The sequence below is a fragment of the Ornithodoros turicata genome, unplaced genomic scaffold, assembly GCF_037126465.1.
Source record: "Ornithodoros turicata isolate Travis unplaced genomic scaffold, ASM3712646v1 Chromosome23, whole genome shotgun sequence".
Lineage (NCBI taxonomy): Eukaryota > Metazoa > Arthropoda > Arachnida > Ixodida > Argasidae > Ornithodoros > Ornithodoros turicata.
This window is the reverse complement of record NW_026999342.1, coordinates 2,154,910-2,226,998: the sequence shown is the minus strand read 5'-3', so window position 1 is coordinate 2,226,998 and position 72,089 is coordinate 2,154,910. Positions and strand designations below refer to the sequence as shown.

General features: G+C 44.8%; 2 protein-coding genes and 2 long non-coding RNA genes across 5 annotated transcripts; 2 read left to right on the top strand and 2 right to left on the bottom strand.

The window, feature by feature from the left end:
* The first annotated feature begins 1,439 nt into the window (after positions 1–1,439).
* LOC135373344 (uncharacterized) lies at positions 1,440–3,313 on the top strand. The gene is made up of 3 exons (XR_010416417.1): positions 1,440–1,741; positions 1,823–1,897; positions 1,971–3,313. It is a non-coding gene; the product is annotated as an uncharacterized LOC135373344 (long non-coding RNA).
* Positions 3,314–10,947: 7,634 nt separating this feature from the next.
* Positions 10,948–12,676, bottom strand: LOC135373252 (uncharacterized). Its single transcript, XM_064606483.1, has 4 exons — positions 12,318–12,676; positions 12,077–12,170; positions 11,808–11,957; positions 10,948–11,675 (listed from the first exon to the last, which is right to left on the bottom strand). Exons 1-4 carry the CDS (start codon positions 12,516–12,518, stop codon positions 11,107–11,109), a joined length of 1,014 nt encoding a protein of 337 aa, XP_064462553.1. The 5' UTR covers positions 12,519–12,676; the 3' UTR covers positions 10,948–11,106.
* Positions 12,677–22,682: 10,006 nt separating this feature from the next.
* Positions 22,683–27,269, bottom strand: LOC135373287 (uncharacterized). Its single transcript, XR_010416401.1, has 3 exons — positions 26,881–27,269; positions 24,873–25,054; positions 22,683–23,608 (listed from the first exon to the last, which is right to left on the bottom strand). It is a non-coding gene; the product is annotated as an uncharacterized LOC135373287 (long non-coding RNA).
* Positions 27,255–57,394, top strand: LOC135373286 (mitochondrial sodium/calcium exchanger protein-like). 2 transcript variants are annotated; one of them, XM_064606515.1, is made up of 17 exons: positions 27,255–27,471; positions 28,959–29,111; positions 38,925–38,977; positions 39,045–39,103; positions 39,466–39,567; positions 39,704–39,871; positions 41,099–41,233; positions 45,109–45,183; positions 45,477–45,560; positions 45,714–45,845; positions 48,285–48,460; positions 48,519–48,651; positions 51,334–51,533; positions 53,644–53,719; positions 53,830–53,910; positions 54,042–54,106; positions 54,773–57,394. In XM_064606515.1, exons 1-17 carry the CDS (start codon positions 27,433–27,435, stop codon positions 54,950–54,952), a joined length of 1,911 nt encoding a protein of 636 aa, XP_064462585.1. In that variant the 5' UTR covers positions 27,255–27,432; the 3' UTR covers positions 54,953–57,394. The 2 variants fall into 2 exon arrangements, with proteins under 2 accessions (XP_064462585.1, XP_064462586.1); XM_064606516.1 differs by lacking the exon at positions 45,109–45,183 and having other exon boundaries at positions 27,256–27,471.
* The last annotated feature ends 14,695 nt before the right edge of the window (positions 57,395–72,089 follow it).

The following is a 72,089-nucleotide window of genomic DNA, read 5'->3' as shown; positions in this document are numbered from 1 at the left end:
CGGACCTCACTGTCCGAGTCTCTTCGTCAGCTGGACTCTCGCGCCTTCTTCTTCTCGAAATTGCTGGGTCCCTGGCCCAATCCAGCCCAGCAACGATCACCGCTCAAAGCCCTTTTGACATTTGGCCCATATGGCAGCTTTTTGTCTGGGACCACCGCCATCTCTTGATGGAAACGGAAATAAATAAATAAAAAAAAATAAATAAAAAATTTCTGGACACCATCGGACTCCGATCGTTATTGTGAAGGGGCTCTGTATTTTATACCCCGCATCCCCACCAGCAATGGGGGTAGAGTATCGCCTATGGCGATGAACCTCCCCACTCTCCTTCTGAAAATAAAGTTGTTGCTGTTGTTACTATTTCGTATTTGGAATTAACGTGGAAATTGTTCTACTCTCTCTGGCTACTTCGGTCTCCTGGGTACTGCACTGATCCCACGGGTGATTCCCTTTCTTTTCTCTTTTTTTTCTGCCAATAAATCCGCCCCCCTCAATGGGTGATGGAGTTAGCAGACAAGCTCGACCAGAGCCGTGTATGAGCCCGATTTTTTGTAGCCCTCTCTCCCCCTCTTCCCCACCCACCTCCTGCGCATGGGATCTCAGGAAAACCAGTTCCATCATTGAGCTCGGAAATGCGACGCGTAATCATTGTAGAAGAAACATTACCTTTTATTAAAGAAACCAAGTGGTTCAGATAGCATTGCATAAGCATACGCAAAAAAAAAGGTTTTCATACAGACACCGACAGCTTTCGTGGCCCTGCGATCCGCGAGCGTGTGGCCCCTGTCACCTGAAAATTCGACAGTCGTGCTGGGATGAAGCGGATGGCTTCTGCGACTCATCACGTGCTATATATGTGTATAATAATATCTACTTTCTCCAAACCGAATAGGTTCCCTTAATATGATAGTCACGCTTTCTGTTGCTCGGCACTATTTATTCTTTATTGATTCTGCAATATTCTGTAATAATCGTGTAGATTTACTTGCATTCAAATGTTGCTTCTTGTTCATATGTTTACCGTGTCAATAAATCTGTACATGTGAATTCCTTTGTCTTCTGGATTTTCATTTTATGCTTCCCGATAATATTAGCAGATGGCCTGGCGAAGCGCTCAGAACATGGGAGGGGGGAGAGAATTCGAGTGAGAGGGTGTGGAGAGGGCACGCAGCGCACATGCGCAGTTCGATCAGCCAGCGCGCGCTTTTTGGCGCCGTTTTCCGGCTACTGTGTCGTGATTCCATATGGATGATCACGTGGTCAGGGGGGGGGGGGGGAGGGCGGTGGTTTTCGTGGCGAAACTGTGGAAGCTACAGCTGCACTCCACTGCCTCTCCCGCCTCTCCTCTCTGGTTTACCCTCTCATTCTCTCTTGCGACATGCGCAGCGCCACGTGACCCTCGCCTTTTGAATTTCCAAGTCTGTGCACGCAGTTTTCGCGCTGAGAGCCACCTCGTTTGCGTTGGAAAAAGTCCGCGTGATTTCAAATGTTTGTGAGCAATTCCTTCATGGTATAGGTGGTGTTGTAACTTCATACTGAAGCTCTTACCTCTAGCTATTGTTTTTGCAATCTGTGCAACATTGTACTGCATGTACGTGAAAGCGTTTCAGGCCGGTCGCCGGCGGTTTAATCTGTTTAATCTGTCGGTTGTGGAAAGTCGAAGTTCGCGGTTGTCTTGGATGCTAGTACCCAATCTGAAGCTATTCGCGGGTCCGTTTACAGGATTTCAGACATTTTTCAGGTATGTAGACGATGTATCTGATATGCTTTTGTGAATGACAGGCATTCCCGTTCTTTTTTCTGCTTTTACCTCTTCTTGCAGGCATTGTGAGCGCTGATACGAAGATAGCAAGATTCAATGCGGTGTGACTGTTACTAACCGCTCTCTGTGCAAACGGCATGTTACATATTTTCATGACTCCTTCGCATGGACATGCAGTTCTAGCAATGTATAATGGTCTTTCTTGCAGGTTAAGTCCGTACGCAGCGACAGGCAATGGATGGAGTCGTCGCGAGCTGGTAATGGAACTCGTTCTCGCCGACGTTGGATCAAGAAAGGCAAACTGGACGGGAAATCACGAGTCCCCAAGTCTACGAAAAGACAGAAGAACACCATCGCCGAGGAGATGACTGCTTGATGTAAAATGTTTAGTCGTCGTTATTCGTTGGTGGGACATTGCGGATACGTGCTCCATGAGTTTAAGCTGTGTTGATTACTGCGTGTGTGTTGATGATCAACGGTACGCTTTCAAAGACATGTAAGTGCAGAATCAAGTTTGTGTTGTAATGGGTCACTGTTTCGTGTTGTTTCTTGTAAGCGATCCCCATCTCGATGACTCGCGCTTCTGAAAGCCATGTAAATAACAGTTGTGTGATTTGAGGCTGTTTTGATACTGCTACTAATTTGAGGACAGCGCCAGAGGCGCAGTGCAAACGAATGAATTTGGACCTTGCTGTGCCAACGTCACAACGCATTTAGGTAGCAAATTGCAGACTGGTGTTTACATCAGGGTCATTTTACCCCAATGGTCCAAAAGTCCTACGCCCCCAGTTCTTTATAAAGAAAACAAATGGTGCGTCTTCGCAATTGCGGTTGACGGAAGAACGACAGCACCTCACAGCTCCACCCTATAGTGGCTACTTTTAACGTAGAGGGATTGCAATACAGTGGCAGTACTATTTCGAATGCCCAAGACTAATGTGTTCCTCCATTTCCCCGGTCGCGCTGCGGGCAGTCTCGTCAGGTTGGTAGGTATGCGAAAAGGACGTCCGGATCATTTGGCGAATGAATGACCCATAAGGATTGCCTGGTGTCGTTCTTTCATAGAGTTAATTTACATTTGTCACCTGAGCATAACAATGTTCATCTGACAAATATTGGACTGTGGTGTTATGAGTGGTGTTACTATCTAGTCCATTCCTTTCAGTATGTCACTTGGAAAGCATTATGCATGCAGGCATTCTACCAAAGGGTAGTACATTCGACAGTATTTTTGGGCGCTCAGTATTTATTAGAATTTGTTCGTAAATTATTGCAACTTGATATTTTGCGTTTGAGGAGTTACAGAGTCAGCCTGATCAGGGAACATAAGTAACTGGAGTTTAACATTTCAATATTATTTCTAGAAGTTCAACAATACGCGTTGTGATATTATGGACATTATACTATCTAGTCATTGTCTAGCCGTTGATAAGCGCTTGTGCCATTATTGGCTTGTCGCAATGCTGCGCGATCGTAAAGTGAGGAGTACAGGCTGGTCACTTTTGCAGTGTTTTAATAGCTTTACTTAAAATAAAGTTTTGTCAAAATGTGCTTCATATGTGAGCTACTGCATGTCACTTTCACACGCACACATTCCCGAAACAGTACACACGTACAGAGAAGCTTTTAGGTGTGGTCTAAGTAAAGGCTAATGAAGGTATAATCCTAGACATTATGGCTATTTAAGGGCTAGTACAGGGCTAGGAGCCGCCTCAGTCTCGTATATAAAAGGTCTAAAGTTGCGTTAGGGGTAGACGTTGGATGTCTAAGTTGAGACGTCTAGGTGGCGTAACCTTAGCTATTCTAGAGGAAGGCTAGAGGAACTCCCCTAGACATCTATTGAGAGACATCTACTAGACCTGCCAGTTGTCCAAATTTAGACGTCGATTAGACATATATTATCCCACCTTTGGCTACATAGGTTTCCACTTATTACAAAATGTACTCTTCATGTGGGCGTATACGAGGACTGTTGCTGCGGCCAAGTTGTACACTCTAAATCCTGTGACGGACACGTGCCGGCTAAGAACTTTCCCTCGTACAGTACAGCCGATACACAGCCGTAATCATCTGGAAACAGCCGTAACAGTTACCAAATAGCAAGCACAGCGATCCCTATCGACAAATTTCAGCAGGTACAAAGCCGTCACGTCTGCATGTAACGGCTTTGTGCCTGCCTCATGAGCCGTGTACTCGTGTGCTTGTTGAACAATGCGTGTACCGGCAGAATATGTGTGCCTTCATTGGAGCGTACTACGTTGCTCCGCGCTCCGCCGAGGAGTGACCTGGCACCGCGTATTCTTCCGCAGAGCGTTCCACCGGTTCCACCCTGTTTCCACGCAGGCTGTCTGCGCTGCAACTTCACTTTTGACAAGGATGACAACCGTGCTTTTGAGTACAGGTTTAATGTTTGCTTAAGGCAAGTCAACCTAGCTGTGATGCATCGTACGACGCCTGCGTTATGCTTGTGTTTGACCATCGAAGTACATTCTGTTGCAGACCAGGTGGGAGTAAGTCGCCATCTTCCCATGCATTTCTCCCTATTCAGTGCGTCAAACGGCCGCGGCAGCCATCAGACGTCCCACAGTTATTAGCATAGAAATTTCTCTCCCCACACTTGGCGCAAAGTATAAAGTGTCTGTGCACGCTGTGCCTAAAGTTGGATGATTGTTTGGATCCAAGTGGATTACAGCTTCAATCCAAGCCATCCAACTGGCAACTTGTCCAAGCCAAGCCTAAATGCTCCTAATGTCAACAATAAGCAGTGCGAAGGCGAAGATAATGCGAAATCGTCGGTTTGTGAATTGAGGAAACATATTTTGAAGTTCTTGATCTACAATATGCTGCACAGTTTTGTGAAATTGGTGATTTGTGGCTTCCAGGCTTCAAGCCTTGTTTACGTCGTCGCGCTTGTTGGAGTAGCGTTGCCGGTGCTGTGGTCTTTACATTTGCGTGCCATTTAGCACTTCTATCATGAACCATGACCTGCGTTCATTTTTGTGAATTCGTTTCAAGTTTAGTGAAGTGAAGTGAAGTACGCTGCGTATGGATCATCGTGCTAGCTGCATCACGCAGTTAAACTATTAAAGGTGCATCAAGTTGTTTGCATCGAATGAATTGCGCATGTTGACGGTACTTGGCACACAGCTCTGTAGGTCGATGTGCGATATCACAATCTGCCGTGATTCAGGAAGAATAGCTATTCGACTGCACGAAGTAGAGGGAAACGTGTGGGTGAATGAGAGAGCAACGCACAACTTTGTTGCAACAAACAAAATCTGTTTATTAATGCGAGTCACAATTTCGTTAGAGCACAGTACAATAAAATTAAGCTGTTTCACGGGGTAGTCGACAGACATATAGCTGCTGCTGCCAAGGAGCATGTCAAAACGTTGTTGTGGATGGGATGCTGTTCTACAGCGCTACGTCTGAACAAACTATACTTGCGTCTGTCACTTTTAAAAGTATGTTCCCTAGAAAAGGGAAGAAAAATGTGAGGGTACAGTCTTTGAGTTTCCCATCTGTAAATCAGGATGACATCAGGTGCTGTTGATGCATTTGGGTGTTATAAGCTTCGTCATTTTTTCTCTTTTCTCTGGGCACTATATGTGTGTGTACTTGTATCTGAAATGCAGTTATTTTCTTAGTAACTTGCACTGCTTCTTTCAGTACCTTTTCACGGATGGTTGAACAAAAACATGACAGATGGGATCAAACGAATATAAGTGCTGGGATAGGGTGGCTGCTGAGCAGCACCTTGCGGCATGTGCTCTCTGGTCAATGCTGTGTTAGTAAAATATTTCTGATGTTGAAATTTATAAGTTTGGGTAAATGTTACATAAATAAAGCTATATTTGTATATATTGGCACTCTGATGTACAAAGCTGCACGGCCAGGGAAAGACAAACATATTTCACTCAAAAACACACTGGAAGAATTTCACACACATGAAAGTAGGAAAAGTAGGCTACTTACTTTAGGAAAGATACTCCTGATCCACCCTCTCTGCACTGCTTGCAGTTCTCTTCCATGCATTTATTGGGCAACAACAATAAGAACTTTATTTTAAGATGATGCATGGGGAGTTCCATCTCCAGAGGCCAATGGGAAGTTTCATGTTTATGTTGTTGACTTCCGAAATTGAACGTCGAAACTTTCGGATTTGGGCTCCATTTAAAGGCATGGGTAACCAAGATATCTTTGAAATCGCCAGTAAACTCACTAATTAAAGACACGTTCACGCGTTTAATGGCTTGACAGGCTTGACAACCGAGGAATAGAAACCGAGATCTAAGTAGGCTCGAGTTAGAAAGTTAGAAAGCTACCTGGAGGCCGGTCTAAAAGAATACATCGCAACAATAAAACACAAAAGATATGACCCCACTCTAGATTTAATCGCTTTTTATCACGTTTCACACGTCTTTGTTTGGTTCACGCACTCAGAAAAAACGACAAACATGAACCAAAACCATTGTTCAGATTTCCTCCGCCAAATCTAGCGGGCTCCGCCAGATTTGGCTGGGCAACACGGGGACGCCTAATGGCGGCTTCCTTAGTTTGACGGCAGTTTTGGATGAGCTTTGTTGACCTGTTGCAGACGGTGGACGCATTGCAAATGGCGGCAGGAGACGATCGGCTGCATAGGTCAAGCGACGGTGCACATTACAAGTGAGGCTAATTGTATTCTTTCGTTATAGGTGACCGGGGGACTGTGTAGATTGCAAGCGTGTGAGTTACAAAATGGTGTACTATTCCATCACGTTGGAACAATACCAGCGATTACGCACGACCTTCGATTTCTTTACACGTTGTTCCCTGTCTGAACTGTCACACATACATGTGCAAAATTGCAACTGGTTCTCACATCGAAGCGTGTCTGGTGCGACTTGCTTAGACAATTGTTCCTCGTCCATTTCGATTGAGGAACTCTCGTGTTCGTCACTAAGAATGATCTTGATTGAGGTTTGCTGTGCCAGCGTGTTCGAAGTTTCGAGGATGGTGTGTTCGATGTGCTCCGTATGTGTGTGTCGGGATTAGTGAACCGTGTACGCTTTCCATCCGGCATACGATGATGTGCTGGATGCAATTTAAAGGTATGTGCACGCCAATAAAATTTAGTGTTTCAAGTTCGATGTTGTTGGTGCATTTTCTTCCTTTCTTTTTCATTTCTTTTTCGTTTTTTTTCTGAAACCTAGAGGTCATTTTTCTTTTAGGGAACCCGAGAACCACAATGTGTCACGCGTATTAGGGGTACGAGTAACCCTTCAATATGTCCGGGACACAGTCCCAGGCAACACATGGTGCCCTAGTATATGTCTAATAGACGTCTAAATGTAGACTTTGGGAATGTCTATTAGACGTCTAACAAAGTAGCTCAATTGCTGCGTATTCGTCCCCTAGCCCGGCTAACGTTACCCTAAAATACAGCTAATAGCCGGATAATTGTAGCCTCGATTTAGATCTTTTTTAGACCAAATATCTAAAATGGGACAGTATTTATCTATCCACTGAGCCGTCGTATAGACATGTATTAGCCATGATGTCTAAAATTACACATAATTCATACCTAAATTTTCGCACCAGTGGCCCGTGTATTGGTTCGTCCAGGCATATGTCCCTCACATGCACATGCAGGTATGTGTAGCTCATGCACAGAATACAAAGGTAGTATGGATATTGGAACAATATGTATTTCAATTAACATACTGGTTAAACATTGATTTCCAAACATGTGGACAAATTACCAGACATCGTGAGCACTTCCCATCTTTGCACAATGACATACCAACAAATCTAGGTATTCTTCCAAAGTAGATAGTAATATACATGCATACAAATGGTAGTACTTGTATCACTGGCAGTTGCAAGCAATGCCTGTGTCTTCGGGTCGATGCTCGCATCTTGACTGCTCCAAAGGCAACCAGTACTTTACACATGTGTGGGGTGGTAGACCGCGCTGGGTAGCAGGAAGGACGGTTTCCGAGATACACTGAAAATAGAAAAGACCATATGTGGTATCACTATAAATGCCTGTATGTAAAGATGTTGGATGCAGCTTGTTTACTGCGGAACTGAAATTTATGCATATTTTTTACTCAGGCACTATGCAAGTGTGAAGCGTATCGCTATCTATACATGTCGGATCATATTTTGCTTGTGCAGAACCCATTTGAGTCCCGGCTGACAATTCGAAGACGAAACCTTTTTCTGTACACTGGCATAGTACCATGGTAAAATTAGACAATGGGCGACATCAGGTAATTCCAGCACTCCTCGCGTGGGGGAAGGGTTGGCAGTCCATGTAGTATTTCTATTGATTTTGACACAGCATGGATCATGGGCTGAAAGACGAGAAACTCAAGTAGTTTGCAGACCTTCTCCTATCTTGATGTAACGCAAGTTACCAAGGTTCGAAGCAGTGCTAAGCATTCTGGGATTTCTGAAGTCGAGGTTACTAAAGAGAGTGTGACGCCGCACATCCTACTCTGCAAACCAAAATGCGCACATGCCGAAAATAAACTGTGTGACGGAATCTGAAAAATAATCATTCTGACAGTCTGCACTTACATGGCATCAATGATATAAATCCGATGCAGTTCAGACACTCCAACTGTAACTGAAGCTCTTTAGACACAAAGTATTTACAAACGACCCACAGCAGTGTCATATTAGCGAGCACATAGATATCCAATAATATCCAGCAATAACAGCACAGGCAGATTGAAAAAGGTGACGGTTTTCGTTTACCTGAAATGTGATTGTAGGATTGCAGCTAAGCTGAAGTGCCAATGAATGACTCACAGGACAGCCGTTATATTCGTCACCTCCAATCCATGAGTCTGCAAGCACGTGCAAAAGTGATAAAGACATGAAACCAAGAGGCACACGCGCCAACATAATGTGTGCAGTTTTACACAGCCAGCTGTCAAATGAAAGAACTGCTCAACTTGCGCACTGTTTTAAAAGCAAATGCAACAATCTTAACTATGTTGCCCCCTGTCCCCCCACTCCTTCCTGCTATCATCTCTCCATCTGTCCCCATCTGTACGATGCTTATAGCCACAGTTGCTTCGCGGCGCTAACACGGAACTTAAAAAAAAGCTCTGTTGCCTCTAGGAAAATGTTCACTGAACCCATAATTTACTTCAATACAGACAGCACAGAGTAGTGAGAACAGACAGCGTCAGATTAGCGGGCACATAAAAAATAAGGGGTATTGAACAACAGCACTGTCAGATCTGAAAAGGTAACCGTTTTTGTTTACCTAACATGAGATCGTAGCTCTAGCTGAGCTGAAGTGCCAACAAATGGCTCACAGGACAGGCGTAGTACTCGTCACCTTCTTTCGATGACTCTGCAAGCACCTATAAAAATAATAAAGACATGAAACCAAGAGTCACCCGCGCCAACAACGTATCCAAACGATTGAATCTTAACGCACACATAGGTCCAGTCCCACATCTCCATATTGTTCGTCACTCATACGCAACCAAATTCTGCAGGCCATTCAAAGAAAAGGCCATTCAGCTGCTGTGCTCCACAGCTCTACCGCATGCGATTGTGAACACAAGCAGCCACAAATTTGAAAGCGAAGGACAAGAAAGTAAGAAAACTCACCCCTGCGGAAGTCCAGAGAACAAAGGGATGCTACAACAGCGCTCGGTGTTACGTTTAATGCCATCGTTCATTGCATTGGACAGGATGCCGGAACTGCCTCGTTGACTTACAGATTGCAAGAAAACATACGCGCGACGCTGGGCAAGAAATAAACTTACTAAACTTCGAAACACTTCTGTAGCGAGCGTGAGCCAGGCTCCCACAGCTCCCCATAGAGCCCATAGTTTGATATAATTCAGGCAACACTGGACATGCAACCAATGAAAATGAACTATGATGCCTACCATTCGGCCAATCAGGAGTCTCAGTTTGGCTCGCCTTTCGGCCCGGTACTGGCTACCATCGGCTTTTACTTTCACTGGTTTTTATGCCCGACGCTCATTATTCCGTATTCCAGAACAACTAGGCAAATTTTTGACAAAATACACATTTATTTGAAACATCGTACTGATTCAATAGTTTGACACAAATATTCACCGTGCGTACAGAGTCCAAGTCGTTGCGTTCGTTGACCTAGTTCGAACTCGAAAAACACACACACTCTCTACTCCCAGAAGAGGGGGACGCTCACACGAGTGCATGCGATTTCACGGTGGGCATCTCCTTTCGTTGGTTGCAGTGCGAAGGTTTCAACGAAGCGGGCAATGCCTGTCGCACGAACACCGAATCCTGTCTCCGTTGTGACTGCATTTGAAAATGCGACAGCGCTCACAAGTGTTCCACAGGCGTCAGCTCACCACTGCATTCCAGTTCTGAACTCGAGAGGCTGTTCGTACGTAGGATACTTGTGTCGGGAAACATCACAACACGCGCTGGGTCACTCTGACACACTAACAAATTTGGTACTTCTCTTTGACATCGTCGAGACGCGAGACGCCGCTGCCACTTCTCTCCCTTCTCTTCTGGCAACTGCCCGCCAGACCGGCAGCCCACGGAAGAATGCTCTTTTGAAACTTTGCCAACCAATAGCGGAGCGCGCAATGTCCTTCGACCAATGGGTATCAACTACGATGCATGACGGAGTAATACGTAATACCACGTGTTTATGACGTGCAAACATTTTTTAGAGCCGCGAACAGGGGGAGCTATGGGGGCCTGGCGTGAGCTCTCAACAGACCGTACGCGGGCGAACAAGTTTCAACACTGACCGTTGTTGCGCTGCTTAGGAAGCCTGCATGCGCGTTCTCCTCCTCCGTCGTCGTTGACAGGGTGGGGACAGTGGCGCGCGCGCCGTCATTTTCGGTCATAAGCAGCGCTCGTAGCAGTGTGTTTCTATCGTTGCGATTGTCCACCTATGAGACTCTATCAGCCTTGCTTTGTTTATCTTTTTATATTATTTTTTTCTGTGCGTGGTATCTTCACGAAAAGGCACCGCCGTTCTGTCGTTTTTATTCATATTTAAATGTTTCTGGGACTAGGCGTTCAACTCGACAGACGCAACCAACAAACATATGCGGTTTCTGATGCTGTTCCGCAGTAAGGGAAGATGGGCATTTTGCGTAGCCCGATTCGGTTTCACTCAAGGGTAACTAGACAGCTTGTGAACAACAAATACACAATGGGACATCTTACAGAAGTGAACGTTTTAATTCCGGCTCTCAAGATTATATCCTATTTATTAGAAAACTGCAAGGGAACAGTGAATATTATAAACACTGTTTTATGATAGGTTTATGATGGTTTTTATGATAGCTTATGACGAGTGTTCACTCCTCCTATCATGAATACTAATGCGCGACTGGCAAGTAAGCAGTCTTCATTACACGCGCTGCCACCAAGAGTCTGCCACCAATCTCATCTACTAGTGAGCCAGATGTGCGGTCCAGCTGAAGGCCTTCGGAAATCTCCATCTTACCCAGGAAAAGCACACAATCCCGTTCGATGACTGTCATCTTCGCAACTTTCATTTCCAATACGTGGATGACACTTTGAAGAATGCCAGGCTCGAAATGAATCTTGCTAACACGACGGGTGAGTGTTTTCACATACGGCAGAGGATAACCTTCGTCAAAGAGAGCCTGGTAACCAGCTGTCCCACATGCAAACCTCAATCGCAAAGCTTTCTGTGTAATCTCGTGTCCCCACTTGTATCCTTTCGTACTGTTTCTAGCCAGTGATTCGTTTTGGCTTTCGGTTAAGAAATTCATCTTTTGCTGGAGACATCGCATCCGTTCGTCGGAAGTTCCGCATGCCTTGCGAAGTCTTTTCACTTTCCTTCTTCGGCGCTCATTCAGCTGTTGAAGAAGAGCTAAACGATCCTTCATATCTGAAAGCTGTTTCTGTAGTTCCGCCTCCCCTGAAAGGCATACAGAAAGGAAAGTGTGTAGCACATCCCCCAAACGATCTTCCGGAATAAAATCTTGAACAGACAATATACGACAGCACTCCTGTCGCTCTCGTGACTGTTCTCACGAATAAAAATATTTACCTGAAGGTATTCGTAGAGACTCCACGAGCTGCATTTCATCAGAGTCGTTCTCTTGTTGCTCGCACGCAGTTATCGCTTGACTGTTTTCACTGCGTGGTACTCGTATCTCAGTGCACCTTTTTGTTGGTGGATTTCTTCTTTTGGGGCATGCTAAAATGAAACGGAGTCACTTACTAGTAGAATTTTGTGCTATTTTTGCATCGTGGTATCAAAATCATCAAAAAAGAAGAACATGACGCTAAAAGCGACAAAACAGCACTTGCACTCACATTTGAATGAGAATATTGTTGGCACAGCATTTGGCTTGAGTTTTCGCCACGCATCTTGCCTGTTTAACTCAAATTGATCTGCTTCAAAGTGTGCCTGGAATACCACGCAGCACATAAAATTAGAATCTTTATGAGTTACGCCGCCGGCTACGATATGATGCGGCACTAACTTACACGTAAAAGGTGTTCCGTTATTTGACGTCACATTGTCCATTTTATAGTAATATTAAGAAGTGCTTACCTCACATAATTTAGAGTTTGAACTTCGAGTCCAGTTGTCAAGCTTGCACTGAACCAGCCATTCCTTTCGCCTTTCGGGGTCTCGCGGAAAGGCAAAATACCGGAACCCTTTCTGTGAGGAATTCGAGCATCCTGGTGCACAGCCTCCAACCATTACTCCTCTACAATGCACGTTCACAAACTCCACGCACAAGCAAGACATGTTGTAACAAACAGAAGAGGTACGATGGTCTAGTGTCGTTCGACAACACCGAGTGCAACATAAATACGGCGATGTCTCTACGCACGCAGCGAAACGTTGGAAATTTTTAACAGATGTATATTTTTCCTAACTGAAACGTAGGCACCGTCCCAACCTATCTTTTGTTTGTTAACCTCTTCCTCCTCTTCTCCCTCTGCTACCACAACAGAGACTGACAGCTCATTATACATCTGTTTTTCCTTGGGAGCCCCCAAATGCATTCACGTAAAATATGCTTGCTTCAATGCACCTGTAGCCACACTTACTATACGCATAGGTAACGTAGAGAATTGCAGTACCCTATGCCACATGTTTTTACTTTACCAGCTCCAGTACAGCACTCTGCAGACAGGATGCGCGGTTTTTCCTTTCCTTTCTTTTTGTGTGTGTGCGAACTGGGCCCTCAGGTACAGTTTGGTACCGCCAGGCTGTAATTTATGTGCACATATGCCGTTTCGTGCATTAAAAGCTCTCTCTACGTACGCCGCATCGACCCCATATGTCAAAGCTGTAAGTTCCTGCCGTACATTTGCTGCGTGATTTGTTTGCTGATTCTGAAGGAAATATAGCTCTTTCCTTCTATGCGGGAGCTGTGACAGCACACTGGACTATTACAGAAAAAGCTTGAGAAACATTGAGGTTCCGAAGTCGTCCCGAGAACCTACTTTTGTTTTGTTGGACAGGTACAACCACCGTTACTTCGTGTTTCATGTATAACTTCCTGGCAGTGCGAGTTTTCACAGCACCATTTTCAACTGATGTTGCGCTATATATTGTTGCAAAAATGTTACAAAAGCCAGGAGAAGTCGCGACGAAAATGACTACACTGGCATGAGCCAAACGAACGACAGACGGAGGGATATGACCTAAAATGGCGGATGCCCGGAGGCGCCGGCGCGGACCCGTCACTAGGAAGTCCCCACCCTGTCAACGACGACGGAGGAGGAGAACGCGCCAGGTCCCCCAAGGTCGCCATTTTTCCATGTATTTGTTCCTATCCCGATGCGTGCAATGCCGGAGGCCGCCCTTAGATACCCCATTGTTACCAGACATTGGCTTGCGTTTGATTGTAGCGCGCTAAAGATCCAGTTGAAGCACAATCCAAGCCAGGCCAAGTCACCGAAGGAGAAATGGACGACTGCGCCTGCGGCGCCTGGTGTACGACAGGTAAACTATGTGATGCATGCAGCCGTGCACTAGATCCTTCCGATCGCTCAATACGTTCAAAAACGGGACCAAAAAGTGAAACACGACACAGAAAGTTGTTATAGGCGTTGTATTTGGACATATAAAGACTAGAGTCCTTCGCAGAAACAACAAAAACATTTTGCCTCTAAACTTAGCGCGCTGAAGTGATCCGGAACGGCAACAGTGGGGTATCTAGTGGCGGCCTTCTTTGTTGCACGCTTTTCCGAGGTGAGTTTGGGGGACCTGGAACGCGCATGCAGGCTCCCTAGCGCTGCTCCGCTGGCGGCGCCCTCTGCCGACGCCGTTTCAAAACTGGCGCGCCGAGGGCTTCTTCGCACTTATATTTTCGTCTCATTGCAGCACTCTTGCGCAGTCGTATTTTCTTTTGCATGCTTCTAACAATCTTTAACTTTATTCAAACTAGGTTGTTCATGGGGTCAGTGCAAATAAAAATTTAACTTAATCACGTTGAACCTCACAGTTGCAAGACACACGGTTTGTAGTCGCTCAGTCATGACAGCAGCAAAAACAAACTACTTTGATAATTTTTCGCAGAGCACAGAGGCAACCCTGTGTTATAGCTCCTGTGAAAATACTTGCATAAATTTGTGATGCAAGTCTAAATGTGGCCAACATGGGACCTGCTTTTAGAAGTCTAACGGTACACGTCTATTGCGAAATATCTCGGTCATGTATCGTAGACCATGAGATCTGACGTAGACATGGAAGATCTGACAAAGAAACACCCTGATAACGCTATGCAAGTAGGTCAGCCATTCGCGCAGCCCCTCAGCTTTTTCCTTTCCCGTCGTGCACGTAGAGCAGTCATGCTCTTAATGAAATTGCAATTAAAGTATTGCACTTAAATAAGGTATCACAACAAGTACACGTGAGATCCACATGGCTTTGCATTTTCACCATAGTGTTGCGGCCCGTCTGCGAATGCCCCATTATTGCTGTTTTCTCAGTGAACAGACGCTTTGTGACGTGCTTTCTCCAACCCTTTCTTTCTGTCATGCGCAGAGACACACTGTCGTAGCGTATTGCAAGACAAGGTTTCCAACAAAACAACTCCGACCTTCCTTATCACAAACCCGAAACCTGGGCTACGTCACCGTTAATTTACCGTGCCTACCGGAAACAATGACAGATATACAGCGTGACTCATAATCTTATCTGTTGATAGGGTGCGGTAGACGTGGTAACCTACCGGACTCACGGTAGCACTCTACTAACACTTACTAATTTAGTTTTTGTGCATGTACGCTATCGCCTTTGCGTACGGAGGGGACGGCATTGATGCTTCTGCGCACGCCCACAACAGAAACAGAAGTTCGCGAAGAGCGCAGAACCACGGGGCCCTACGTGGATGTGGGACCCCACATCAATATGGGGTGTGGGATCCTACATGAATATGCGATGTGGGATCGCACATAGATATGGGATGTGAGATCCCACATCGATATGCGATATGAGATCCCACATCATTATGCGCCTTATATATTACACCAGAATCCCACATCGAAGTTTTGTGGGATTTTTCAATAGGGCATTGGTAAAACTCGTAGACATGGGAATAGTCCCAAAATACCATAATCCAGATTGACAGTCCCAAAGTATCCCATTACGCTGCAGAAACCCTTGTATTTGATGAAAAGCATGGGTAATATTTTGGGACCACTCTTCTTCAACCTTTACGTTAATGATATAGTTCAAATAACCAAAGAGGCAAAATTTATCCTCTACGCTGATGACACCACTATACTAATTCCTGGCCAAGACCCAGATCGCATGATAGAAGCACGCAACGCAATTTTAGACAACGTAAACCGATGGGCTGTGGAAAACTTCCTACAAATTAATCCAACCAAGACGAAGGCAATTATCTTTAGGGCAAAAAATAAACTCATAGATGTTAAGACGAGCCTCTTAATGGGCAACTCTGTGGTCGAAATTGTCAATAAAGTGAAGTTTCTTGGCGTCCACTTTCAGGAGACACTGTCATGGGACGTTCACATAAATTACCTTTGTTCCAAGTTAGCAGGTGTAACAGGTAGGGTATATAGATTCAAAGATATTTTGCCTTGCAAAGTGAAAGTCACTCTTTATAATACATTATTCTTGTCCATGTTAAATTACTGCCACCTTGTTTGGGGCACCACTACTCAGTCCAACCTGCACAATCTATATGTAATCCAAAAGAGGTTCACCCGTGGAATCGCCAATATTAATATACATCATTCAACGCAAGGTCTTTTTCAGCGTTACCGAATAATCCGCGTCGCTGACCTGTTAAAGTATAAATGTCTGACAACATATAGTGCATCTGTGAAGAACAAAAATTACGTTTTCCTTTCACTTGCAAAACTCTCCGCTGAAGCCAAAACTTATCCTACCAGGAGAGATGCCATGTGGTCCTGTCCCGTTACACGAACGTCTTACGGCGATCAAAACATCAGTGTACAGTTACCACGAATATTAAATGATCTTGGATTTGGCCCAGACATACGTATACCAACAAACAACCAGGTTAAACTTCTATTTTTGGGAGAACCAAACGATATCTGATATGTAAAACTTTTTTTTTCTTCCCCATGTACTGTATTCGACTGTGACCATGTTTCTCACTTTTTTGTATTTATTTTTGTTTGTTTGTTTGTATGAAACTGTGTATCTTTTTACGCGTTATTTGTGAATGTACGCACCGTCTGCGCTGCAGGAGACCGGGGCCCCCGCCAAGCTAGAAATAGCTTTTTGTCCCGGCTCCACCACCATGTGGAAATAAAATCATTAAATCAATTAAAAATCAATTAATAACCGCACATTTGGGAATAGTCCCATAATATCGTAAGCAAGGTTGACGGTCTCACGGTATTCCATTACAATGCGAAAAACGCGTTTTTAAAGCACGGTGAATACCCGTATACTTGCTTATAGTCCCAGGATATTGTAATCAAGATCGACAGTCCCACAGTATCCCATTACAGTGCAGAAACCCGCATATCTAATGAAAAGCATGGGCAATACCCGTATACATGGAAATAGTCCCACAATATCGTTATCCATATAGACAGTCCCACAATATCCCATTACAATGCAGAAAATCACGTTTTTAATAAGGCATGAGTAATATCCGTAGACATGGAAATAGTTCCACAACATCGCAATCCAGATTGGCAGTCCCAAAGTATCCCATTATGGTGCAGAAACCCACAGTATTAATGAAAAACATGTGCAATACCCGTACACATGAGAATTGTTCCAAAATACAAAAAAGTCATGTAGACCACACATAGTCTCTTGGATTAAATTGCATGACAAATACATGAAATTAGGTGAAATGATGATTAAAAATAATGAATGGAGGATTAATTCGGGTGGCAAAAGGATTAAATGACGTGGTATAAGGATTAAAATGTACGACAGAAGGATTAATAACGGTGGAAAAAGCTATAGAACGAAAACGCTACGAAAACGAATTTGGTCAACGGCACTTCGCACTTGTTACACTCTTTTCACCGTATCATGTACTGCACTTTGTTCTTGGCACCATCATGAGTACATCGCAATGCTCTATTCCTCTGTTACGGTCACTTCATGCCACCCCAAAGAAACTTTGCCGAGTGCACCCCCCCCCCCCCGCCCCAGCAAAAAGAAAGAACATAAGCAGAAAGCCGAAGAATGCTCAATTTCAGAAAATTTGGAGGAGGCAACAGAGTGACCTTCGCGCCAGTTTGCACCAAGCGCATACGACCTATGATATAATAAGAAAGGCGACAAATGTGATAAAAACCGGGCCCTTTGTAGTGCGTGTTAAAAGCAATCTCTAGTAGAAAAAAAACATACAACTGTCCTAGTGAGAGTCGTACGGAACAACTGAACGGAAGTCCATACACTCTATGGACTGGTACGGACCCCGTACACTGTATGGCTTCCTATGGCAGTCCGTACACTGAATGGCCTCCAATGGCAGTCGATACAGCGTATGGCCCACGGACCTTGCACTACGGCATGGGTATGTGCTGTTCAAAAGTGGCAGCCCGCAAGATGATGGGATGGAAAGTGATTGCTTGCTGTATGTAACACCAGTCCAAAATGAACACAACTAGTGCATGTCAATTTGACAAACTTTATTGCCTTACACCTTTTTTTTAGGACGTGAGCCAATAGCCATTTATTGCATCGATTCGCTCCGTCAGGCTTCTGCCTTTGTGGCAGGGCTTCGTGGCAGCGTACCCTTGAAAGCAACATAAAATACAGAGAAGGTGTTTGTACCGAATAACATGGCAAAAATTGTGCTCTGTGGAGACATATTCTACGAAATCAAGAAACTTCTTAACGTGATGGAAATTGATGTTCTAAGGCCGGAACACAGATTCAAGGAAAACACACTAAGCCTCAAGTGTCTAAGAAATACAAAATAACGAAGTCACTCAAAAAGCCAGTTGCAAGACTCGAACCCACGTTTTCTAGTCCAAGGCTCTGCAAATGAGCTATGCTGTCCCACTTCCCCAGCGACGTCCAAGGCTGTGTCATATGAAGGGACAAACTACAAACACGATGTGACTCATTCCATATCCATTCTTACATGTTTTCTCACTTATACACACAATCATGCGACAGAGCAACCCAAGCAACATCTGTTAAATACGATGGAAACGGATGTTCTGAGGCTGGAACACAGATGAAAGGATAACACAAAACCTGGCACTTGTGTGTTGTCCCTTCTTCTGGGTTCCAGGCTCAAAACATCAACCAATTAACACAATTGTCAGAACATCAATTTTCATCGTATTCAGCAGATGCTGGTTGCGTCGTCCCATCGTATGATTGTGTGTGTGAAGGAGTTAGAAAACGTGTGAGAACTTCCCGTTCTTAGCCAATTCAATATCTTAATCTTCAGTGCTGCCAGCTTTTTTTTTGTGTGGGGGGGAGAGGGGTCAGAGCTCGCGCCCCGCTCACACCCTGTTTCAGGAACCGCTGGCATAGTCTGCGCTCACACTGCGGCCCGGGAGTTCCTCTGGTGTCCATAGGGCCCGCGCAGTTCGCCGCACAAATATTGAGTCAGAGGCACTCCCCACTGCAAAGCTTTCCACTGGGGATTTGTTCCCCATTTTCAAGGTCCCTCTGAAATGCAATGAGACAAAGTGTGCATGCACTATAGTATGCTTGTAGAGTTTTTGGGCATATTAGTTATTCATGATGGGTAATGTGATAAAGACACAACAGCCAACGTTGTAAACCGAAACTTTTTCATTCGAGGTTTTATACCAGTACTAGGAAAACAGCTCTTGAATAAAAGATAACGGTTCATATTGGTTCAGTGGTACTGTTAATATAGGCACTGTCAACAGCATTCTCTGTAAAATGTTTTTGATTGCCCTGTGCCTGTGGACACAACCAGATGGGCTCGGTATTCTGGAAGAGGTACATCGTACGCTATCGCCTTTGCGTATGCAAGGGATAGCGGTGATGGTTCTGTGCACGTCCATAACAGAAGAGAATTTGGCGCAGTGCGCAGAACCAATAACGATATCTGTTACGTCCCCTATCGCCTTTGCGTACGATGTACTAAAACTCTAGTGGGGTAATTTCTGGAATATACCGTATAGGGGAAAATTGTGGAGACATGTGGCCTTAGTCACTATTTTTATTATTTTTCTTTTCGCATACATGTTTCTTACACAGTTAACCACAACTACGCTTTTGCAGTGTAACGATGGCGCAGTCTCACTGAGGCACATTAATAGTAAGTTTTACTACACCGTACGCTATCGCCTTTGAGTACATCAGGGGTAGCGTTGGTGGTTCTGCGCACGCGCAGAGCATGAAGACAGCTGTGTGCATTGTGCACAACCACCGCGATACCCCTTAACACGCAAAAGCGACAGCGTACGATATGCTAAAACTCATTAATATCTGAACCGAGAACAAACGTCTTTGGATGGCGGTCATTCTCAACCCTTCTTTGCCAACACTGGCTAACATTGGAGAATTCACATTATGTCGCTAACAGACGATACAAAACTATTCGCGGACTAGTCCTAAGTTTAGGGGACCTTTGAAACCGAGCCACACTTTGTCATTGTGGATCAGGCCCTGCTTTACAAGCGGACTCGACCTACACTTCTGAACAGCAGTACAGCAACGGAGCTGCTTCGTCAGACCGCTATTGCACCCGACTTTCGGTACATTGTGCTGCTTGGGTTGTTGTTATGTTCCCCGAGACTATCGTTCAAACATCTCCTCGTCTGGCCAACGTAACTTTTGTCGCGCGAAAATAGCAAACAATATACATTATTAATGCACTGAACAAATGAATCCCCGTGCTTCTTTCCACACTGATGCTGGACTTGCCTCGCCGGTGCAGTGGCCTTGCACAACCTCAGAGCATGTAGGGAGCCCTGAAGACCACACTTACACCAACTCGATCACCCGCTTTCTTGAGGTTATGCGACACGCCGTGCAGATAGGGGATGCGTTTGATATAATGCTGATGATAGGGGGTGTAGTGTGCAAAGAAGCACACGGATTCATTTGTTCAGTGCATTAATGATGTTGTATATTGTTCAACGTTTCGTGCGTTAAAAGTTAAGTTGGACAGACGGGGAGATGTTTGAATGGTAGGCTCAGGGAACATAACAATAACGATAGAAACGTTAAGGAAGGATGGCTTGGTCTTCACTGTAAATCATGTGGCTACAAACCAGCATTTCGAGAAAGCAATGTCGTCAATGACGTCAGCAAGACCACTCGTGAGATTGTTGAGGCAGAAAGAATAGATAAACTCGGCACGTTGTGCATCAGTACTCCGTCAGTGATGCTGGCTGATAAGGAACTAGATTTTCTTGGATTTTCTTAGATTTCCCGCCTTGTTGCCTTGTTTGTATCACTCTTTGTCCTTGTCCTTTTAGCGCTTTTAACCCGTTTTATCATGCTCAACCAGCACGCCCAAAAATTCGCTCTTCTTATCCGTATTCGCTTACTTAAAGGGACGATAAAACGATTTTTTTCTTGTTTTCGTCAGAAAGAAAACATTTTTCTGAGTCTAGAACCACAATTTTACCTTCGTCGTGCGAGGAGTTTTCGCGGGAGCGAATTTAAACGGAGCGGCGAAGGGAGTACAGCTGGCGCCGCGCTGTGGCGAGCCGCCGCGCGGAGACACAGTGACTAACTTGACGCGTACCACGGCCGGATCCGCGACACGTCATCATGAGGTGGCGTGGTCCCGCCAGGAGCATGCGCCGTAGGATCCCGCGTATGCGTTTATCGGGAGTGGAAATCTCCATGAAGCGAGGTGGTCGCACTCTATCGCGGTCACATCCTGTCGTTTTCGCCGACATACCGAGACGATGTTGGATGGTTCGTTGCCCTAATTCACGTCAATATTTAATAATAATTTGGTGTTTACGTCGCGAGACAACTGAGCACGTCAATATTCGCTGAGCATCCAGTGCCATATGCTTCTCAGTGACCAGACGGACAAATTTTGATGCCAGGAAGCAATCGGATCGCCGGAATTGAAAGACGGCGCGGTGCCATCGACTGCGCGTGTTTGTAGCAAACATTTCCATGATTGTGATTACGAAGGAGACGCTTATGCTCTTCAACGTACTGGATACCGAGCTCAGTGTCGTTTGAATAAAGGTGTAATGCCATCACAATACCTGCAGACACCGGGGAAAGAGCATCCACCTAAAGGCGCAAAAGTGTGAGTACTTTTCGTCATTGGGACTAACAAGATTGGAACCTTGGGACCGCTTGGGGGGCACACATGAGGGTGTGGGAGGAAGTGTCAAAAAAAGACAAAATAGAAGTTACCGAATCTCGTCACTAAACTCTGGTGATGCACTGTTGAGAGAAACAGAATTCGTTTAGCATGACCTTAGAAACCACTCTTTAACATATTGAACATAGGGATCCGTTCTTTCACTCTTCTGCTTTCATGTTTACAGGTAATTTCCTCAGCAGAGCCTGAAACCCGTGAGTTGAGACAACATGGACAACCCACTATTCAGGGTAGACAAATGCTGTGTAGCCTCCTTCTGGATTCCTCTTTGCAGCATTGTCTTGCCTACCATTCAGGCTCTGTATATCGTTCACAAGTTCTTTTTTTTATTTTTTATTTGATTTCAGTTTACCTTATCATGTGCACAAATATGATATTTAGGGGGGACATTTTCTTGTCTACACCTGAATATCCAAGAGTGCTTTTAAGAGGCGCAGACTTTTGTTCGTTATCTTATAATCATTACTCAGATGGACTACATCCATTTGCATTCACCGGAACTGGAGTTGCATACTGTGTTATTCATTTTCTTCTCTCAAACCAGGGAGGCCCATGTGTATGGCACCTGAAGTCTTTCACCAGGGTAACAACGCCAGAACAACTCCAGCAAGTGCTCTGCCGGTCACCTCTAAATTAAAGAAACCTGTGTTTGATCCACTATGTTATCATGAGATTTTGTTCCTGCTACACGTCTGCGCTGTGTTTCACAACCACAAAAAAAATAACCTTACCAACCATTACCATATCAGTGGTGTACTGCTGTGTTCAACCAGTGCAACTTATTCTAGGCATCCTGTAAAGCCTGTGCAGCTACTTCAGCCCTTATTTGCTGGTAACACTGGTGCCAATACAGTTGTTAGATGAGTTGTGTGACAGTGTATAATAGAATGCATCTTGTATTTGCATATGCATAAAAATTATGGATGTGTAGCATATGATGTCTATATGTAGATGTTAGGTCTTATATATTTTAGTCATCGTACTATTTGAGCTAAATGTCGACATTTCAGCTGTTTGAGCTTAGTGCCCTCATCCTTGACGCACATATAAGTTTGCCTACACCCTCGGTGGAGCCTGCACAGCTGATGACTCTGTCCAGGTGGTAAATGGAATAGTTCTTTCACGAAGAAAGCAGATTTCAGCCAGAAGACAAAAAATCAGTTTATTTGATATAGTACCAATTGCGTGTCGTTTTTGTAATTGCAAACTATAGGGCATACTACGTCACTACAGGGGCTTCTTCTTTTCAGTTACCTCAACTCGTGAATTCAGGCTTATGTAACACAATAATATAATGTGAAAATGACGCAGGCGAACTGCTGTGTGGATGGAATTGATTGTGTCCCTCAGTCTCGGGGTTATTGATGTATTGCACGGTATTGGAAACCTGGTTGAACAATAAATGTGTTAAACAACAAACAGTTATCAGATATGTATTAGATGTGCAGAATTCTCTTACAGAATACGCTGCAGTTGAGTTTCTACAGAAACTCAACTGCAATTGTGGGTGTTAATGCTAAATGGTCACATTTACGACGAGCTCGACAATGAATACCACATAAAACCTGAATATGTGCGTGAAACATATTCTTAGGCAAACAACAAGTCCTTAGGAAAGGAAGGAAATACAGCCACCCCGTTCCGTCTGTAGACCAAGCAATGCAGAGTAAATCAGAATCTCTTGAAGGCTCAAAGTTCATTTGAATAATAATAGTAATGATGACGAAGAACACGGGTTGAAACAAAGCATAAACAAAGTAAAACAAAACATTAGACCACCCGGTCTTTTACGACAATTCGTGCAAACAAATCGAGCAACAAATTGGGACATGTTCCAAATATCACAGTCGCACTTCACAACCCACTTGTTGTCACAATGACAACACGCAAATATAACTGCGACTCCGAGCAACCACCAGACACTTTCCGCTGGTGACGGCGATACAACCAGTACAACGTTGCGGTGAATCGCTAGAGATCCACGTAACGCGTCAGCAAAAACCTCATAGCCACGTAGATGGGTGCTTGGGTTCCTTGTTGTGAACAGCCGCCTTGCAGAAGACGATTTCATTCACTGAAAAAGTACAGCTCACATGTCATACCTGCCAGCGCAGGTCTAGCAAACGATTCACATACAAAAAGCTGTTCATTTCGCGTGTTATCCGAACGCCCTCAATGAACGAAGGGAAACTTGAGCCCTCAGACGCGACCAGAGACCTTGTGACCTTGCAGGTACCACCAGAAGGCGCCAACGCAGCCACGACGGGCCAGCATTACTTGACATTACGCAACACCGATGACGTAACGGGGGCCAAAAAGCGAGGCGTATACTTACCCGATCTGCAGGAGAATGCGCGCGGGAGAGGAGGAATGCGGAAGAGACACTTCAAGAGAGCGCTTCTCACAGAGTGGAGCGATTTCGCCCGGAAAAATTTCTGGCATATTAATTTCTCGGCAGGAAGAAGAGTTTCAAGCAAAAAAAAAATATGGGGGTTCGGAAAATTCCATAGCTCCTTTAACATCTGCGCTGCAAGCAAATAAGAATTTTGGCATCCGAGGCTCATCCGCACCGTTGGTTATGGATGTGTTAATGGCTTACAAACTTGTCTACGAAGCAGGGAACAGTGTCAGCCCATTGCGGTGTCGGAGGCAATGAGCACGGCGACAGCGCCGCAGAAGCAGCTCTCTCGTCTCGGAGAGGCACGCATATTACGCTGCTGAGAGGAGATCCGTCGGTCCGTAGTTCGACGCTTCGTGACTCCTCTGGCTACCCGTCAATGGACCGCCGACATTCTCTCTCCAGCCATGTTGAGCAGAGTTGATCCAGCGCTCGGTTTCCGCATGCTTCGACGCATCTCTCGTCAAGATGCCGCATTACTTCATCGAATGCGCCTCGATGTAGCTTTCACAGCACAGTGGCTTACCATTTGAGGCAAGTTGACTCTCCCCACTGCCGTCACTGCGGGGCTGTAGAACATCTAGAGCGCATTCTTCTCCATTGCCCACATTACCAACCTTCCCGAGCTGTGCTCTCCTGATCCCTTAACGAGCTAGACTCTCGCACCCTCTCTCTCACAAAATTGCTCGGTCTCTGGCCACATCCAGCCCATCAACGCTCTGCCCTCAAAGCTCTCTTCACCTTTCTGGATATCATAGGACTTGGATCCTTATTGTGAAGGGGCACATTATTTGATTCCCCGCATCTCCACCAGCAATGGGGTAGAGTATTGCTGCTGGCGATGGGACTCCCCACTCATTATGTTGTAGTATAGTTGTTGTTCTTTGAATGCAGCCTGCCACATCGTTGCGATACATATGATATAAAACTGATCACCTACCTCGTGGTATCGTGCGGTGGGAGGAAACTGCATGTGTGCAGTCTGTGACACAACTGGTCACCGATCTGATTTTTTTGGCTCGTCTCTGATGGATGAAGACGGCCCTCCGAAAACTGTATGACTGGATCCTTAACCTGAGCAGTGGACAACGTCACGTCGCTACCCGATGGACCAGGCAATGCCTTAAAGAGACAAAATGAAACTGCAGCTCGTCTATCACAGACTATATCTTCTTTCTTTTTAGCTGCAATAAATTTTCATAAAAAGGGAGGTCGCCTTGGGACGCTTTTACTGCGGTCATTGGATTACATGACGAGGCTGCTACTTGGAAACCGTACCCTTTTTCTTTAATTAGGAAATTTGGGGCAAAAGCGAGATAGCATAGTGGGAGACAATTGTCGCTGAAAATCATTCCATCTTTGTAAAATCCAGAAAAGAGCGCGTGCCGTGAAATATCCATCGCTGAATTTCGGTATGGAAATGAACCAAAACCGAGAAAGCTACGCGGAAAGCCGCGGATGCTTGTCTATGCCGGAAAGCGGTTTATCTGACGAGCAGATCCGCACCTACTCCAATCATCTCCATCGCTCCAAAACTGGCGTGAGATAAGCCCTGTGCTCCCTGCGTTTCGGTCGCCGCGGTTTCGGTTTCGGCTCATTTGCATGTCAAAATTCAGTGATGGGTATTTTAACGCGCGTGCGTGTTTCAGGATTTGTTAGATGGAGAACGGACTTCAACGAGGGTGGTGTCTCATTCTGCTCTCTTGCTTTTGCCCGACACCATTAGGTAAGTAGTCATCTTGTAGATACACACTTTCTTGGAGGGAACGTCTGGCTAGCAGTATAACTCAATTGCAAAAATGACATCTGCGCTGTTCTGATCGCCTTTTTCCTAAAATTTCTGTAAAGGATTAAAATGGACACCCTGTTTTTCTTGTTCTCTTTGTTTGTTTGTTTTTCTTTAATTTGTAGCAAAGTTGACTGGTACCACTCTTTCATTGGCGCTGAAATAAATGTAATCTTGCTCGTAACCCTTATTTATACTTGCAAGGTTTTCAAAATATGCTGTGGTAGGTGTTAATACCCATTAGGCGCAAACCATATTCCTTTAGGGAGCTATAAAATGACTGTACCTTATTTAGGGTACCTGGTTTATATCTCAAAGGTATGCGCACCAAAACAAGCCTTTTATACAAAAAGTATAAATTTGTGCAAACGTGTATGGCTGATCATATTCGTTTAATTCAAATGTGAGAATGAGACGACCAAGGAAAAAAATGTGCTCACGACACGGCCAAAAGAGGGGAGCACAATGGTCAGTTTGATTTAGGATAGCAGCTTGGTCACGCTGAATTATCTGTAGGAGCTTTCGGTGTGCATGTTGCGATATACGTGCATAGCGGCCTGCGTGGTTAATTATCCACCAACTCTTTGTTTGCTTTCGTCGCATCGTCCATTTTATATCCTTTACTATACATAATTTTGCATGCAATTCTAAAGAATTGTTTTTCGTTTCTCGTGGTTAACCCCCGAAATTACAATACTATTAGGGGTTGAGAAGCCACATGCAACCCGCTAAATGTGTGGCTCCCTTTAATACGTTGTAGCCCATGGATTCGACACGCAATGTCCCACATTCCTCATTTGAACGCCTTTTTAACTGCTGGCTTTTTAAAGCAGCGACATTTTCCAGCCACCGCCGACGTCGCCGGCAAACACCGTTGACAGGCGTCGGCGGACAGGCCGGAAGTGACGTTATAGATTTGCAAGCTTGCCCCAAGTAACTGAAGGTCACCATAACGAAGGCCCTTCAGCGCTGACCGGCTTCTTTAACAACCGCGTGCGTAGTCATGGAAACCAAGAAACTTCTCCACGGTAAGACGTCACTCCAGAAACGGGCGAGGAGGTGACGAGTTGAGCGCGACTTGCGGAGTGCAATAGCTTTGTAACGCGGGATCTAAAAAAAGCGGTTTGATGCACATGTTTAACATATATAGATCAATGCTTACCAAGTTATTCCTCCATAAGTGTAAGAACGGTTTCACAACCCCTTTAATGAATGTTTGAAACGTCTAGCATGAGACAATCTCTCTCCCTGCCTTGCGCAGCTGCGATGAATTGTTTTATTACGTTCACGCTTGTGTAAAAAAACAATAGCACGTCCAAGTGACGTTGTATAGATAGACATGTTGAGACAAGATAGTGCAGTCTCCCCTACATTGTTTGTCACACGCGATAACAGAGACTCTTCTGGCCATTCATACTTGATAAAATCCAGCCGTCACCGAGACACCTTAACTACCGCTCCGTAATACTTCATTGCGAGACACAGAAAAATAAGAGCGAGGGCAAAGTCCCACGGGTCACCTGACCGCCACTTGTCCCTTTAGATACATAAAGGAGGGTAAGACCGGGGTTCGTACTCACAACTGGTGTTGCCTCCAACCCATGCATCCACGATTACTTGGACTCAAGTTCTATACAGTTCCGTATCGACCAGACCAGTTTTCGCAAGTGTCCTGTGCTTTGAGACCAAAGCTTAGAGTCTACAATTCTCCAGAATGGTGCCCACAGATCCGCTCCAGCTTATGGCTACGCCCGTAAGTGAAAGCCTGCAATTGACTTACCGTTAATTTCTTTCACGTAGCATATTGTTGCCATATCATAGTACAGTCAGCAGCCAACACAAATGTGCTGGGTGCATTGTGACCACAAAAAGCCAGCCTGAGGCGGTTGCCCCATGACGACGTAGGATATATCGAGCACATCGAGCGTAGATACGCAGCATGAAGAGGATACGCTACATCCCACCAATAGCACGTCCTTATAAAAAATTGTGTGTGATCGCGTGAAAATGTCCTTTTTCTGAAGTTTCACTTGACATAGAATGTATGAAATTCCAGTTGTACTGTGGAACTTTGCTAGTTGTAGCCTATAGACATAAACGATTAATTGAACTGGGTATGTTGCCTTTGGCTTCAGAGTGTCCCTACCCAGTAGAGTTGAAATGAAACATTTTGGCGATCGTTCACGAGTGTGTGTGCCGTGCCATAGAACTATGTAGCAGTTGTATGAACATCCGTTTAGAAGCTAAACTACCGTTTCGATTCTTTACTTTGATGGCAGCGTTACCCGTAACAAGGAAGTAAGGCTGTGCAAGTTGTTGCGCAATATCCTGAGAACACTCCACATGTGTCTTCTGGTAATTTCCTAACGGCTACTGTCTACCCCAGAGACATGTCAAGTTGATTTCGTTATTATCATTGGAGGGAAATTTTGGGCAAAATCTAATTGCTCCCTTTAAGCAGACCATATCGGAAAGAAACGCCCTGCTACGCAAAATAACAATGGTTGGACTAACATAGCATTTGAACAAGTAGCATAGCAGGGCTGGATTCAAAATATTTGTGATATATTTTTATTTACTTATTTTGCCACGCGTGGTCACATTAACATTCATTTCGTGGATGATGCATTCTGCGATATGAGCCCCTAACTTGTTCGGCATCAACTACCACACAGTAACTGCGTCGGTCAAGTGACGGGCTGGCCCCATTACATGGCCAGCGCTGTTGCATTATGAGGCCACCTATGGTATTTCGTATGCCTCTATGCGTGATTTCTGATTCATAAAATCTGAGGATATACGAATTTGATAGTGGTCCCTAAAAAAGGAAGACCAGACCATTCAAGTGACGTGATGTGAAAGGAAAACATAAAATGGGCAAGGTGGTTGGATCAAATGTGGCTACTGCTTAGCGTTGCCGCTAGTTATGGAGCAGTTTATGCGGAATATCAAAGTGAAAAGCCGGTGAAGGTAGCACATCGGAATACTGAGCATGGCAGTGTTGTTCAATAAGCACGCTAGCCTTCAACATCAGCTGCGTGCCTTAATGTCTCGCCTCGGAAAAGCGTTCGCAGGCAACCAGTGAAGGTTCTGCATCCTCATCAGTGACAAACACAGTGAAGTTTTGACAGTCTGCTGTTCTTAGACCATTACGCGAATCAGCAGCTTCTGACATTATTGACTTTGGTTGCTCTAACTGAAAAAAATAAGTAAGTAGAAGGATTATGTTGAACATTTCAGTGCCGCGACGTGACGAACTGGAACCTGACTGACAAATGCGAGTTTGTGCGCATGGTACCATCCTGTCAACCTAATATGGGTTACGTCAACTACCTGGAGCTCATGTACTGCATGTTGGGACCAGAGAACGTAACCTACACAGTTGGACTCAGTGTGAGTTTTTCTCCAGCATCTTACCTGCCTTACTCGTCGAACACGTAGACCACGCAGTAGAAAACGTTTCCTCTCACGGAGAAATTCTTCATTTAAAGAGAGACTTGCAACAACCCGACAAAAAAGACGAATAGGTGAACACAAAACACCTCACTCGATACCTAACACAGCCTTGGTCTTCATTTTATCCGAGTAACTAACGCGTTTTTGATGACAATAGCAAGATGAAGCCGAAATGCGACAAACACGCGAGTTCCCTCCCATACTCCCTAGTCCCTACTCGTTGCCTGGTGCGGAGGAGGATGCCGTGACGTCATCTTGCGGCAGTGGCGGTTTGGGTCAGCGTCGTTGTTTTTTGAGTAAAATAGAAGGACGCTGGGGGTACCTGTCGCTTCTGTCGTGGCATCATCTGTTGCCGCAACCACTTATACAACATGTTGACACGACCATTGTGGTGACGGTTTCAGCGGGACAGAAACGAACCTATTGTAGAAAGTGTTGTTTTCTTCCAAAACATAGGCAGAACAACAGAAACAATGCTGAGCAACCCATTGTGGTGACATAGATCGCTTTCTAAGAAGTTCATGTGAATAAAATCTGCGCAGTTTTGGATGAATATATTTCGTACACATGTTCCCAGCAGCAACGAAACCTTTCTCGAGATTTTGTGGCGAAGAGAATACACGGTTGTTGACGAGGAGATTCGCTTCACAAATGAGATAATTCGCTCGGAAATCCTTATCTTCATAATAAAAAAAATAATTCATTAACAATAATGCATTGATTCGGGCAAACAATAGCACCTGCCTAGTATGGATGTAGAGTGATAAACTACTTCGGCCTCGAAAGCAAACGCTTCTCTTCGAGTACTGAAGAAACAGTTCCACAGATCCACATAAGCGTGGACTTGCAAATACTCTGAAGTTCACGCACCCAGTTTCTGTCGTCGGTATTAGACCATACAAAACATTATAAGTTGTGCAAATGGTTCACAGGGATACATGAATCTTATCCTTGCACAGCTGAGAAAATGCCAGCTAATGACGCCATACCCTGTGCAAGGAAATCCCATAACATCTGACACTCCTATCAGCCGTGGTTTTCTCGTCAATCGCAGACATCTTGAAATAGATATTAATACTATTAACGTTGTTAATATTAGTACTCTCTGACTTTCCGTAGCACGCACGTAGATGAGCAATGCCGGCGAGCACGTGGTAAAATTGGTTCGTGCGAGGGTTCTGAGGTTAAAGCCTTTCACTAAATTCAGAACCTCCCCTATGACGTCCACAAAATACGCCAAACTTGATAAGAATAACATACGCTAAACAAGGCGGCTGGACAGAACTAGCAGACACAAAAACAAAACAAATATACTAGACGTGTCCTTGAAAGATATTTGCTTTTTCTTACTCTTTCCATTTTTTTACTAAAGACACAAACGAAGAGGTCCGCTTGTGTACCAGTATGCCCAGTTTACAAGGTCTCGTGGAGGTGTCCCCCGAAGGAAAAATCCACCCACTATTGTTCCTTCTTATCGATAGCTTTATTTCCTCTATATGCCCTTCTTTATGCAACTCATTCCCCAAGCGTTCTAAACATGCCCTGTTCTGTGTGTGGTGCTCAAGTACTTTAAGGGGACAAGTAAAGCGTAAACTGAAGATCTTTCACGTACATGCCACCCAAAAAACCGATTGTTTAACCGATAAATTGTTTAAGCGATTTGTTGATTCGGTTTTCAGTGGCACTGGCACGTTTAGTTAGAACTGACCGATCTCACACATGTTCAATACAAATAGAATTGCGTGGCTCCTGTTATTATTTTCTTTCCCGCAGCATTATATTACTATTACCCCCCCCCCCCCCCCCGAAAACAAAAACACACAGCGAGAACGCTACCTTCAGCCTGTACAGCAATTTTAGCAGAGCCGTTACTTCATCTCCCCTAGAATGGTCAGATCTTGCAAATGATCCGCTTACGAAGCCTTGCTGCAACCTCGAAGAAGCGAGCACTAGTAATGTAATATGCCTTCTGTCGTGCAATCCTTATGCGCGGCATACTCTTCTTGCTCCTTCAGAAAAGGGTCGTGTCTAGTGGCTCGCAAGGCATTTTCGAGAGATGATTGACGTAAGACGCGATGTAGAAACGCACCCAAGATAGCTTCTGCAAATATTGGTTTGTCGTTTCACAGGGAGCTTCTAGGCTTATCAGTGAGATAGCCACATCGACAGGATGTCGGTCTTGCATAAACACGTCGTCTTTGTTGGTTTATCAGGACATGCTGCATGGTGCTTGTCTCTATTCACTGTAAACAGGGAATAAAAGTAGGGTAATATGGGCCAATAGGAGTCACAAATTTGCAATTGAAGGTCATTATAATTTGTGCTTCTATACGAGAAAACAAATGTCATAGCAGCCGTGGTTTGGTGTCTCAAGTTTCCGACGTAGAATTGTGAAAGCAGTAGACTGAGTATGGCACAAAAATATACTCCGAAATTCAAAACTCACAAAGTCACAATCTTCAGATCTTGTCCCCACCCTCAGAGCAAAATGCGACAACCTACCAAAATGAACCATACAAGTTATTTCTAGGCTGGTTCCATCTCAAACCGAACAAGCCGGTACATTTGATGTCTCGAATAAACTATATCTATATATATAAGAGAAAAGAAAATTAGCAAGAGCTCTTTGGCTGCACGTGTAGCATATGTTTGTAAGTCAAATGTCGCCATGCAAGTACTGGACAGCTGTTTCGGCCTTGTTGGGCCATCATCAGCAGTACGCAGGCAGGCAACGTTTGAGCGGATGGCGCCAGAAGGTCACGTGGCACGTGATGCCTCCCGTCAGGGTGTCCAAAGACACCTCTGAAAGCCCAGTGCAAATCCAGTCAAGTGTATAAGAGAAAAGAAAATTAGCAAGAGCTCTTTGCCTGCACGTGTAGCATATGTCTGTAAGTCAAACGTCGCCATGCAAGTACTGGACAGCCGTTTCGGCCTTGTTGGGCCATCATCAGCAGTACGCAGGCAGGCAACGTTTGAGCGGATGGCGTCAGAAGGTCACATGGCACGTGATCCCTCCCGTCAGGGTGTCCTAAGGCACATCTGAAAGCCCAGTGCAAAGCCAGTCACGTGAATAAGGAAAAGAAAATTAGAAATTTTAAATTAGAAATTTAGAAAAATTAGAAAAAACTTGAAAAATTAGAAATTTTAGAAAAAGAAAATTTCTTTTCCCTTATACACTTGACTGGCTTTGCACTGGGCTTTCAGATGTGTCTTAGGACACCCTGACGGGAGGCATGACGTACCACGTGACCTTCTGACGCCATTCGCTCAAACGTTGCCTGCCTGCGTACTGCTGATGATGACCCAACAAGGCCGAAACAGCTGTCCAGTACAGGCATGGCGACGTTTGACTTACAATCATATGCTACACGTGCAGCCAAAGAGCTCTTGCTAATTTTCTTTTCCCTTATACACTTGACTGGCTTTGCACTGGGCTTTCAGAGGTGTCTTAGGACACCCTGACGGGAGGCACCACGTGCCACGTGACCTTCTGACGCCATCCGCTCAAACGTTGCCTGCCTGCGTACTGCTGATGATGGCCCAACAAGGCCGAAACAGCTGTCCAGTACTGCGATGGCGACGTTTGACTTACAAACGTATATATATACAGGGTGTTACCCTATAAAAGTCTACCCGTGCCGCCATGCCGTATTCGCCAATTACTCAATGCAGGTGGCACATTGTGCGATCTTTATATAAAGCTCAAAAGGACAATTAATCTTGGTAAATTTCAAAGTGATTGAGTGCCGCAGCACGAAGTTATAACTCAAAACGTGCAATTCCCATAGTCAAAACAAACAAGATGGCGGCGTTGAGAAGAGCACTTGACATGCTGCTCCCCACACGACAACGTGTCGCATATCCTGCCAGCCGGATGGAACTGCAGTTTTCATTTTGCTTTCGTGTAACTGTCGTATTTTGCTCAGAACTAAGCAACGTGAGGAACGAAAAATGCCGACGCATACTCAGCAGACGACACCCAAACGGGATGTCGTCTGCTAACTGAGAGGCGCCATCTTGGCTGTTTTGACTCCGGGAACCACACGTTTTGCGCTATAACTTTGCGTTACGGTGCTCAGTCACTTCGATATTTACCATGATGAAATGTCCTTATGAGTTTTATACGTAGGCAACACATTGTACCGCCTGCATTGAGTAATTGGCGAGCACGGCATGCCGGCGCGGGTAGACTTTTATAGGGTAACACCCTGTACAAAGGGAAAGTAGCCGAGACTGTAGCTGCACGTTGAGCATATGTTTACAGTTTGACCGTGCACTCCCATCCGAGTACAGCTGTTTCGTCCTACTTGGGACTCGTCAGCCCGGCGTAGGGAACTGACACGGTCTTAGGTCGGCACTAACAGTGCGTCTCGGCGAGACGTCAATGTTCCACGGTGACGGCGCCACCTGTGGAGGCCGCAGTGCGAGCTAGCGAGTACGTATACAAAGGGAAAGTATCCCAGGCTCTGTAGCTGCACGTTGAGCATATGTTTACAGTTTCACCGCGCACTCCCAGCCGAGTACAGCTGTTTCGTCCTACTTGGGACTCGTCAGCCCGGCGTAGGGAAGTGACATGGTCTTCGTTCGACACTAACAGTGCGTCTCGGCGAGACGTCAATGTTACACGGTGACGGCGCCACCTGTGGAGGCCGCAGTGCGAGCTAGCAAGTACATATACAAAGGGAAAGTAGCCGAGACCGTGTCACTTCCCTACGCCGTGCTGACGAGTCCCAAGTAGGACGAAACAGCTGTACTCGGCTGGGAGTGCACGGTCAAACTGTAAACACACACACACACACACACGCATATTAGACTATGGGGAAATTGGCATTACATAAAGGAGTCAACGTTTCGACGACAGCGTCGTCTTCAACACGACTGAGGGGAACAATACTAGGCTGTTGTTAACAAGGGGAACACAGATGGGAGAGAAAAGCTGTACACGTGATAGGGCGCTCTGGTATATATACATATATATGAGGGGTGTTCAAATCAAACCGGGACTTTCTGTCTCCCGACTGTACAAATGGCTCGCGCTACTTCTTTTCCGTCATTTTCACACGCGACCGGCCTCCGCGTTCACCACGTGGTGGTTCAAAGTTTGTGCAAAACAGAACACGTGCTGGACAAGATGGCCGACAACGAGGTGAGCGCGCACATCGAACAGCGAATTGTCATGAAGTTTCTCTTGAATGAAGGTGTAAAGTCATCTGCGACAAAGCATGCTACCATTACACTTCGCCAGATGCTCCGAAACGCGCACCGAAGAGTACAGTAATGGTAATGGTACGGTGATGTTATACGTAAGGTTTGTCTGCGCAATGTCGCGACATGTTCCACGTGCCGCAAGGTAGGACTGCAGATAATTTGGACCACCTGGGGTTCTTTTGAGGTGAGCTGGAAATATTCGGGTTCGGTGATATTAAGAAGAGGTGAACGCGTTTGCACGCGAAACATGTGCTTCTTCACGGGGGAATATATGGCCGGGTTTGCATTGCACGCAAATTATGTGCAACCGCAGCGTAGGGACCGCCCTTCCACTGCTGAAATGCTGTTGCACTGGTACGCGTTTGGCACTGTGCCAAGTTACTCTTTTTGTAACTTTTCTTGAGTGCAGCGGCCGTGTAGAGACTACCATGCTAATGTGCGTGAGCACTCTATGTGTTAATCTATCTAACAAGATTTGTACAAGACATAGGCACTGCTTGTTTCCTGTTTTTGAGGAGAAACAATATTTAGGTGAGCACATGCACCGGGCGTAACGTGACACTGTTTTATTCGGAACCGCATCAGCCAGCCATTAAAGGAGCATTAAAGTGTTATCCAACATGGCCAAAAACTGCAGTCATCTTGTAAAGCACTATGTGAAAAGCATTCCCACAAAATATTTCTGTCCGAAGTTGTTTCACCACGGTGCAATTAATTTAGAAAATCTCTGCCGCAGTGACAGGCCGGAGTGCTCCAACTGCAAACCACACCCACTCTACTGTGACGTTGGTGGAAGAGAGCCCCTCATTCGTTCGTAGGAAAAACCGTCTGCTACGAACATTGCGAGCTGTTTCTGTTGACTTCTATTCTTTATATGATTTATATCACGTTTTCTAAGAAAAACAAAGCATATATGCAGCCTGAGAAAATAAGATTACGATCGCAAGAGTAATATAGCCGTGGCTTCTGTGCAATCTCACAATTCACAGTAGCACAAAGCAAGCGATGGCGGCGGTATTGTGGCGCCACCTGTTAGCCACTGAACCAACTGCGCGGTGAAAACTGTCGGACAGGCTGCACACTGTCGGTAAGCACGGGGTTTTCGCTGTACAAGCGCAGTTATTTTCGGGCTGCAGCCTGAGAAAATAAGATTACGATCACAAGAGTAATATAGCCGTGGCTTCTGTGCAATCTCACAATTCACAGTAGCAGAAAGCAAGCGATGGCGGCAGTATTGTGGCGCCACCTGTTAGCCACTGAACCAACTGCGCGGTGAAAACTGTCGGACAGGCTGCACACTATCGGTAAGCACGGGGTTTTCGCTGTACAAGCGCAGTTATTTTCGGGCGGCACCACTCGTTGTTCCCGTGTTGTCTGCTGTCCCAAAAAATCGTGGTTGTGTCGTGCACAGCCTTCAAATCCTCCGTTTCGGACATCACGTAGCCGGAGAACGCATGGCGTCTCAGAAGCGGTAGCAGACGCTCCGGCCTGCGCGATGTTGCTCACCTCGATCATGTGATCCCAGCTCCAATGAGGAGCGTCCTTTCCACTCGCGTCACATAGTGACGCGCGTGGTGGCGCTCATCACGTGCCTATCGTGAAGGCGAAGGAGGGTGTTTCACGCACGGGATGTTCGGGGAGCTATTGCAGGCGTCCCAATTTCGATACGGTTGCACTAATTGTGGGAAAACTGTTTTCGACCGCCGAACATTCTATACTGACCAAGAACAGAAATAAAGTTGTGGGCCTCTAGACTGCTCCTTTAAGCTGCTTCAAGTATTTCTTTTTCGCTCATTGTCTGGGATGTTTTGAGCATACGAGAAGCTGACAGAGTTTGCAAAGCTAAGTATGAGCCTCGTGCGTCACCATAGACTGGCAGTGTCTCATTTACAAAGGACAGAATGCGGGCGCATCAATATTGCAGTGTGGATTATGAACTTCATTTAGTTTGCTTCCATTGCGAACGCATACGTTCCATTCTTTAGGTTGTCACATTGTGCCCCGAGGGTCGGGTAAGTTCAGACGATTGCGACGTTTAAACATCAATGCATTGTGTGTGTGTGTGTTAGACGAAGTCTACGGCTTTAATACTCACAGGTCGGAAGCCTGAGACCCCTAAGAACGCTTCTATATATTTTTTTTCAAACAGAAGTGCTAATAAAAATGTCGTTCAATTGTAAATTTGAATCTCATCGTGCCCACTTTACCGTAAATATTTTTTTCGTCTTCAAAACCAGCAAAGCTAGGGAGCCTATGTTTTGTACAAATCTAGATAGCTAAATACACGAAGAGATTGCGAACTTAGTTTGACATAGTACACTCTAACCCCAGTGACGGATAGGTGCCGTCTGATCAACTGGAACATTTTTTTTTTAAATGTGCCACATGACTTCAAGGGTCACGCGGTGCCTGCGAAAGCTGCAGGTGCCATGTGCCCCCTGAAGCAACTGGTACGACATCCCTGCTGACGCCAGGAGCCACAGTGTACCGGACGTATCGAAGGGTTACGTGTACCCACTAATACGCGAAACACATTGCGCCTCTCGAGTTCCCTAACAGAAAAATTACCTCCACGCTTCGCAAAAAAGAAAAAGCAAGGAAGAAAATGCTCCAAGTACATCGAACATGAAATACCAAATTTTATTGGCTTGCACATACCTTTAAATTGCATCCAGTACATCATCATTTGCCGAATGGAAAGCATACACGGTTCACTAATCCCAACACACACATATGGAGCACACGTTGCACGGACACACAACCCATCCGATGATCCGATGCACCAGGCAGTCCTCCAAACGCCGAACACACAATCCTCGAAACTTCGAACAGGCTGGTACTGAAAGCTCAATGAAGACCCTTAGTCGAACACGACGGTTCCTCAAACGAAATGGCCGAGGAACAATTGTCCAACAATTGGCAACAGACACCAATTCCATGTGAAAAGCAGTTGCAATCTTTCACGCGTATGTGTGACCGTTGAGACAGGAAACAGCCTGTAAAGAAACCGAAGTGAATATCACGCTGGTATTGTTCCAACGTTAATGCTGGAATAGCACCCCATTTTGTAACTCACCTCGTCGCAAGGGATACAGTCCCACGGTCACCTATAACGAAAGAATACAATTAACCTCGCCTGTAATGTACATCGTCGCTTCACCGATGCAGCCGATCCTCTTCTGCCGCCATTTGCAATGCGTCCACCGCCTGCAACAGAATGTACTTCGATTGTTAAACACGAGTAAAACGCAGGCGTCGTACGATGCATCGCAGCTAGGTTGGCTTACCTTAACCAAACATGAGACCTGTACTTAAAAAGCAAGGTGTTATCCTTCTCAAAGGCGAGGTTGCAACGCAGACAGCGTCAAGAAAGCGGGAAGCGGGAAAGAACGTACTGCGGGAGAATACGTTGTGCCGTGTCACTCCTCACCGGCGGAGCGCGGAACAACGTAGTACGCTCCAACGAAGGCACGCGTATTCAGCCGGCACACGCATTATTCAACAGGCACACGAGTACAAGGTTCAGGAGACACACATATTATTCAGCGGGCACAAAGCCGTTTCATACCAACGTGACGGCCTTGTACCTGCTGAAATTTGGCGATGAGGATCGCTGTGCTTGCTATTTGATAACCGTTACGGCTGCTTCCAGACGGTTACGGCTGTGTACCGACTGCACTTTCTGAGGGAACTTTTTTAACTGGCACATGTCCGTCACAGGATTTAGAGTGTAGACTCGTAAACAGCCGCTGCATTCATGACGAGGAAAATAACTAGAGAAATTCGCGCCTTTTTTGCGAGTCTACACCACATATGCATCAGATGACTTTTTTCCCCACCTTCAAACACATCCACCTATAGTTATCACGTCAAATGAAGCGAGCAGGTACAGAAAGGTTTCCTTCCTGAAGTGGCAAGTTCATCGAGCCGTAAGTTTCTGAAATGGCATGCATCAAGCAAAAAATGTCACGTTTCGCTCTCCTTACCCCATTTGCTTACGGCGTGCAAGTTAGTGCAAATGGAACTATTTCAAACAACGCTGTTTTGTTCATACCAACATACGACAGGTCCTGTTCATTCCTCTACATTATTCTTATTCATTCGTCTATATATTTTTCTGCTTAGTTTAAACGTTCTACATCTTTGGTGAAAATTATTAACCCTGAGACAAGGACCATCACAAACACATTCTCGATGCACATCGAGACACATCGTCTCTGTGTTCCTTGTGTCGGGACCGGGGTTAATCATTTTCATCATGAATAACCAGTTAGCCTGCGTTTTGCCTCTTATTCACGTTCTAAATATTGTTTTCTGCTAGTTTGCAGCAGATACTGCAGGAATTAGTGATCGGATGCATGCAGGTTTGATAACGTTACTATAAATTTGCAAGAACGTGTATCGGAGTGCATTACGCAGTGGCCCGCACGAAATAAATGGAGGAATGTCGTTAGTGCTATCGTTCGTTATTCCTACTCAAAGCTCCGCATCAGAGTAGTATTTGTTCAGGTGGATGAATTCTTAATGCAGACTTTATTGTAGGTGGTGTGGCTATTACTGCTGTTCGTCGCGCTAGGCGTAACGTCTGGAGATTTGTAAGTATTTTTTTTTTCAATATTGTTCAGAATGTTGAGTTAACTGCCTATTTCTTACTCTTTTCAGTTTAACGCCTGCACTGTTCGTGATCTCGAAGACCCTACGCATGTCTCAAAACGTAGCAGTATCCTCTTCTGATTGTCATTTGCTCAAAGCAATTCGATATGCAGCATCAGTAAAAATTTTTCCCCTGTTACTACACATATGTGCAGATAACCCGAATGCAAAAGCAGAAATGATACGTGATACTTGATCTGCAGGATCATCATCGAAGCAACTCTACTTGATAGCGGCGAAATGTATTAATTGCATAATAACTTTATGACACATGACACGCATGTACGATCATGAGTTCGAAAACAATTACAATGAATTCGATGTGACTGATTTGTGAAGTTAAATAGCTCAAAGTGTCTAAAACCAACAAACATTAGAATGTAAATGTTTCGTTCATAACAAGCTGAATGCTCCTTAACATTTCAACATGGCGTCACTCTACTTGCTTTTGGCAACGGATCGCCTGACATATTTTCCTCCCTTGCCGGTATCAAACAGGGATCCTACGAAATGGTCATCGGAGGACTCATCGGTAAGACAAACACTACAACCTGTTGTTCCTCATTATATGGAATTTCACTTGATCAATGTAATTCGTTGTATTTCTTTTTAATGACGTCTTGGGAACAACACGATATCTAAAAGTACACCTAAACTGGTTCGTGCAGGCGGTGGAATTTTTGTGACTACCGTAGTTGCCGGTTCCATATTTTTGACGCAACCATTCAAGATGGCCGGGAGACCTTTCTTGAGGGACTGTTTCTTCTACACCACAGCTGCATCGTGGACGTTCTACTCCTTCTACATGGGCTCTATTTCACTGACGACCGCCGTTGGTAAGTTCTCATAATTTTCTGCTGAATTCGAAAGCAGCACTCGAAGCGATGTTGTTTCTGTTTTTGAAACAGAAAGCACCACCAACACTGACTGTAGATCGCAAACTGATATTAATATAAATGTGCAAGTAAAGTGAACGCTTGGTGAACGCATGGATTGATGCGCTTAAAGTCACACCCTGCTTATCCAAATCCCCTGCTTCACTTGAAAATCGCACTTCAGGATAGCAAATTCGCACAGAGGCCCTTTCATTCATCCGGCAGATTCAAGCGAAAACTAAAACTCTCGCACGATTCCCATGATTCTGTATCACTTTAAGGTGCAAAGTATATGAATATGTTCCCCGTTATTTTCATGGATTTTGTTGAAACTGTTTCCACTGTAGCGATAAGACTTCGGGATCTTGCGCTGCATCGTGGCAGACACGAGAAAAAGTATGTTGCGAATATTCCGGGTTGCCTCGAGTTCGGTTTCACGCGAGAAGATATGCATACTTATGTTTACGTAATCCCGAAGCCGAAAGTGACAAGTTGGTTACTTTTGCACGTTTACCGGCAAAGCTTTGATGAGTGAGACTTTGCGATCTTCAGATACGTGCCATCGGACAAAACAGTAGCTTCCGGTTGTTTATTATTCCATACAAAACGGATTGCCCCTCAGCCCATACAGTTTGCACAAGCAGGGATCACACCAGAGTAAACGCTGCTCTGAGAGTGAGCAACACTGTAAAAATGGCATGGGCGAAATGTCGCCATTGCAGATGTATGGAGTAGAGTGATATCGATATAGACAAATTGTTCCCTGTGTTGGACCACGGTGTAAGATAAAGATCTTTAAGATCCTAAAGATATCTTTATCTTACACCGTGTGTTGGACGCACGAATGTCGATAGGCAATTCGGGACAACCGAGCAGAAAACAAATTGTAATAGAGCGGTGTTCCTCTTGCACAAAGCAGTATCAACAGAAAATGGCATACCAATATGAGTAAAATAAACGTCACTTGATCAACGCAGCGTCATGACGATATCTTGTTCGCCTCCCATTGTTCGTACGTAAAACCTCAACTGGATGTACAAGGCCGTGTGTGTACATGTTTCATGAAGCCTTTTAGGACAGTTTGGTTTCAACTTTCCCATGCAGTGACATAAATATCGCACAGGACTCGCGGTATGAAAATAAGGGTAAAATTTTGAATGATCTGAACTCGTCTTGTTTCTTTGCTAGGTTTCATCTGCTTGTACTCCGCTTACATCGTGCTCGTTGTCGTCAGCGGCTTCGTCTACCAAAGGTTCCTCAACAATCAAAAGAAAGACGATAACGAGAAACGTACTGACTGCAAAGCGGAGAAGCTGGAGAAAGGCACGTGATTGGTGGCTGTAGAAAAGACTGACGGCTGTATGAGGCGCAGAAACCCGCCGCTACGCTCTTGGCAGCTGGTGCCGTTGGATTACCAGTCCTTCCAGAGGGACCTACTGCTAGCAGATGGCATCGGTGTTTCTGGTTCATCATACAGTCGACAGAGGACCCACTATTTCCTTCCTAGCTTGCGGTCTAGAGTTGTAAGCTCTGGCTGCGTTACTTTGCATGTTGTCCGGGTTTTACATTTACAAATTACTCAATACTATGCGATTTGAATTGCAAACTTTCTGATAGTGTCATTCTGTCGACGAAAAATTACAATAATCCTAGAAACAGCCTTCAAGAACATAGCCCTGAAAAGAATCAATGAAAACTTGATTCTCATGCCACTACTGTTATCTTATGTTTGAACGTGATGTCACGTTTCTTGCCGTGTGTAAGTGTGTTTGGAGGAGAGAGGCGTAAACAAAGTAAGAGAGGCGGACAAATGAAGTCATTTCATTGCGAGCAGAAAAACACAGTGTTAATTTTCTGCTGGACTGCTGAAGGGTTGTTATGGTGGGTGGCTCAGCAGAGCAGCATTAGCACTGTGCTAGTAATAGTCTCGCTTTAACAAGCTTGTAGTTCTAGAATAGGCCGAGTCTTCTCTCCCTGCTGATTGTGCGTCATCATGTCCTGCACTTGAGATACACATTTGGTACCAAAACATCTCGCATAAAACGATTTTTTTTTCAAGTACGTCTAAGTGCTTAATCAGCGGAACTCTCTATATCACAGAATAATGTCGTGTATTTTCCTTCAGCTTGGGTATTTAATCCGAATCCACCGTAACTCCTTTATTAGTTGAAACAATTTACACTGAACCCTTTAGGATTCATCAGAAGGTCGTTTTATTTCGAAATCATCAACAAATGTAGAATGTACCAACTCCCGTAGCCTAGGCCAACATATATAATACAGGCCTCAAAGCTTCGCGGTTTCCCCAGTTGGCCGCGTGTGCAGGCAGTGGCGCTCGTTCCGTGGCCCAGATTGATGTCGGCGTTGTTGGGAACGACCTATTTGTATGGTGGCTTGCGCCAGGTTACGGATTGCCCGCCGCATCTCTCGTTTTGAAAAAAGAAGTGATTTCTGGAAGGAGGGGTGTTACATGATCGTGAGGTATGCGCGTGTGCGTGTCGCTTTATAGACTTCTCTCTTGTCTTTAATATATATGTATTTTGATGATTTTGATGAATAAATCATCGCGTATTGATGGGGCAATAGCCTGCACGTAGACGTGCCTTCTCAGTGAGGAGGAAAAATTGGCACCGACTTTATTGAAGTAATTTTGAGCCATTTCATTGAATTTATATTATTCTTACACTGTGACAGAACAGGAGGACAAATTATACGAAAATAATATTGCGAAGAATATGAACTGTGGGAGTTTCGACTGCCAAAAGCGTGCATCAGCAGTTTAATTGGCACTACTGAGCAAAACGTAGAAAAATACTCATTTGCCCCTCTAAAACAAAGCTATACTAACAGTGGTTATTTGCAAATACGTACGACACATACATTCATATTTCTGAGCTATTGACATGGAGTAGCAGGTACTGCTTGCGACACGGTTGTCTGGAATCTGGATATCATGGTTCCACAGCGTCCTTCGGTCCCTCACAAAAATGGGCTTTCAAAACAAGTAACAAACAGGTACATCAGAATTTATTCTTTGTGTTTATTACTCGTTTTAAGTAGCCACTTTTATGGGAGATCGAAGGATGCCGTGGAATCATGAAATCGAGATTTCAAACAACCGTGTAGCAAGCAGTACCTACTACTTCATGTAAATAGCTCAGAAATATGACTGCATGTGTCGTACATATTTGTAAATAACCACTGTTAGTATAGTTTTATTTTAGAGGGACAAATGAGTATTTGTCTACGTTTTGCTCTGAAGTGTCAATTAAACTGCTGATGCCCGCTTTTGGCAGTCGAAACTCCCACAGTTCATATTCTTCGCAATATTATTTTCATATAATTTGTCCTCCTGCTCTGTCACAATGTAAGAACATAAATTGAATGAAATGGCTCAAAATTACGTAAGAAAAGTTGGTGACAGTTCTTCCTTCCCACTGAGAAGGCACGTGAAAATGCAGGCTATTGCCCCATCAGTACGCGATCATTCATTCATCAAAATACATATATATTAAATACAAGAGAGGCGCATATAAAGCGACACGCACACGCGCATACCTCACGGTCATATTAACATCCCTCCTTCCAGACGAGTCGTGAATGCAATCGTGGCACTAATCTATATTACAGTTGAGAGATCACTTCTTTTTTTCAAAACGAGAGATGCGGCGGGAAATCTGAAACTTGGCGCAGGCCACCATACAAATAGGTCGTTCCCAACAACATCCACATCAATCTGGACCACGGAACGAGCGCCACTGCCTGACGCGGCCAACTGGGGAAACCGCGAAGCTTTGAGGTCTGTATTATATATGTTGGCCTAGCCGTAGCATAGTGGTTAGGACTACCACTTTCCACGCCGATACCGGGATTTGACGCGGGTACGAATCCCCGCACCGTCCGTGCTGCCAGGGGTTTTCCGACGAACTTTCCGGACTAATGTTAGCACAGGTCCCCCAGAAGTCGACCCTGGGCGCATACTAACCCCTACTTCTTCCTGCTGTCCATGTCTATACGCCACTCATAGCCACAGTTGCTTCGCGGCTCTAACACGGAATTAAACAACAGCAACAGATAAATTAATGATGACGAATGCAGTTCTTCGAACCGCTGCCATTACTCACGAGAACAATTTGGTTTCGAAGCAATCTCTTTGGGATAAATTGAATTACTTTCGGTGATAATAACGTATTGTCCCTTTGACTTTCCCCGTCTCTGAACTAATAAACTTCTAATTAATCAAAATCCTGTGGCGGCATTCCCCTCCTGGTGTGCACAAGTGAATGCAAAAAGTCTGAATTTGCGCTTCGTGTAAGAATTTTGTATTATAAAATTAATCGATGAAACAGTAAAATGTGCAAAAGTTTTCTGTAATCAGTATTCGAGTCAATATTTCTCTCTCACCCTGCCAAATCTGCGTTGCTGAGCTACTCGACCAATCTTTCAATTTTCACCGGCTGCAAAATTCTGATCCATGCGAAATTCCAACTCGTGCACCAGGTATCAGAGGTAGCAGAAGATAAACATTACAGTGATTTGTGCATTCATGTATTATTCACTGTCACATAATTGAAGGCAGAATTCGTCAGCAGATAATTTCAGCTCCTTTTTGTCTCACCATTCAAGTCAAGAGCATTGTTAACATCCTTACGCAAGTCGATTAGTCGTCGCATTCGTCGGTACGCTTTTAAGCGGCAGAATACTGAAGATACGGTAAATACCGTTATTGTAAAGAATAACCAAATATTGATGGATATACCTATTGTGCAACAGAAGGCTATGCAGCCAATAAATGTGGAATCCCAGGCACGGTGACTTTCATGGGGAAGCCTATTATTGAGGTATCATATGAGGGAGCGCAAACATTAGACCTCCGTTTAGTGTTGTTACGGTAGTTGCGTTGTTGTAGTACTCTAGTGCGTTGGTCTTCTCCTGCGATGCAAAATGTTGACCTTCTGCATATTTTTCATGGTCCCGTGATGATCTCTAGATATTATACTGTAAAAGTTCAGCGAATATATGAGAAGTCGAGTTTCCACAAAAGGATGCGCAATAGCCATTAGAAGCCATGTTTGTCTTGTCCAACATAACTCACTACTTGATACTGTTCTTGCAGCGACAAGTATGAGGGCTTCACTGCACTGTTGTTATCTCAAGTGCAGGAGCTGTGCTTTAATCATTCCAGTTTTCTGTTTTAGGCTCTGCAGAGAAAAGACAACACTCGCTCTGCCGACGAAGGTCGGTTTATGACAAAAAACTTGACAAACAACCAGGTAAAACGTACGCTAACACACATGCCAAAACATTCGCTTAGGTCTGTCCTTGCAAGACATACTCATCCAGCATAAAAAGATTACGAGAGGGACGACACAAAGCCACGCGGTGTGTAGTTACTCGCAAACGGACTCTGGGTCAATTACGCGCTGTGTGTTCTTGTCTCGCCTTTCTCGATTCTCTTTATGGTGGACCACATTTTGCTCGGTGTTGTCCTTCTTTATGCGTTTTTTTTTATGCTGAACGCGGAGTAGGACACAAGTGAACTGATATATTATTTTTCTCCCAACAGGAGAGTCCGTAGTTGCTGTGAAGAGAGTGTTCAAGAAACGTCTCCTCTTCGACGATCCTGAACGTAGCTATGTCGTGCCATTGGGTGAGATAGACCTTGACGTTATTAGTTAATAGTGTTAATGGAAAATTGGAGCGCCTCGCAATTGATATGTGTGGGAAATGCTACGGAACATGTAAACGGGATATTTATATACATTCTTAAGAGTTCTCCGAAACACTGTGTGTTTTGTTCCAGCGTTCCGTTACCTTAACGTTGAAGACAATCCGACACCCGCTCAAGAACTAAACAACAACAATGAAGCAGACCCAGAAGAAGGCGTCTACTACATAAACCTCGGCATGGACAGCAGGGAGGAGGAAGTTGACGGTAAGGCGCTGATGCCGGCGCGTTATAGACGATTTCACGCTGTACCATTAGCAACACAAACACTAATGGTGTCGTCAGCTTGAAAGCTTTCCTTGATGCCGACTGGACAAATAGATAATATGGAAGAATGCATTTCCATCGGGAAACCATGTCGAGACTGCTTTGGAAGAAGTATCACAATGCATTAAATCGACACGTGATACTTATCGTGTACTAAACACAAAGCAGACGATTCTTCGCTGGTGACCTTTGTGGAAATTTCTTCCCACTCTCGTGGCTATGCCTGCCTGTCACGCCGTTTAGGGAAGAAGCACACAGCAGCCCGAGCAACAAACAGCAGAGTTTATTGCCTTTTAAATCAGCTCTCCGCCGTCTTACGTATAACCAGCTAAACCGGGCTCAGGCAAAGACGAGTTTTCACTGAAATACTTCTCGGCCCCGCCTACATATGCCTCGGGGTCTCCACCAGGGAACACCAAAATAGAACGTTCTATAGAACTGATAAAGCCCAAAGAAAACAGTCACCAGTGAATAACAGCAGGTAATTTTTTTTTTTTTTTGTCACTGGAATCCAACAGTTTTTCCCACAGCTTCTACATTATCCTTCCAATGAGTAACGCGTAATCTAGTTATGTTCAGCTATCCAAATACATCAAAATATTTCTCTATGTGGATAAATCCAAATCATCCTACACGCAATGTCAAACGTAGTAGTGTGTACTAGCTTCGACAATGTCGCTAGAACGTGCATAGCGTGTTTGTTGAAATTTACCTTAGTAGAACGCATCAAAGGGAAAGTTCCCAAGGATTCGAAAAAAAAAAAAAAAAAATAGGTGAGCATCATAGCGAACACGAACCACCCCCTGGATACCGAATACAACTACCGAATACAACATTCGTATTCATTTTGCGCGAGTAATGAGTAATGTACGCGTAAATGATGACAATAGCAAATCGAAACCGAAATGTGAAGAGCAGAAACCAGATCTCCATACTACGGCGGTTCGTCCGGAGGAGGAAACAGTGACGTGACCCAGCGTCGTCTGCTTCGAAACTTGCACTCTCCTTTGCGTTTTGAAGGAAACAAAAAGGACGTCCCATATAGTTTCCGTTTCTGTCGTGTAGCGAATCTCTTGCCACCACCACTCATGCAACTTATTGGGCCGACCATTGTGGCGTCGAATGCAACGGTATAGAAGCGAATACGCTTTGGAAAAAGGTTGTATCCTTCCAGAACACGAGCAGGCCAAATGGAGCAGCGCCGGGAAATGGCGCCGGATGATGTCAGCAGAGTGTTGCTTTCAGTGCCCTCTCGGTTTGCAATAAATTCGTTTGAATAAAATCTGCGAAGTTTTGGAACGAGATATTTCGTACACATGTTCCTGACATCCCAAATGTTACGGATATTCCACAACCTTTGTGGTGATTTCGTGGTGGAGTTCCACTTTAAAAACAAGGACGGCAGTGTTCAACTAAACTCTTATTTATTTTTCAATTCAACTCAAGTCTGTAACATCCTGAGATACGAAGTCAACCTCTAACGAGGAATATGCGATGGAAGCCATCAATAATTTCTTCCGTAAGCGCTCCAGCCCTTCTGAGTCTCTTCGAGGAAAAGTCTGTGGTCGTTCTGTACAGATATGCACATACGCGCCGAGGCTCCGCCCTGCGATGACGTAAGGGATGACGTGCATGTGAAGACGGGTTGGACGCCTGCCGTGGCGTGAGACGAGGTTGGAAGTATACTGTCTAGTCACAGATCACAGCCCCCAGCCTCCATCTCCAGATCGTCTTCTCCGTTATTATGCGTTAGACTCCGTAGAGGAAGAAAGACCGAGTCGACCTGCTAAGAGAGATGTTTAATGCACGAATACCAAGTGCAGACGACCCACTCGCAAGATAGGCCGTCCATTTCACAGCATTGTTTCGTAACATAGAGTAATGTAGTTAGTAATTAATGGAATTAGGCCAATGTAATCAACGGAATCCGATTCCACTGACTTTGCTATAGGACCTTGTTCCTATACAAACAGGTTCATCTACCAACGAATCTCTGCAGTGGACGAGCTTATGGGTGTTCTCTCACATGCGTTTGTTCTACTGAACTCATATCAATCAAAGCGGATGGTCTCTCTAAAATATTATTGCCCTGACACAAAAAGCGTTGTGGTGAAGCTAAGAATGGTTCAACGTAACACAGGAAAAAATCTTCTAGAGAGCAAGAAAACAGAAACAACATTAATGCGATAAAAATATTGATACGTGAGGAATTTCTCAACCATTTCTTGTCGTTATAGAGTAAAAAACCGGGACTGACGTAATCGAGGGGGGAAAACGAAGATTGTGTGGAGAAACAACAATTAACGTTTCAAGCGCTTTCATGTCGTTCCTTACCTCGCTACTCTAATTAGCGTAATGTTTGTTTTAATATGGAAACAGTTGACACACTGGCGATAACCGTGGACAGCCCACGTCGTGGCTCCAACCTGGAGAAGCTCCATCTGCAGAAGATTGAGAAGAAATCGTCATCCGTCTCGGAAATTGTGCTTCTTGCCCTTGGTTTGGATGACTGGTTTCAGCAGCCCATCTCCATCCGACTTATGTGCATTTTTAAGGTGCCACATTCTCGCATATAGAATATGTTCATTATCTGACCTTTCACTTCTTTGACAGAGCCCTATCTATTTCATACTGGCGATCACAACCCCCGTGGTGGATGTGGTGAAGCCAAAGAACAACTGGTGTCGTCCCCTCAACAGTTTGCATTGCGTTACGGCCCCTGTTTTTGCCAGCCTTGCTTCTGGATGTAAGTGTCGTCTTCTCGTGCTATGAGCAACACGACTGCATTGTCATAGGATCGACACAATTTACTGTAATGTTCCGTTTTGAAAAGAAACGCTTAATCGCTACCGTTACAAAGGGAAGACGGTACATCAGAGCTACGGCAAGCATTTGCAAAGTCCGACGTTCAGAACGAAGCCGCGTCTATAATATATCTACATGCACTTCTATTGTGAGTCTTATTATTGTTTGGCGCCAGCTGTGAGCGTGAGTTAAGTGAAGATCAACTTCCGTGCAATCTACAATGCGTTTCCTGATTACGTTCCATTGCACGCATTTGAAAATTGATAGCATTAGTCCAATCACGTTATACTTCTAAAAGCTTTTACGAGAGTGCTACATGGCTGGAATAGGCTGACATGCCAAAAAGGGATCCATAACAGAGGCAGAGCGAAATATTGTAGAATAACTTAAGATAATCTGTGAAGGAATGAGGACGGATGGTTTTTGGTGCTGTAGGTTTTGTTCTTTTTCTCACATAGTTATGAAATACTTGTGTAAGATGAGTAGTAATTTGTAATAAATCCAACTTTGATGTGTCTGCAATAACGCGCAACTTACAATTTGAAAATGACAGTCATATGGAACATACACCCCCTGGAAGGAAAACAATGTAGCAGAAAGTGGCGGGATCCAGAGTAAAGTAGGAGATTGCCGTCTCGGGCACGAATGAAGAAACTCGTCTTGGCTGGTAGCGTTGCCAGTTGGACCCCTGAATCACGGGTTCGTGAACAAATGCACATGGCAGTGAAGAGATGATGGCACTCTTGATTCTTGCGTGTTCTCATAGTTTATCATTTTGAGTGATTGTTATTCCTGTCCTCACCGTGCTGTAACGCGTATATAAAACTTTATTCCACGTGCGTACTGTGCATATTCCGCAAATTCCAAAAAGAAGAGCCACACACAGCAAGAGAAATACGTGCGCTCTCCGCCCCATGCAAGAATCCGCCTGTTTTCCGTAGTGTCCCGAACCGGATGCGTAGCTGGCTCCAATAAGGACCAGGAGAGCTAGAGCACATACCTCCTCTCATTTCTTCGTTCCAAGGAACATCCTTCCTTGTTTACGCTTTAATAAACGTGACTCAACTGGAGTGTCATGAAAAGCTAAGAAACTCAATACAGAGTGTGTCACGTAAGACTGACCAGTTTTCTGAAATTCGTGTTTTGTTTTTCTTTCGGAAAAGTCGTTGAATATATCTATTCCCGATGGGGCCTACTCAAAGGTGGTGGTGTACCAGTAATTAGTGAAACCTTTAATTAATTATCAAAATAGGTTGACCACAGAATTGCAAAGTTGTAGGCCTCAACCCTGAGGAGTCCCGTCCTCTAGAATTGAAACCGCACCGCTTTTCTGTGCTCTAGTAAAATAATATGCGAAAATGCACACCTTTCGAGCGTTGCGCGGATTTTTCGGCCGTCTTTTCATATCCCCTTCTCGGCGTCACCGTCTCTCAAATGACGTCAAGCTGTTCGTCGACTGATGGAGCACCCCTCTCTGTCCGCTGGAGGGGGTGTGAGGGGAAATAGTGATGCCATTTTCAACCTACGTTATAGCTAAAACGCCTCTCGAAAGCCGATTGCTAAGCTTCCAGACTTTCCAAAAATCACGCAAAGAACAAAAATGGAATCACTGATTCCGTCGCTCGATAAGTGTGGTAGTACGTTCTCACAGGCTCCAACAAAACAAAATAGCGGTATCGACTGGGACACTAGGAGGTGGGGGTGCTTCATGCTTTGTGGAACAGCCTGATGACAGTTGAGAAAGGGTGATACCGAGAGGGGGATAGAAAACATCGGCCGCCAATTTGGCGCAACGCTCGAAGATTGTGCATTTTCGCATATTTTTTTACTACAGCACAGAAAAGTACTGAAATCTCAATTCTAGCGGACGGGACTCCTCAGGGTTGAGGCTTACAACTCTGCATTCTGTGGTCAACCTATTTTCACTAATTATAAAGATTAACTATGAAGGTTAATTAACGTCTCCACTAATTACTGATACACCGCCACCTCCTAGTAGGCCCCATCAAGAATAGATATATTTAACGATTTTTCCGGAGGAAAAACAAACCACGAATTTAAGAAAATTCTGGTCAGTTTTACATGACGCATCCTGTATACAGATATATGAATCGACACGATTCTACGAAAACAGGGATTTGTAGAAGTGCTTTGATAATTCGTGGACACATCACGACGGCCAAGGTGCACACAACTTATGAACGCTTTTCCCACTTTCCAGTGTCAACTTAACAATGCCTACGTCTCGCGGTAATCACATGCAGTGATAAACGATCTCTGTGATACGAATGTTCGCCCTTTCGAAGAGAAGTGTATTCTAAATGTGTCACACTGCCATGCTGTTAGCTGTGAAGAGAAGTCCTACTCTGCCATGGCCTTTACTAAGGTCCCTTGTTTCGAGGTATTAACTCGGGATGTTGAACTCCAAACTGGTAATAACCTCTATTGGATAGTATACCAAGCACGAAATTCAGAATGAGCAATGCGCCTGGTGTAGTTAAAAGAGTAAATGTGGCGACATGTACAAGTAGCTGCTATTGCATGTGGTAAGTTGTACAGGTTCATGTCCCAGATGGATTTTCATTGCCACTGATGCCTATCTCTACTGCCTCTACGCATGCAGATGGCCTCGAAATGATCAATGGTGTGGTTCCTGTTTTCGTGCCTCTTGCTGCCGTGGGCGCGTTCTTCGGCCTCGTCGTGTTCTTTACAACGACTAATGACGTCCCTCCAAGATACCACTGGGCTTTCTCCTACGTTGGTTTCCTGGTTGGAGTAGTGTGGATCTATGTCATTTCAATGGAGATTGTGGTCCTTCTACAGGTGCGTAAATTTATGTGATACACTGCTATCGTCAGCAGTTTTTTGCTGTGCTGCGTTTACAACGCACTGAGGTCAACGGGGTACATTTTAGCGCGTATTCGCTTAGTTATTTCATATGCCTTTACAAAAGGAAGTGAGTATTTTTGGAAGAAAGAATTTTTTTTTATTCGAAACAGATTTTTTAATCAAAGAATCTGTGAGAACAGCGCCGATGCTATCTTGGCAGGACTGTAATGCGGCCAGGAGGGCATCCTGTACGACAGGGCATGCAACTAGTGGACGACTAATTAGCTAAGATTCAATAATCAACTTAGTAATGAGATCTTTTCTGGCAAATGCGATATAGCAGAATTGGAGCCAGTCATTATTCAGATCAATTGTCCTTATTGAACACCCTCTGAAGCGAACGTACCTTGAGACGTAAATTGATGCAAATGATATGTAAATTGCCAAGTTTCGCTATGCAAATGATCCAAAACCAGAACTATGCACTTTTCGAGCGCGGAAAAACGCGACCTTCGCCTTATCTGTGTCGAAGAGCGGCCTATCTTGCTAACAGATTAGCGCCTACTCCAATCAGCCCAATCGCTCCAAAACACGTAGCCCTCTCACGTGAATTGCATGTCGCTCTTTCAGCGCTCGAGTAATGCCTAGTTCTGGTTTCGGCCTTTGCATAGCGAAATTTGCCAATTTATATCTCAAGGTACGTCCGCTTCTAGAAGTGTTTGATAAGGACGATAGATTTGATTAATGACAGGCTCTAATTCTGCTGCCTACAGAAAACACCTAATTAATAAGATAATTATCGAATTTTACCTAATTAGTCGTCCAGTAGTTGCATATACAGTCCGACAACGTGTCCGAATGGCCGCATAACCAGGAACTAGTTCTGCACACTCTGTCCGGCTCTACAATAACTACACTGTTCCTGTTCCTTGTGTATATATCTTCTTATTTTATGTATATGAGACTGTTTTATAACCATTACCGACATTTCGTTTCTGTGTGGCCCTCAATGATGTGCTCTTCGGTCAATGCGGCCCGTGACTCGATTTGAGTCTGAGGCCTCTGGTTTATGTGGACACTTGAACCCCTAAGGGTGGGTTCACACGAAGGACGCATCCCCGGGATAAGTCCGCGGCGGGCGGTGACGTCACGTGGACGGAGAAGTCCCCGTCCCCGCTGAGCATTCACACGGGACGAGGGATGGGAGCGGATAAGTCCGTCTCCAACAACACTTATCAGGCTGCGTGAACCAGTTTTCTCACTTTTCTGCACTGTGGTTGAACAGAAAAAATGACATTTTATACGTTGCGGTACATTATTGCACCTCTAGCATTCCACAATGGAGGGAACCACTGCACTAGCGAAATAAAAAAGAAACTGCTACGTCGATGACAACACACATTTCGCGGTCGCCGCCTTTGCGTACGAGCAGTGTTGCCGTGCCGTGGAATCATAAAATCTCCACTTCGTTGAAAAGAAAGAACTCAAACTGCACTGAGTTTTCAGCGAAGGAAACAGACAACTGTGAGTTCTCGAGTCTGGACACGTAGTAAAAGCTATTTACAGTACAAAGCGACAAATGCATATGCAAAACCTATCATAATCATAATTTATCTGTTACTGTTCTATCGTGCAATAAGGTCACATTTCCACGCCGTGCTATAGTGGGTATCGTATTTGGAGATCCGCTTGCTCGTAGCAAAACCCTCGTTTTCCCCATTTTTTCTTGCTTCGTGAAGACCCGTACAAGATTCCTCTCTTTTATTATGCTGTTCTTCGAATACCCTCTGCTTCAGCGGTCAGAGCTGTAAAACAGCCAGTCCAAAAAAGAAAAAAAAAGTCAAAAGACGCTGCTCCATCCTCAAGTCCCCCGCCAACACGGGGACCGTTTGTGGGTCGGAGACGAATGGTCCGCGGTGGGATTCCGGTCCTCCGCGGACCGGAGAAGACGCACATTTTGATGACGTAGGCTGTGACGTTTACACCATCCGCGGACTTATCCCGGGGATGCGTCCCTCGTGTGAACCCACCCTAAGGGTAGTATTGTTCTCAAAGTACGTGACCAGTAAGAGTTCTAAGGTATTTTCTTTTCACATTCAACCAGGCCGTTGGAATGGTGTTCAACATCAGTGATGCCATTCTCGGACTTACGATCCTGGCCTGGGGAAATGGGCTCTTGGGTAAGAAATCATCTTAAACTTCCGCCTCTGTGACATACTTCCCTCTGTGCTATTTTGCACAACTTACTTACCACCATCTTCCCTTTGCATACTCGTCTTCTATTGGACAGATTTCTTGGCGAACCTCAACATTGCCAGGAAAGGCTTCCCTCGTATGGGAATTGCAGCTTGCTTTGGAACGCCTTGCCTTAGTATCCTTTAGACACGTTCAAAGTCACGTGCTTCCCCTAAACTCGAAGTCTTGGGATCCGCTGAATGGCAACCTTCATACCTAACTGGTGTTTCTCTATCTGTAGAAATATATTCTTTAACATACTTGTAGCCCTCCTTTTAGGTGTTGGAATTCCGACGTTGATTCAGCTTGCAGGAACAGGAAATGTCTTGGTGGTAAGAAATCTATTCTTCTCACGCATACAGGCGAATTCTCTTGGTCTAACCGCTCAATTACCACGTAGTTAAAGGGGCCGTTTGCTGCTGTCCAAAGTGTAATTGTGTTCGATAAAAACTAAAATAGAAAAATTGTGCGCTCCATGGAGAAGAACAAACTAGCGCCGACCAGGAGTGTGGACGAGAAACATTCCACTTCTGCGTGCTTCTGACCATCAAAGATGGGTGGAGGCGACAACATTCTAAATTTTTCTCATTTTTTGCGCTGTATGCATTTTACAACGTGTGTGAATGAACATTTATGAGCTATAAAGTGTCAAATACCACCAAATTTTAATACAACTCGGGTTTGCTTGCACATTTTGGGCTCCACGTCCTGCTCAAGCCCTTTTTGCACGTCTATTCGATCAGGGACCGGAACAAATTTATTACACATAAGCCGATCGACTAAGTTCCGCAGAGACCTGTTTCTTATTTTATTGCAAGCCCCACAAGCATCATGAAACATGTGCAGCCCACATAGCTTCAGTTAAGCCAACTTGTTCAGCCCATAGTTAAGTGGCGATTCTGTTTTAGTTTTAGTTTCTGCCTCCAATGCGTGGAATTGAAATTCCACCTTGATGCGCATCTTCTAATTAAAATTCTTTTTTTCATGGTTTTATTCAGCTTCACTACTCCAAGATCATCACTGTCCTTTTCTCCTCCCTTGCGGTGAGCCTTCTGTCATCGGCGATCACCAACGTAGTACTCCGGTTCAACACAAAGCGTTTCTACGGAGTGTACCTTCTTGCTTTGTACTTCACATTCCTCGTCGTTGCTGTACTCGTGGAATCAGATTTCCTCTGAATTTACCTCATTTCGCATGTACCATGGTTAAGCAGCAACGGTAAAGCGTCTACGCGCTTTTGACAGCGGCACGAGTAAGTGACATATAACCAATACGTAGATTAAGCACACTGTTTTACCTGGTTTTGGTCAGAAATGGTACTCTCCCGGACATGTGGTCCTGCAATGAGGTAAAATACCAAAATCACTGCATGCCCGTTTTGTCGCTGCAAAATGATGACGTCTTTAGTGTTGGCAAACTTTCTAAAAACTCCCGACTGGTTGTGAGGACTATATGTTGCTACCGCAAGTGTGCCGCAATGATAATAGCTAAGAATTGCAAGTAACGAAAAACTTTAATCAGTCTCGATAATGAATAGCCACTGACACTATGTAGTTTTCCGCTGCATTGTTTTCCAAAAACTTTACAGCGAGCACAGAATTCATGGGAAAACACAAGACGAATTTACCATTGTTGCTGAAGCTGTTTGAAACCGTTTCCGAATGTTCTCAGCAGCGAAGGCCAATGTAATTGTCATTGCCAGGTTAGTGACAAGACGTAGTTGAGCTAACGTCAGCAAATCTGAAAATGATCCTCTCGAAACCTATCAATCTTAGTTATAGTCAGGGTGTCGAACGAAACCAGAACCTGAACCGAAAGCCGAATTAACGGTTATTTGTAGCCAAACCAAAACTCAACCTATAAGCGAAACTATTGGCGCCATGCTGGAGCGGAACCGAAACTGCTATCCCAACTGGCGCTATTCAATTTAATCCCAGTGCTTTCCAGTTTTATCCAAACTGTACTATATATGTACAATCGACATAACTAAACACCTATTGTACAATGATCTGTACGATATTGTAAATGGTAATTGGTCATCGGCTCCGTAACGTTTTAAGAACATACACTACGTCCCCTTCTACACTCTCTAAAGACACGAGTGGCGGTTGCGCTGTTTTTAAGCAGAAGGTAAGGTAAAGTAATCGTGGTAGATTGATTGATTGTATGGAACAGAGAATAGGTTACATAATGTAATTGGAGTAGATTCACACGTAGCATGGCATCGCTGTTTGGGTCGCTCATGATCAATCACAACGCGTGATGGAAGTCATGCGTTACAGGCTGGTTGGCGCTATTTGAAAGAATGAAAGTTGTCTGCGATTTGTTACGAAAGCAGAGCGTATACGTTTTGCTTACAATTAAAATATGCGGAAAGGTGTCAAAGAAGGGTACAGCCCCGTTCTCACGTATTTTAACGCGTATAATTCTCGGCTGATCTCTTCGTTCTTCGCCCCTCGTTAGTGACGCGCATACAACCAATTGACTGAACAGGGCTTTTCGTCTCTCTTCTTTCTTCCGCGAGATCAGTGGCTTAAACATGCACACCGAATGCCTACGGGCCCTCTCCTTTATCTGTGTCAGCAGCAACCTTGTAGAGTCAATGCTCTATAGTATTTGGGACCCCGGTCTTGCTGGGAATCCCATAGATCACTCACTGGTGACAGATCGATGGTGAATCCCATAGACCATCTGTACTAGACTGCCTTCTATGTAAACCCATCCTTAAAAAAACATGAGCATTGAAATCTTCTTGTCTCCATTCACCACAAAAGTTAACACAGCATAAAGAAATGTAGGGCAGTATATGTACCAATAACGCCTGCCGCGATATTCCGCTGCAGGCAAGTTTATAGCTTTGAGCCGGTTCATGAACAGAACCGTTTCGAATTACGTGGCATGAACCATTATAGATGACTTCTCGAGCGGAACCGACAACGTTGTCGGTTCAAGTCTTTCGTTATAGTTAAATAAACATAATACAAGTTGATTACTGTAATGCAACCACGACGGTCACACGTTGGTAACGGGTACTGAAGCCCCAATGTTAATAAACTCATCGTCATTCACTGGCCGATCAGCGTGTATCCTGCTTATAGGTCAGAAGACACATCAAGTTGCCCCTTAGTCGATGAAACGTTTCTGTGGTGTTTTTCAAGATCTTGCGTAGACACTGCATGATATACAGGATGTTTGCTCTAACGTGTCCATAAATTATATTTAAAGCGAGTGGTACTTTTCTGCTACTTGAGTAAGAAACAGGTACTGCTTCCCTAGTAGCACCTGCGTCCTAGTCAAGTAGCTGAAAGTTAGCGCTCGTTTCTTTTTTATCGCTCGCGTTAAATAAACTTTCTGGACACGTTAGAGCAAACACCCTGTATAATGATCATTTAGTTGCACGATGCAAGACCCCGCAACATTAAATGTCGTGTGTTTTTATGCAGAGAGATGCAAGGTGTATTCTTAATTTAGTTGTTGTATGGTTCTGCCCTTTTTGTGAAATTTTTCTGAGAATGCTGTTTCTGGTAATTGAACTTAAGTGTATCCTTCGGGCTGGCGTTTCACTTTGTCATTGTACTTATTTAATTCTTGTATTGCCAATAAACGTGAATTATTGACAAGTTGCTCTTTTACTGCCTTGTCTGCTGACAAATAACGAAACGAATGTGCAGCACGCATGCATGAGTGGAGTCACATACCTCCTGTACTTCCAAAGAACAGTCTGGGAACGGCCACCAATCAGTGCTGTACTCAGAGACGTGCAGTATCTACTTGCTTATTTGTTGAACTATAACCATGAGCAAGATTCAGAGACAAACCAGATCAGTTGATGCCGGAAGCCGCCACGTGGCGTATCGAGGATGAACTCGCCCCCGTCCCTCTCCCCTCTGTCCCTTCGTCCAGGTCGTCGTACACGCCCTTTCCGATATTCTGGTCTGATAAAGCCTTGCTGACAGAAGTATTTTTGATCCTTCACCAGAGATAACCTCTATCGGATCCAGTTGCCCGATATTCATGCAGCCATTTGAAGGGATGCGGTCTCCTGAACTCAGCGTAAAAAGCTTCCCATGCAGCGTTGTTAACACACTAAGTAAAAGTAACTGGATGAATATTTATATTCAGATACTTTTGTATCTTTGTATCTACATTTGTGCTTAGTGAAATATTACATGTTTTTTTGTGTAGCTACTTGTATTTGTAACTGAATTACGTAGTAACTTACAGATAATTTTTCAGAATACTATGACAATGACTAGAAAAGCTATGATGAGTTGATATTTTATATTTCACTGTCCGATTTGTGCTAACAATTCTGTGTCTATCCAGTTTGCTCTTCGAGCAAATACGTTTTTCTATCTGGACGTAATGAACGAACGCAGACACGAACGGTACACACAGACCAGTGCTCATGCGTGGCCTCGGTCTGTGTCGTTCATTATGACGTTGTAACCCACATTCTTAAGTGGTCGTAGCGTTATACTTTTGTTGTAAGCATCGAGTACGTATACACAATTCATAAAACATAGAGAAAGCTGGAAAGAAAGAAATGTTTAGATTAGTTTTGTGAATCATTACTCAAATGGCAGTCACTCTCACGATAAAAAGCACCTCAAAGTACTGACTTAATTTGGAACAGACAATAGAATAATTGTAGCTGAAGTACTTTTTTGACTTTTAACTACCCTGTCTCCGTGTCATCATCGATGGGAAAAAAGAAAGAAAAAAGAATCATGACATTACGAATGTTCATTAACCATTTAGTTACATTTCTTACTGTACCATTCCGGCCGTCCTTTTCTAATTTCGTCATTATATGGGCAGGAGACTCTCCGGCTAATTGCCAATATTAACCCAAAAATTCATCAATCGGCGAATTTAAAGCCCCAGGACAGCTTTCATCTTCCGGAGGTACGAAAAATTTGGTTGGCTGAAGAGTGGGAAAGTAAAATCAGTGACGAAACCAAAAATAACAAGAAAATTAGCTTTCTGGACCACCAGGCTTTGCAAGGCGCTCTTCCCGCGTTATCGCTATCTCTGAATGACACGGCAGCGTCTGTCGCCGACAAAGAAAACATTTTCGTGACCTGATCTAGCGGTTACAAGTACCTCTACAAAGTCGACATTCGTCCCTGGTTGCAGTGTGCACCGGTTGCCTAGTTCGGACGTTGTTGTATTCAGTCATGGCGTAGAAAATGTAAGGCGCTTAACAAATAAACTACATAGAATACGCAAAGTTAAATAAGCTTCTTTGTGAAAGAGAACGAAGAAATTGTGCCCTGATAATGAGATCCACTCACTCAAATGCAGCGCAACATTCGACTTTAGCGGGTTGTTGTGCATCGAAATTTATCAAATCCTAGCTTAGCAGTGTAACCAGCGGGTTAAAAGCGTCCCGCTCGTTGGTGGTAGCCAAGGTCGTGCTGAAGAATGGGAGGTGATGTGTTCGAACCCTACCACATGCTGTGGTGTCTGACGTTTTTACTGGGTTGTCCAAAGATTTTCCGGACGAATGTCTGCACAATTCGCCCTGACGTCGGCCGATGACGCATACTACCCCCTGTCTCCCACTTCTTCCTGCTGCCCTCTCTCCATCTGTCCACGTCTGTACGCTGCTTATAGCCGCAGTTGTTTCGCTGCGTAACACGGAACCTGTTCGAAGAGACAGTGCGATTGGCTTATCATACATTCGGAGCCGTTACCGTGAATGTCTCCCGATCTAAGTGTTTTTGTCTCGTCTTTATTGTCTTACAATATCGATACTAATTCTCACCAACCCATGTTAGGAACACCGCAGAGTAACAGTTCTTACACTGTAAAGTAGGTGATTGGCGATTCTGAGTGAGCAATAACAACACGATTGCTGTCGTGAATGCAATGTATGAATATAGAGGAGGAAACATGACTAATACAAATAAGTGACCCAATGTACTACAGCTGCCTCTTCTGTTAGGAAAGGACATTGATCACGTGTAGCGACCATGAAGCTGAGGAATACAAAATGGAACGGTGGTGATCGTGAAAGGGCTCGCCGTTACCGGCTTCACAGAGGTGGGCAACGTCACGACTGCTGACAGGACGCTCGGGAGGAATGTGCGTCCTTGACCGACTTTTAAGGGAACTCTGCCGACATATGTCGGACAATGGTTAAAAATTGGGCTGTTCGGTAGTTCATACTTTAAAAATGATAAAAAACCCGTGCCTGAAACAAACAAAAAGATCACACAACCCAAGCAGCACAATGTACTGAAAGTCGAGTGCAATAGGGGTGGACGGTATGTGTCTTATCAATGTTCTTTAGTTTCATCAGTCTGTTCAAGGCCTTCCACCTACCCGTCCACCCCTATTGCACTTGACTTTCAGTACATTTTGCTGCTTGGGAACACACAGCAGAGACTGACGAACAAGAATGTATACTGCTAACTGATCCAGTCGAGCAATTTATCAAAGTTGGTAACAGGAGGTCCTCTTGATAAGCTCTGTGTTTCGAAAAGATACAGGCACTAGGCAAGCTTGAGGGTGTAAAAGGGTAACCTTGCAGAAGCAGGCGTTGCTGGCTCATATTATTTAAGAAGCATGCAGGTCTGTCAATAAAATCTTGTTCGTCAGTCTATGCTGTCCCAAGCAGCACAATGTACTGAAAGTCGAGTGCAATAGGGGTGGACGGGTAGGTGGAAGACCTTGAACGAACTGGTGAAACTAAAGAACATTGAGAAGACACATACCGTCCACCCCTATTGCACTCGACTTTCGGTACATTGTGCTGCTTGGGGTGTGTTGTACCGTTTTTTTGTTTGTTTCCCGGCACGAGGATTTTTATCCCTTTTAATATATGTCTGAAAGCGTCTGAGCCCAAGCAGTACAATGTACTGAAAGTCGAGTGGAATAGGGGTGGACGGGTAGGTGGGAGGCCTTGAACAGACTTGTGAAACTAAAGAACATTGATAAGACACATACCGCCCACCCCTATTGCACCTGACTTTCAGTACATTGTGCTGCTTGGGAGAAAACCTAGGAAAAACCCATGCAACATATGGAACATGGAACATATATGCTATTTCATAGCGACACATCAGCCTTACATAGTGGCCAATCTCCCTCTGTGGCTCACCGTGCGAGGAAGAAGACAGGGAAGAAGGGGTGCAGAACAAAGCTAGACGTGTGTCCGCATTTCCTCTACAGAGCGCGCGTTGCTGCAGAAACATGTGCACATACTTAGGAGTGTCTAAAACCTTCGGAAATCTATAATAAGAATTAGAGATTAAGTGAAAAGTATGCTGCAATTGAACGAAGGGGTCGCACTACTAAACCGCTTTTCATTTGTTTTCTATCAGGGTTATATAAACTCGCTGGTCGCTATGCAATTTAATTTTGGAGCACGTTACATTTTCCATGCATAACTATACTACTGAATACAACAAGCCCGCATCATACATCCGACACACAGTCCAGTAGTATTTACAAGGGACGAATGACGCCTCGGCAGAAATACTTTCAGCTGTTAGATCACGTCACGGGAATGTTTTCTTTCCAGGCGGGCGGGCGGCGGACGTGGCGAGTATTGCAGAGATAGCGATAATGCACCAAGAGTGCCTTTCAAGATGGGCCGGCCAAAAACGCTCATTTTCTTGTTATTTTGGTTTCTTCAATGACTTTTTCCCACACTTGAGCCAACCAAATTTTTAGTACCTGCGGAGGACAAAATCTATGAACTGCTACATTTAACCGGTACATTCCTTACAACCGGCACCCGCCAGCTGGTGATTTCGTTACTGTTCTCCAACTCTTTCAAGCGTTCCTCGCGTTTGTGTCATTTCCTAAATATCCCGTGTACATAGGTGGCGATTTCAATAGCAATCTTTTGAGTAAAAGTAGATCATCCCAGGAATTTCAACCAACTGTTATCGTCATATGGCTTTTTCAATGTGTGCGATCCCACAAGGGTTACGTAGAGAAGTTGCTAAATGCTGGATCATTTAACTGCAAACAGTCATATGCAATACTGAAAAGTCAAACGCAGTACTGTACATAGCAAAAAATAAATCTGTACCCTGTGCTGTGTATGTAGTACAACAAAATCAGTATATTGATCGTGGCAATTTCGTTAAAGCCTTAGGTGTTGTTCTCATCCAATTTATTTCCTCGCTTTTTTTTTCAATAAACATATCCCCCCCCCAATTTATTTTGGGATACTCACGTGGATATCACCTGCGACAAAGTGGCAAAACTATGTGGCATCATTGTGAAGTATGGTTATATACTTCTAAAATCAGTAAAATTATTATTCTTATCTATCAATATTGCACTCTACTCTCTGCGACTGCAATCTAGTGCTTTGTTACCATTTCAGAGAATTTGCAGGTTTGACTGATCAACATTTCGATTGCATCAAAAAATACACGTAGAAGATGACGTTTATTGGGCTTCAAACTTGGCATGCTGATAGTCATTTGCCTAAAATTTTATCGATATATTTTTCATATGGTATCATTTTGTTGAAAAAACGGCAGAAGCCAAGCAGATTCTCACCTCATGCATTTTCTATAGCAAACACCCCACCAAAACCGCCATATTTTTCTCTGTCTGGTTCACGTCCGCACTACCATGGTTCACATGAATGGTAAAGCATGGTTACCACAATTTCTACTTGTTGAGGGCGAGGCTACCGATTTTGATACTTCTTAACTGGTTAACACTTCCACTTCTCGGAATGTTCTGCACGATTTAAATACTAGAGGTATAGTTGCATCATTCTACCAAATTACTCGTTTCTAGGTGCAAAACTGTTGGTTCCTCGTGCTGGCGCGCTTGCCTAACTTTATACTCCTGTAGGCAGGGCCAGCGACTTTCATGCCTATTATATTCGTAATCGCTTCTGTTTATCGAAATGCTCTCCGGGATATAAATACTAGAGGCATAGTTGCATCATTCTACCAAATTACTCGTTTCTAGGTGCAAAACTGTTGGTTCCTCGTGCTGGCGCGCTTGCCCAACTTTATACTCCTGTAGGCAGGGCCAGCGACTTTCATGCCTATTATATTCGTAATCGCTTCTGTTTATCGAAATGCTCTCCGGGATATAAATACTAGAGGCATAGTTGCATCATTCTACCAAATTACTCGTTTCTAGGTGCAAAACTGTTGGTTCCTCGTGCTGGCGCGCTTGCCCAACTTTATACTCCTGTAGGCAGGGCCAGCGACTTTCATGCCTATTATATTCGTAATCGCTTCTGTTTATCGAAATGCTCTCCGGGATATAAATACTAGAGGCATAGTGGCATCATTCTACCAAATTACTCGTTTCTAGGTGCAAAACTGTTGGTTCCTCGTGCTGGCGCGCTTGCCCAACTTTATACTCCTGTAGGCAGGGCCAGCGACTTTCATGCCTATTATATTCGTAATCGCTTCTGTTTATCGAAATGCTCTCCGGGATATAAATACTAGAGGCATAGTTGCATCATTCTACCAAATTACTCGTTTCTAGGTGCAAAACTGTTGGTTCCTCGTGCTGGCGCGCTTGCCCAACTTTATACTCCTGTAGGAAGGGCCAGCGACTTTCATGCCTATTATATTCGTAATCGCTTCTGTTTATCGAAATGCTCTCCGGGATATAAATACTAGAGGCATAGTTGCATCATTCTACCAAATTACTCGTTTCTAGGTGCAAAACTGTTGGTTCCTCGTGCTGGCGCGCTTGCCCAACTTTATACTCCTGTAGGCAGGGCCAGCGACTTTCATGCCTATTATATTCGTAATCGCTTCTGTTTATCGAAATGCTCTCCGGGATATAAATACTAGAGGCATAGTTGCATCATTCTACCAAATTACTCGTTTCTAGGTGCAAAACTGTTGGTTCCTCGTGCTGGCGCGCTTGCCCAACTTTATACTCCTGTAGGCAGGGCCAGCGACTTTCATGCCTATTATATTCGTAATCGCTTCTGTTTATCGAAATGCTCTCCGGGATATAAATACTAGAGGCATAGTTGCATCATTCTACCAAATTACTCGTTTCTAGGTGCAAAACTGTTGGTTCCTCGTGCTGGCGCGCTTGCCCAACTTTATACTCCTGTAGGCAGGGCCAGCGACTTTCATGCCTATTATATTCGTAATCGCTTCTGTTTATCGAAATGCTCTCCGGGATATAAATACTAGAGGCATAGTTGCATCATTCTACCAAATTACTCGTTTCTAGGTGCAAAACTGTTGGTTCCTCGTGCTGGCGCGCTTGCCCAACTTTATACTCCTGTAGGAAGGGCCAGCGACTTTCATGCCTATTATATTCGTAATCGCTTCTGTTTATCGAAATGCTCTCCGGGATATAAATACTAGAGGCATAGTTGCATCATTCTACCAAATTACTCGTTTCTAGGCGCAAAACTGTTGGTTCCCCGTGCTGGCGCGCTTGCCCAACTTTATACTCCTGTAGGCAGGGCCAGCGACTTTCATGCCTATTATATTCGTAATCGCTTCTGTTTATCGAAATGCTCTCCGGGATATAAATACTAGAGGCATAGTTGCATCATTCTACCAAATTACTCGTTTCTAGGTGCAAAACTGTTGGTTCCCCGTGCTGGCGCGCTTGCCCAACTTTATACTCCTGTAGGCAGGGCCAGCGACTTTCATGCCTATTATATTCGTAATCGCTTCTGTTTATCGAAATGCTCTCCGGGATATAAATACTAGAGGTATAGTTGCATCATTCTACCAAATTACTCGTTTCTAGGTGCAAAACTGTTGGTTCCCCGTGCTGGCGCGCTTGCCCAACTTTATACTCCTGTAGGCAGGGCCAGCGACTTTCATGCCTCTTAACTCGCAATCGCTTCTTTTATCAAAATGCTCTCCGGGATATATACACTAGGGGTATAAGTCACCATTCTACCAAAGTATTATTTTCTAGGTGGAAGACTGTCGGTTCCTCGTGTTTGCGTGCTTGCCCAAATTTTTACTCCAGTGAGCACGGCCAGCAACTTTCATGCCTGCTAACTCTTAATCGCATCCATTTATCAAAATGCTCTCCGGAATATAAATACGAGGGCTATAGTTGGGTTACTCCAGGCCAAATCACCCAAAGGTCGTGCTCGACCCTGCTCAGTTTTGCTTCCAAAAATTATCATGAACTCCTTATTGCAAATAAAGCTATTTTCCCGAGTTTTACTGGACAATGTTGAACCGTTGTCGATTTAGGCGGCGTCAAAGTTCGTCAGAATGGCGAAAACCATGCTACGAAAAAAGTTACCTACTGAGCAGGGTGTTGCGTCTAGGTGGACTTTAGTGACATAGAATGAAAGAGCGTGGCCCTAACATTCTGCCAATATCAAGTTTTCTCCTCGTGTTTCATATTCGCCCAGCGAAACAGGGCTGCTTTTTGGCGCTATTTCTTACAACTTTGCGCCTTGCTAAGGGCACTTTTCGAACAAGCTGGAAGGGACAAATAAATTGAGCGTGTTCTGGACCCTCCAAACTTCAAAATCACATGTTTTGAAGGCCAACCACACAATACTTTTTGACGAATTTAATCCCAAATGCCGTAGTTTTGGTAAAGTTGGCCGTCTTCAATGGCATTTTTGAAAATGAAGCGTTCGGTCGAGAACAATCCAAATAGATGGAGATGACAGACCAATATCTATACTAAAGCATATAAAAAAAATTGAGAAGGTACTTTTTGATAAGGGCGAGAAAATATTTTTTATGTCCCACATGGTTACCCGAGGGCCGCACGAGACGGCTCCCTGTGAGGCGCGGGAACAGATCGCGTGCCTAGGTTTCACAAGCCGCGTCCTGCGGGCGGATATGAGCATGTCCTCTTTTTGCCAGCCCTTTTGTTAATAAAGTGTGTAGTTTTTATTGTTATCAGTGCATTGGTAAGTATTGTTTGTATGTGTCGCTCAGAGTCTTTCATTCGCGGCGTTTTGAAGTGATAGTCATGAGAAACGACAGCGTTGATTTCACGCTCACAACGAACATTATGAGCAAACCATACTAACCCTTCAAATGCGCGTTTCTTATGATTAATAGCAACGCATGTCACGTTGTGAGCGGATGGCTTTTGCTGCATTGTAGCGTCCAAAAACGCGCTCGTACATCCACGTAACCTTTAACACATGGCCTTGAAATCGGCTTAGGAGAGCTCATCCGCGGCTCAGCTGATTAGTTTATGATCGTCTGTCGCACATGTGATGCATGCCGGGTAACCAAAAAGGTTGTTATTGCTCCAAGTTTCTTGCTGAATTCGTTGTGTTGAACAATGGCCGAAGGAGGTACGTCAGCAAATGCGTGCGTGCAAAATGAAGGACTGCTGTATGAAAGTGCGTGGCACGCACGGAAACTCCAGTCGGAGCAGCGTTCAAGATCTATCTTTTCGCCGTACAGAGGAAACTGTAGTGGTCACTCCTAATGAGATACCCTACCAATGGTCGGCTTTGCTTTTTAACGTTTCAAAAGAAAATATGACATAATAATGAAATCGTTGTAGATTCGTTTATGTGGGTATCTTTTAGCTCTTACTTCGAACTCTTACAATCGCGAAAATAAAATATGTAGCCTGTCTGAATTGCAAATAAACTGTTTTTATCATTCCAGCCTGCTTGAGTGATCATCATCAGCCAGCTGTTCAGTGTGGATACATCAGCAAGCACCACATGAACGTCTCGGGCTAGTAGCATAGATGTGACTTAGCTGAATATAATGTATGTTCTGGTCCTCCATAACGGATAGGAAAACTTCACCACACCGAAAAACGTTATCCGAACCAAGCCTCGCGACCCACCCGTGCGCCGTTCAGCGTAACTATATGTAGAGTGGGTGGGATATAAGAAAAATATTTTCTCGCCCTTATCAAAAAGTACTTTCGCAATTTTTTATATGCTTTAGTATAGATATTGATCTGTCATCTCCATCTATTTGGATTGTTCTCGGCCGACCGCTTCATTTTCAAAAATGACGTTGAAAATGGCCAACTTTACCAAAAGTACGGCATTTGGGATTAAATGGGGCAAAAAGTATTGTGTGGTCGGCCTTCAAAACATGTGATTTCGAATTATGGAAAGTACAGAACACGCTGAATTTATTTGTCTCTTCCAGCTTGTGCGAAAAGTGCCCTTAGCAAGGCGCAAAGTTGTAAGAAATAGCGCCAAAAAGCAGCCCTGTTTCGCTAGCCGAAAATGAAACACGAGGGAAGAACTTGATATTGGCAGAATGTTAGGGCCACACTCTTTCATTATATGCTACTAAAATCCACCTGACTCAAAACCCTGCTCAGTAGGCAACTTTTTTCGTAGCATGGTTTTCGCGATTCTGACGAACTTTGACCCCGTCTAAATTGACAACGGTTCAACATTGTCCAGTAAAACTCGGGAAAATATCTTTACTTGCAATAAGGAGTCCATGATAAATTTTGGAAGCGAAACTGAGGGGGGTCGAGCACGACCTTTGGGTGATTTGGCCTGGAATGACCCAGTTGCATCATTCTACCAAAGTATTGTTTTCTAGGTAGAAAACTGTTAGTTCCCTGCGCTTGCCTTTCATGCCCCTTAACTCATGAACGCTTCCGCTTATCAAAATGCTCTGCAGGTGATGAATACTAGAGGCATAGTTGCATAATCCTACCAAAGTATTGGTCTCTAGGTGGAAAACTGTCGGTTCCTCGTGCTGGCGCGCTTGCTCAAATTTTACTCCTGTGGGCAGGGACATCAACTTTCATGCCTCCTAACTCGTAATCGCTTCCGTTGATCAAAATGCTCTCCGGGATTTAAATACTAGGGCTATAGTTGCATGATTCTACTAAAGTATTCTTTTCTAGGTAGAAAACTGTTGGTTCCCTGCGCTTGCGCGGTAGACGAGGACACCAACTTTCATGCTCCTTAACTCATGAACGCTTCCGCTTATCACAATGCTGTCGAGGTGTTATATTCTAAAGGCATAGTTATATAATGCTACCAAAATATTCGTCTCTAGGTGGAAAACTGTTGGTTCCTCGTCCTGGCGCGCTTGTCCCAAATTTTTACTCCCCTTGGAGGAGCCAGTAACATTCGTGCCTCCTAACTCGTAATCGCTTCCATTTATCAAAATGCTCTCCGGGATAAATATACTAGGGGTATAGTTGCATCACTATACCAAGGTATTCTTTTCTAGGTGGAGAACTGTCGGTCCTCGTGTTGGCGTGCTTGCCCAAATTTTTACTCCCATGGCAGGGCCAGCAAATTTCATACCTCCTAGCTCGTAATCGCTTCCGATTATCAAAATGCTCTCCGGGTAGTAGAGGTATAGTTGCATCACTCTACCAATCTATACATTTCTAGGTAGAAAACTGTTGGTTCCCTGCACTTGCGCGGAAGACGAGGACACCAACTTTCATGACCCTTAACTCATGAACGCTTACGCTTATCAAAATGCTGTCGAGGTGTTATATTCTAAAGGCATAGTTACATAATGCTACCAAAATATTCGTCTCTAGGTGGAAAACTGTTGGTTCCTCGTCCTGGCGCGCTTGCCCAAATTTTTACTCCCCTTGGAGGAGCCAGTAACATTCGTGCCTCCTAACTCGTAATCGCTTCCGATTATCAAAATGCTCTCCGGGATGTAAATAGTAGAGGTATAGTTGCATCACTCTACCAATCTATACATTTCTAGGTAGAAAACTGTTGGTTCCCTGCACTTGCGCGGAAGACGAGGACACCAACTTTCATGACCCTTAACTCATGAACGCTTACGCTTATCAAAATGCTGTCGAGGTGTTATATTCTAAAGGCATAGTTACATAATGTTACCAAAATATTCGTCTCTAGGTGGAAAACTGTTGGTTCCTCGTCCTGGCGCGCTTGCCCAAATTTTTACTCCCCTTGGAGGAGCCAGTAACATTCGTGCCTCCTAGCTCGTAATCGCTTCCGATTATCAAAATGCTCTCCGGGATATAAATAGTAGAGGTATAGTTGCATCACTCTACCAATCTATACATTTCTAGGTCGAAAACTGTTGGTTCCCTGCACTTGCGCGGAAGACGAGGACACCAACTTTCATGACCCTTAACTCATGAACGCTTACGCTTATCAAAATGCTCTCCAGGTGTTAAATACTTGAGGCATAGTTGCATAATTCTACCAAAATATTGGTCTCTAGGTGGAAAACTGTCGGTTCCTCTGTCCGGCGCGCTTGCTCAAATTTTTACTCCCTTGGGCATCGCCAGCAACTTTCATGCCTCGCAACTCGTAATCGCTTCCGTGTATCAAAATGCTCTCCGGGATCTAATAGTAGAGGTATAGTTGCATCACTCTACCAATGTATACTTTTCTAGGTAGAAAACTGTTGGTTCCCTGCGCTTGCACGGTAGACAAGGACACCAACTTTCATTCCCGTTAACTCATGAACGCTTCCGCTTATCAAAATGCTCTCCAGGTGTTAAATACTAGAGGCATAGTGCATAATTCTACCAAAGTATTGGTCTCTTGGTGGAAAACTGTCGGTTTCTCGTGCCAGCGCGCTGGCCCAAATTTTTACTCCCGTGGGCAAGACCAGCAACTTTCATGCCTCCTAACTCGTAATCGCTTCCGTTTATCAAAATGCTCTCCGGGATATAAATAGTAGAGGTAAAGTTGCATCACTCTACGAAAGTATTCTTTTCTAGGTAGAAAACTGTTGGTTCCCTGCGCTTGCGTGGTAGATGAGGACACCAAGTTTCATGCCCCTTAACTCATGAACGCTTCCGCTTATGAAAATGCTCTGGAGTTGTTAAATTACAAGGTCATAGTTGCATAATTCTACCAAAGTATTGATCTCTAAGTGGAAAACTGTCGGTTCCTCGTGCCGGCGCGCTTGCCTGAACTTTTACTCCCGTGGTCAAGGCCAGCAACTTTCATGCCTCCTAACATCCCGGAGAGCATTTACGAGTTAGGAGGAATGAAAGTTTCTGGCCCTGCCCACTTCAGTAAAAATTTGGGCAAGCGCGCCAGCACGAGGAACCGACAGTTTTCCACCTAGAAACCGGTACTTTGGTAGAATCTGCAACTATGCCTCTAGTATTTAACACGTGGAGACCATTTTGATAAGCGCAAGCGTTCATGAGTTACGAGGCATGAAAATTGATGTCCTTGTCTACCGCGCAAGTGCAGGGAACAACCGTTTTCTACCTAGAAAATAATAAAAGAGTGATATTAAACGGTAGGAACAACTTATTTATTTACACATGGTAAACAAGACTTTCGTGCACGAGACTGCACTTCTTCAGGTTACAAAAATATAAACATGGTACAGGCAGATATATACAGTTGATGGGGGAGTTCTGGTATGGGAGGGTAACAGGCTGATGGAAAGGATGCAAACACAGACAAAAATTAAAATAACATAAATACAAAAGCAGGGGTATCAGAAGCGAGACATAACGCGAGCCCAAGGGCTTATACACAGGAAACGAGAACACTTGTTGGTGACTTTCGAGGAATTAAGGATAAAAGGGGGGGGGGGGGTTATGGCGACGGAATGAGGACACAGGTGCGGAGTACAAAGGTGACCAGTGGACCGTGACCAAACGCTGCCAAACATGTCATTTCATTAGCCCATGTACATTTATCTCGGGCACCTCAAACTCTTTTATTTTCGAAATCCGACAGGGATTGCACTGCAACTCTTTTAACGTATGTTACCTTGTTATGTGCACTAAATGTTGTATTCAGTATATTGGAGAAACCTCGAACACCATGAGGGAAAGGTTTTACGGCCATAAATCCGATATTGTTAATAACCATCCTACACCCGTTTCTACACATTTTAACCTTCCTGGACACGCTTTAGGTACATACCTCAAAATTGTTATCCTTGAATCGGGTTATAACAGTGATATGAAGCGCAAAAATCGCGAATCCTTTTTAATTGAAAAATTCCAGTCTCTGAAGCTGTAGAGGACGATGGTATTCCTCTACATGAGCCCCGACCGGCGATGATGGTATGCCACGGAGAGGCGATGACGGTGGCCTATCTCCATGGCCGCGCCGGTGGAACTGAGGCAGGTGCTTCAGGCGCGTGGCCATCGTCGTCGTTGTCCACGGCCCGCTACAGGGCTCCCCCCTCAGACGCGGAGCGGCGATAAGAAAGATGGAAGAATCAAGTCTATACCGGAGGGAGAGAGCGAGGGCGGCCGTGGATGACGTGCACTACAGGACGAATTCGTGGGACGGCACAATATCCGTTGCGTGAAGCTCTCGATGAGCGAGGCAGATGAAGGGCGAATCGTTGGGCGTGAGAGTCGTGGCCTGGGGTGCCGCAACCGGCACGGGAGCGTGAGCTCATAGGGTCCCAGGAAATGATGCTGCGTACCCGTGAGGATTGCCGTGAAGACTGCCGAGACGCTGGCTAATGCGGGCCGTGGCGTCGGCGGCCGCGACTGCCGAAACCAGCAGGCGAGCACTTTGCTCTGTTGTCGCGGCCGGCTGCGAATGTGCGTCGAGAGGCGGAAGGGAAGTGGCGGGTAGTGAGCGTGCCGGGGTCCGTGCACAGCGCAGGGCGGTCCCCCGGATCCGTCAAGCGATGGTTGGTTAGAGGATTGCATGACCAGTGACCGGTTGGAGCGTTGCATGGTCGTCCGAATCGGTACCGTGGAGGGGGGCAGTACGTGAGCGTCGGCGCGTCAGTCGACAGGAGAAGGGCAGTCGTGATGCTGTCGTCGTGAGCCGGACGGTGAAATGCTGCACGGCTGCAGAGGTGGGCGGGCCGTGCTGGACGGTGAGGCCGCAGACGGAAAGGCGCCGGGTACGTTAACGGCGGGGTTTGCCGGCGGTGGGTCCATGTATAGGGCGCTGTGGTAGTGCTCGTCGAAGGCGTCATCAGGAATTTGGGATAGTAAAGAGCCGAATTGCTCCGAACACGGTGTTCGTTGTTCGGGTCACCAAATGTAGAGGAGGTGGTGTCCCTATACATGAGTCCTGACCGGCGATGATGGAATGTCCCAGCGGGCAGATGGACGTGGCCTCACGCTAGGACGGTGCCGGTAGAACTGTCGTGCCAGAGCCGTAGCGCGTGGCAGCAGAGGCACGTCTTCGTCATCACACACGGGCCGCCACATCACTCCCCCCCTCAGACGCGGAGCGGTGTAGAGCTAGCGGTTGGGGTCCGCGTCGATACATGAAGAGGAGGAAGACGGGCGACACGTGGAACAGGGACGACTTGCTCAGAAATCGCAGTAGCAGCAGAATGGTTGGTGCGGGCAAGTGCTGACCGGGCGGGTTCCAGGGGCGGTGTGAGGGCAGGTATGCCGAAGTAATTCAGAGAGGGGCGACAGAACCGCGACCGGTTCGTGAGCGCTGGGCTCGTAGTGTTGTCGCCAAGGAGACTG

What these genes read in the sequence shown, in the direction of transcription:
- LOC135373252 (XM_064606483.1), bottom strand. Translation starts at nt 12,518, where the DNA reads ATGTCTTGCTTGTGCGTGGAGTTTGTGAACGTGCATTGTAGAGGAGTA. An exon ending in AACAATATTCTCATTCAAAT is followed by an intron (nt 11,958 to 12,076) that starts GTGAGTGCAAGT and finishes GTTTCATTTTAG; the next exon opens with CATGCCCCAAAAGAAGAAAT. An exon ending in GTCTCTACGAATACCTTCAG is followed by an intron (nt 11,676 to 11,807) that starts GTAAATATTTTT and finishes TATGCCTTTCAG; the next exon opens with GGGAGGCGGAACTACAGAAA.
- LOC135373286 (XM_064606515.1), top strand. Translation starts at nt 27,433, where the DNA reads ATGGTGCCCACAGATCCGCTCCAGCTTATGGCTACGCCC. An exon ending in AAAACTTGACAAACAACCAG is followed by an intron (nt 45,184 to 45,476) that starts GTAAAACGTACG and finishes TTCTCCCAACAG; the next exon opens with GAGAGTCCGTAGTTGCTGTG. An exon ending in TGCCAGCCTTGCTTCTGGAT is followed by an intron (nt 48,652 to 51,333) that starts GTAAGTGTCGTC and finishes CTACGCATGCAG; the next exon opens with ATGGCCTCGAAATGATCAAT.